This window comes from Eulemur rufifrons, chromosome 7 (genome assembly GCF_041146395.1).
Source record: "Eulemur rufifrons isolate Redbay chromosome 7, OSU_ERuf_1, whole genome shotgun sequence".
Classification (NCBI taxonomy): domain Eukaryota; kingdom Metazoa; phylum Chordata; class Mammalia; order Primates; family Lemuridae; genus Eulemur; species Eulemur rufifrons.
In genome coordinates, this window is record NC_090989.1 from 4,314,322 (window position 1) to 4,375,688 (window position 61,367).

General features: G+C 52.1%; 1 protein-coding gene across 3 annotated transcripts; it reads left to right on the forward strand.

The window, feature by feature from the left end:
• The first annotated feature begins 23,945 nt into the window (after positions 1–23,945).
• Positions 23,946–60,686, forward strand: TMPRSS2 (transmembrane serine protease 2). Of its 3 annotated transcripts, none has more exons than XM_069472266.1 (14): positions 23,946–23,995; positions 33,057–33,127; positions 35,169–35,391; positions 39,145–39,231; positions 40,006–40,125; positions 46,550–46,676; positions 48,209–48,319; positions 51,419–51,462; positions 52,280–52,451; positions 53,632–53,807; positions 55,115–55,210; positions 57,242–57,384; positions 57,820–57,972; positions 59,219–60,686. In XM_069472266.1, exons 2-14 carry the CDS (start codon positions 33,113–33,115, stop codon positions 59,228–59,230), a joined length of 1,479 nt encoding a protein of 492 aa, XP_069328367.1. In that variant the 5' UTR covers positions 23,946–23,995; positions 33,057–33,112; the 3' UTR covers positions 59,231–60,686. The 3 variants fall into 3 exon arrangements, with proteins under 3 accessions (XP_069328367.1, XP_069328368.1, XP_069328366.1); XM_069472267.1 differs by lacking the exon at positions 23,946–23,995 and adding an exon at positions 24,124–24,145; XM_069472265.1 differs by lacking the exon at positions 23,946–23,995 and having other exon boundaries at positions 33,061–33,127; positions 59,223–60,686.
• Positions 60,687–61,367: the final 681 nt, after the last annotated feature.

Here is a 61,367-nt window from a genome sequence, read left to right on the forward strand (position 1 = left end):
TACAGGTGGTACTTTTCAAAAAGATTGACCATAAACGCTCCCTCCTAATGCATTTTCCTGTTGCCTTGGGTGTCTTTTATTGATTGCCACTGAACGAGAACCGCATGGTGCTGTGACAATCATTCACCCAGACTGCTCCCTGATAAAATGGCGCGTAGCTAAAGCCTTTCTCAAGGAAATTTACTAGTCTAAGATTTGTAAAAAATAATAATGCATGTGGTTCTCCCCTCATTACCTCTTTATTGAATTTCAGGAGGAGGGAGGGCATTTCGGACACAGAGATCCAGCTGGCGCTGGGTAGGGGTCCGGCTCTGTGTTTGTCACCAAAGTCGCAGGTGAAGTTAGAGTTTACAGCTGATAGATGTCCAGACAGAAACGCCCAGAGTCCTCCCCAAGACCCGGTCCTCGGTGTTCCAATTCCCCTGGCTGGCTTCTCTCCCTTCTACTTTTTGGTTTTATGTCAAGCTATCATCACAGTAATTCCTTAAAGGTAAGAAACTTTTTCCTTTGTCTATCTTCGGGTTGACAGTGGATCTGGAGAGAGCATGTGAAGGACTTTTGACAATTGTCAGATGCTGCTCGAGTGTGACGGTGGGAGGCTGTGCTTACTCTGAATCCAGCGAGCACAGACAGTGCTGTTGCCTTTATCTACCTGTGTCCCTTCATCTTTCCAATAATCCTGTGCGGCTAGACACTATTTGTCCCGTATCATGGATGAGGTAACTGAGGCTTAGAGAATTTGAATTTTCTAGAGTACTTGTCTCAGGAATGACAATACCAGAGTTAAGACCACTTTGGTTTAAAAATCAGTGTTTTAACCAACTTGAACTGAACATACTGGTCAGTCTGTCCCTCTTCATGAAGCACGTACCTAGTTGTCTTAAGCACAGAGTTAATTACTGGGATCCAGGGGTGTCCAGGGGGTCATGGTGTCTGCCCGCGTGCAGTTTTTATACCCAGCAAAACTGTCTCCGAGTAACGACCTGTTATTGCTGATTACCAGAAGTCGTACTGGTCGCTGTCTGTGTTTCTCCCTCCTCTCCTGCCATCTTACACCCCTCTGGCCAGCACTGGGGGTGCCCCTGCGGATTCTGCTCCCATCCTCTCCCCAAGAATCCTTCAGGAGCTCTCCTTTGCCAGTCACCCCGCCATACCCAGCAGCCCCCTCCAGCCAGCCACAATTCCCCCTACACACCATCCAGCCACCTAGTCCAAGCCTTCCAAATGCTCTAATACAGCATTTGATAGAGAGATTCTGGCAGGGCATGCCTGTAATCCCACACTTTAGGAGGCTCAGACAGGAGGATCCCTTGAGCACAGGAGTTTGAGGTTGCAGTGAGCTGTGATGATGCCACTGCACTGCAGCCTGGGCAAGAGCAAGAGCCTGACTCCAAAAAAAAAAAAAAAAGGTGAAAAAGAGATTCCGCTGGTTTTCACCATAACGTATAAAATACAACACTGGTTATTGCTTGTGGGTGCGGACACTTTGACTCCTTGCCCTTGGAGTGGAGTGTAAATTCACTCCCCTTTTAATCTCCATGCTGAGGGCATTGCAGGGGCAGTAGCTGGGGGAGACTGGGGAGATTTCTCAAAAAATTGCTTTATGACTTGAAATTTAAACTTAAAATCACAGCATCAGCGTAAAATCCACGAAGCGAAGAACATGACTTGAATACATCATTTCTTTTCTGGTGATATTTTATTAAAATTAATAAAATAAGTCCAGGAAGACAGTAAGCCCTGGGTGCATGTACAATGCAAAAAGGGAAAACCACAAAGCCAATGTTTAGAAGCAGAGACAGGCTTCTGGTTCTTTTATCATAAGAGTGGCGGAGGAGACGCTGGGACCATGCCCAAGTCTCTCATCTCTGGTGGCCACACGCAGCCCTTGTCTACTCTCACCTCCAGGTCAGCATGGTGGCGGGCGCCTGGATGTCAGGAAGCCTGCAGCCCCCAGCGACAGTGGGAGGAAGGCAGGGTCTCTCCAGGGAACATGGCTCCGCAGCCCCACCTAGAAGTTTGTGCAGGGATGTGGGTCCCTCGGAGGGCTTCCCTCCACATCTAGGTGGGTTTCTGAGAAGCCCAGGGCCCCTGCCCCAACATTTCAATGCACTGAACAACCATTGCTGTTGTCCCTGTCATACCTCAAAGTCATGTTTCCAGACCGTTTCAGCCTTGGAAATAGGGCATCGCGTCCAGACTAAGAAGGAAAGAGAGCAAACAGCCGGTGGTTTCAGATTGTTTTTATAGGTGGTCTAACTCAGATGACTTGACAAAAAAGATAACATTAAGTTATAAATTCTTAAGTCTTTGTGAATGTACATGGCGGTGTTTTTACATATTTACCATCCATGAAAGCAAAGACAAGGAGGGTGGGGCCCCAGGGGCCATCTCTATGCAGGGTGGCCCCCAGGCAAGGGCTGAGGCATCTTCTTCTCCCACCAGAAGCAAAACACCCCGGGAGCAGCCTCGAGGTCGCCAAGCCCAGACACCACGGGCAGAGGGTGCAAAGCGTGGTCTGGATCACTGACCTTGGCTTTGCCCCAAACCCTCAGAACACCCTGCCGCTCTGGAGGCGAGGCCCGGAAATTTGCACTTTTTAACAGTCTGGCTTTCTAGGCGATTCCTAGTAGAATAAAATTTGACAATCACTGGAGATATTACGTATGCACATCTTCAACACACACACACACACACACACACACACACACATATGCACACACACGTACAGGCATGATAGAGGACCAGACACCTCTGTTCTGACCAGAGCATTCTGTCCCTTTTTTGAGGTCCTTTGTCTCCAATCCGCAGCCGCCCCTGGAGGGGGGAGCCTTGTCCTCGGGTCTTGTCCCCTCTCCCCCACTGACAGTTGGTCTGGCCAATGCTGACCTCACCTCGCGCAGGCACATTCCTGCGCTTTTCTCTGTGTGTTTAGCTGCGTTCATGCTTCAGTCAGATGGGAGAGGGAAGCTCTTGCTGCCACGGAGCTGCTGTTATCCTTCAAATGTAAACGCTGATGCTCTGACCCTCTGCTTTGCTCTGAGTTGGCTTTGGCAGCTTTATTGTCAAAAAGCAATGATTCCATTACTTTCACCTGTTTGGGTCGCATTCTTGTCACTCCATATACTAATAGAACAACAAATGCTTATTCTTACTATTTTTAATTCCGTCGTTTCACTTAATCTTACTGTTATAAACAAGACAGTTGTCTTAAGCTGTGATTTTATGAATGGTGTTGCACTTGCTCACTCATTTTTAGATATTAATTTTTATAGTTTTCTTTTTTCCCTCCCTCAGGCAGACTGGAGCCGGCTCTGGGCTTTGTTTCCCAGGAGAAGGAGGTGGCAGAGGGAGAGGGTGGCCTGCAGGTCTTTCTGGCTTTTCCTCTGCCAGCCCAGGGTCAGAACACTGTTGCACTACAGGACAACAGGGCCACCTGCTCACCTGAGCTTGTGGGCCGGGATGCCCACCTGCTGAGAGTCAGCACTTCCCTTTGCTTCCCTGGGCAGTCAGGTGACAGGTGACAGGTGACGGCCACCTTTGCCCTGCTGTGCAAGTGCTGCTTTAAGTACTTTGAGAAAGGCTTCATCACTCCTTTCCTTTTGAAGCTTCCCTTCCCCGCTTAGAGAATATTTCTGGGATAGGATTTTATAGCTCCTGCGTACCATCCTGGAACACTCAGAAATGTTCTCCAACAAGATCAAATCTGTTCTCAGTGCCACTTGCAACAAAATAGTGTTTTTAATTCTCACGTGCCTGACAACATCAGGAACGACTGATTTTTACTGTCTCATTAAGTATACCGGATTTTAATACTTTAATATTGTCCTAGTTTCCTTTCTTTGATATCGATGCTGTGTACTTTTTTAGGTGGATGTAAATTCTTTCAACATCCTCTTGTACAGATTATTGATCACCTTCCCAGAGGGAATTTCAGTTTAATCCTATAGATGGCTACACACCCCAGTATTCCTGAGCGGCAGATGGTGGTGGTTTTGTCCTTCCCTATAAAGTTGACATCTCCCTCTCCTTGAAACCTTCTGTTCACTCAGCCCCAGTCACTTCCCTCTGAGTCTTGCCCTGCACCACGGCTGCCCCTCTCATTCTCCCTTCCTGGGTTTCCCCTGACCCCACCTTTTACGGGCACCCCGGGAGCCCCGTCCATGGGTGGACCCTTCCTCCATGGGCGGCTTGTTCAGGGCCCCTGCTTAAAATAGCACCTCCCTGCTGGTGACCTCCACCCCTTGACCTCTAACGCCGGCCACCATCTCCACTTCGAGGTTTAATTAACATCTCAACTTGAACATGCCCAAGACCAGGATCTTTTTTTTTTTTTTTTAATTTTTTAATTTTTTTTGTTTTTCAGCTCATTATAGGGGTACAAAAGTTCAGGCTATATACATTGCCTATGCCTCCCCATCCCCCCGAGTCTGAGCTTCAATTGTGTCCATTCCCTAGACAGTGCACATCACACTCATCATGTAGATGTGTACCCATCCCCTCCCCCCACCCCATGCTCCCCAGTAAGACCAGGGTCTTGATTTCATCCTGACCATCTGCAAATGGCAGCTCTGCTCCTCCTGGTGTTCACACTACAGCCCTTGGGCGGTCTCTGACTTCCCGCTTCCTCTCAGCCCCCACGTCCAGTCGGCCAAGGCGAGTCCCGCCGGCCGCAGGGTGCTCTTGGTGCGGTCCAGCGAGCCTTCTCCAGGAGCCCCCTCCTCTGCTGCTCCCCGCAATTCCTTCTATACACAGCAAAGCGCGCGCGTCCCCTCTGCAGCCTATGGCAGGCCACGTGATCTCTCTGGCCCCATCCAACTGGGATATGATCCCACCCTTCCTGTGGTCTTCACGGCCTTCCCGCTGCCTTCCTGAAAGCTCTTCCCCAGGCAGGGGCACCTGCCGCTTCTCCTCCCCGCAGGAGAAGGAGCCCCTCCTGTCAGCACTCTGGCTCCCTACCCTGGCTTTATTTTTCTTTTTGGCACTTAGCACTGTCTGTTTCTGCCTCCTCGGTGGAGCAGGAGCTGCAGGAAGACTTGGGTTCTGCTCTCTCTGAACCCCCCAGCACAGGTGGGCAGTAAAGGTGTGGGCCGCCCCACAGAGCAGACGCGGGGCTCCGTGGTGCCTGGTGTTTCTAAGCTAAGGAAATGGGCAGGTGGCGAGCGTGTGCAGAAGGAAGCTGAGAGGGTTCATTTGCTTGGCGGCAGCAAGCGCAGAAAGTTGGGGCCTCTGGCACCCGCCGCCAGGCATCAGGCACCAACCAGACCCCAGCACCTCTTGGCACAGCCCAGGACAGTGGAATTTCAGTTCTGTGCGGGACTGGCGAGCTGCTCCCGGCACCTCTAGAAGATGAGCCCAGTGAGCCAGGCCTGTGTCAAAGAGAAACTGAAGAGCTGGATTTCATGTGAAGCCTCCCAATTTAACAATGTTAGTTCAAATGCTTTCAACTTCTGCGTTTCTAGTAAGATGCATCCTACCTAGTTTGGCCCGCTACAACCAATTGAGAACTTTGTTCTAGATCAATCTAAAGTTGACTGACATATTTTAAAAAGTTGATGCTTTTATTTCTGACTTCTAGCCATATGTTTAAGTTAAAGAACAATTAAGCTACAAAACTGTGATTCAGCATTACAGCTTCAACATTACAGATTCAACATAGAAGAGAGCATAGTCCTAAGATTCGATTTGTCCCATTTTATACAATAGGGCATGGACAGATCACACCGCCATGGGCTTGTGTCCCACTGTCTTATAAAGTAGTATAAACCACCTTTTCCACATGACATTTTAAGGCATCTGCTGGAAAAATGTCTTGTTCAATATACACATCCCTCATGACTACAAAGTCACCCCCCACAGGTGTGCAGTATACAACATGCACAACCACACATGGCAATCGTAGGTATGGATGCCTCTGTCCAGCCCATCCCAGCCCTAGACTGCTTTGAGAGTTCTCTGAATACTCTACGCCTTGGAAAATATATCTTGCATTTGCTTAGCGCTTTATAGTTTGCAAGTCTCTCCCTACTCATTGACTAATATTCTACAATCCAGAAATATGTTCTTATGCCTATTTTATAGATAAAGGAGCTAATTCTCAGAGAAGCTAAGGCATTTGTCTGCAAGATTATGGAAGTAGTTAGAGGAACAGTGAAGAGCACATCCCAGCGCTCTGACCTAAGGGGTCCCTGGAACTCTATACCCTGTGTGGCTTAGGACATCTTCTTCCTCGTCCCTTTGGTAGGTGGCTGTCCTCACCCCACCCCATTGCCCATGGTCCACCCTGCCTGGGGCTTACTGGGACCAGTGTTCCAGGGAGCAGACGGACGCCTGGCTGAGCTGTGCTCGGGTGTCCCTCACCGTCCAACACACGTTCTCACACGCGGGGCCCGGGTGACGTCCTGGAGGACAGTGACTATTAGATACACATGCTAGTTGTGTCTTTTCATCTTGTGACAGCCTCACCCCCCTTAGTCCGACTCACCTCATGTAGCAGCCTTGAAGCTCCTGTTTTTTAAGGATTCCAGATAGTTAAAGAACAATTTTCAAACTTCCATTTTTCTAAGGGGTTGCAGGTGATTTTTGAAGGACAGAGTAGGTCAAGGAGGACGTAGCTTTTTTCCCTCTTTCTTCTTTAGAGCAGAATTATTTACTGTTTTATAGCAGACATTTTGTACCCAGGACTAAAGCCTTTGACAACCAGGAACATAACCGCTGTTGTGTTTTATTAGTTTTATTGAGTAATTTATCACTGTATGTTTGCATATAACTGGTCTCTCATTGTTGGATGCCGGTCCCGCAGGTCCCTAACACAGCAAGACTGAGCTGGTTTATTAGTCACAGCAACAAGCCATGCAGGGCCAGGGAGGTGAGGTCGCAACCTGCCTCGGAGTGGAGTTCTGGGCCTGGGGGGCTTTCGTGTTGTTGGGGAGGGATGAGGATGGGGTGTGGGTCACGCCACACCAGCCCAGGAGTCGGGGGGGGGGGGGCAGCCAGGCAAGGAGTTTAAGGTGAGGGATTCAAAGAATCTTAGGCCACCAACTGTTGATGCTTCTCATTGAAGAGCTGAAGGATCTTTCTAGAAGTTTCCATCAGGAATTTGCTCTGTTGCCCTGGCCCTACTGGAGTCTCCTGGAATAATTGCACTAGTCATGCAAATGGAGACAGAGGAAGAGCAAAGTCTCCTAGTGTAGACAGTGAGCTGTGTTGGGGGTGGGGCACGAGTGGTTTCAGTTCCTGTTTTTTAAAGGACAGATTCAGTAAGGCAGCTATGGCTTCTAAACACCAGAGAGAAAAATGAATATTTGCATATTTGAATCTTTATATGTGTATATTGATAAATATGAGTATACATCTATATTTATATGTATATACATACTGTTCACACTCGTGTTTATATACATGTGTGCACATACACACATGTACGTATATACACATATATGTGTGTATGCACATATGCAAGTTGTGCTCAGCACGTCCTCTATTTGAAAAACAAACTGAGCTAGAGGTGTTCCAACCGAGGTAAACTATGCTGCTTGTTGATCAGTCACGGAAGGTTTCCTGACCAGTCATGGGGAGTGACAGGTCGGTACCGTCACAGTGCGGAGCGCCTTTGTCCCTGAAGAAATGGAAGGGGAACAACACAGTGGTCCATGCCCAGCTGGCCACCCCAGTGCTGCTTCTGCTTGCCACAGAAGCCCGTCACACCTGTCCCATGGATCTGCTTGTCACTTGCATGTCACCTAATCTCTCACGGGCTGCACGTGGCATTTCTCTGAGGGGAAAGAGATTCAGGGGTTTCATGGGGTTTCCTTCCGGCCAGCGAGTCCAGGGACCAGGTGCAGTTCCCTAGATGGAGTCCTGCCTGGGCAGCAGGGCTTGGGGGCGGGAGGAGATGGGAGGGTGGGGTGAGGCCGGCAGCAGCACCAGCACCTGTCGCCAAGGCTTTGGGAGCCCAACCGTGCACGCCAGGTCTCAAGGGGCATTTAGGCACCAGCAAGGGAGCACTGCAGCATCGCCAGGTTGGCTCAGCCTTTTATAAAAAAAGTTACTCACATATATTTTAGCCAGAAAAAAATAAATCAGGTATAAACATGAAAAAAATGTGTTTTGTGATGAGAAATACTTGTGGAAAAAGCCTTGAATTTTACATCTTTAAGAACTTAAAGTGGAAAATTTTTCATTTTTCTCTTTTTCAAAGCATAAAAATGACCCAGATTATGGACACCCCTGAAAACACTTGTCTTTGTGGAGTTGGGGGAGGGAGGAAGGGGAAGGCCCGGGCTCAGGTTAGGGCTTGGGGGGGGGGGCATTTTATCAGAGTGACTTTTCTGGAAATAAAATTGCATTTGGGAATGAATATGTTTTATTTTCTCTTGATAGACCCTAGGTAACATGCGTTCTGAAACAAATAACAAAAAACTGTACTACTCATTTAGAAACAAATTTGAGTAAAATGTTAAAAATATAGGCGAGGTGGAAGGTCATTTGCTATGCAAGTGAGGCTTTAAAACTAGTCTCCAGAGCTTCCAACCACACTGGGCCCTCCAGCCCCAAAGCCAGACACTGACTCCCACCTGCTCTGGGCCCGGCTGGGAGGGAGGGAGGGAGGCAGAAGCCAGCGGGCCACGTTCATGGCACACAGTGAGGGGCAGCCACTCCCCTGAGCCCTTCAAGGAGGCGCCGGCCCTGAGGTCAAGCCAAACCAAGCTCGTTGAACGGGTCTGCCATGTCGCCAGGGCCCGATCCTGCCCTGTCTGCTCGTCCCACAGCGGAGATGTCCAAATGTTTGAAAGGTGCAGGAGAGCTGAGAGCCGAGGGCTGTGGAACGGACCCCAGCCCAGGTGGACCATGGACAGGGGAGGGTGTTCAGACCTGCTGGTGCCTGCCCCACCGCGCCCCGCCCCAGGCATCTCCGCCACACCCTGCGGCACTGTCCTGCCCACAAGGCTCCCCAAGCACAGGCAAAGCTTGGGTTACGGGGCTCCCTGCCCCAGGGACGGGTAAGCAGCTCCTCCACGCGCTGTCTGTCCCACACGGGAATCCCAGTCGTCTTCCCTCCTCTCCTTCCTGGTTCGGGGAACTCCCGGCAGTGGGGAACCCCCCAGAGACAAGACGATGACAAAGATTCTCTGCCTGACCAAACTTTGGGCAGGCTCCTGAACTTTCTTTTAGGGCCACCTGTGCACTTCCTTCTACAGTCAGCTCTAGTGAGATTCCTGTTAGGTCGGTTTAGCCAGAATCCCCCAACCCCTACGTTTCCTCTTAGTAATTTTCCATCCACTGACCCCAGCTTGCTCCTTGGCTATAAATTCCCCCTTGCCCCCGCTGCACTGGGAGGGGAGCCCACTCTCTGTCCCCCACTGCGAAGCCCCACTGCGGTGGCCCCCACACCTATCGCGACAATCCCGAGTAGAGTCTGCCTTCAAGGGCCATCATGGTTTCTTCTTTAACAACAGCTGTGGGTGCTGCTGGCGCTGCTCTTGTGGGGAGCCTAGGATAGACGGGACCGGGGCAGCGATTCCGCCTTCCAGGCCCTGACAGAGTGACCAGGGCCTCAGCTCCCTGACATGCTCAGCCTTCCGTTCAAAGTGGGGCTTGTTAGAGAGCCCCGGCTGTGAGTGTGAAATGTAATTCTGGAGGCTGACCTTTCACAAAGTTGGTTTAGTGGTGAACTTTTATTGCTTGAGCTAGCACTGCGTGTACCAAAAGCTTTAAAGGGTACCGCAGGTCCTCACGTACGATTGGCGTTTGCACGGCCCTGGCAGCCTGCGATCTCGCAGCCGTTTGCTGTGCAGCGGTGCTGGCATCCAGCAATGGAGCGAGAATGTTGGTCTTGGAGTGTTGGAAACAGCCTTTCACTCAGTAAGGCAGAGAACGCACTCCACCGCCAACCCGGACAGGGTGGCTGCTCGGGGACCCTGTGACCACCGTCTCTGATGCTCCTGGGTAGAATAGGGTTTGACGGGAGACACAGTTTGAAACTCACCAGGCTGAGACTGATGACTCATCCCGGGGGGCCCATTCTGGAATGGGTCAGTCAGAAATGGATTAATTCACAGATGTGGGGAGTGAATCCCCGGTGCCATCGTGGCCACGCTTTACCATAGTGACATGGTCCGGGTCGGGGCAGGTGTCTGCTAGAGTCGCCGCAGGTCCCGTTCTAGGAGGCTGCTCTGAGTGCCAGGAGCGGTAGCAGTGGTGGTGATAACTGGGCATTTAGTAGGTGCCAGGTACTCTTTTAAACCTTGTGTTTGCCTCAACTCATTTAAACCTAACTGAGGCTTTAGAGAGGGGAAACTGAGGCACAGAGAGGGTAAGTAGCTTCTGTCCTTGTCACGTGTCGTGGGAGGCAGGAAGTTTCCTGAGATGTGTTACTGGGGTTGCCACTTGTGAGGGGTGGAGGGGGAGCTGGGCAGAGGAAATACCCGGTTGAGATGGAGTCAGCACCGAGCCCCGCTGTGGCTCTGGGGTGGGGAGGCCCTCAGGGCTGTCCTGAGTGGGAGCCTGGGTGCTCCAGGCAACCAGGCTTGCGACGCAGATGCCCCCAGACAGGCTGGGATCCCGGACCACGGGGTCTGTCCCGGGGCAATGTGCGGTATTGGGGGGAGGGGGAAGGGATGAAGAACCAGGGGTCAGCATGCCCGGCAGCTTGAGAACGAGTGGCTCGGCGCTGACGCTGGTGTCCAGGTGGCGAGACACAGCGCCCGTTACCCTTGCTCTGGGTCACACGGCCAGAACCGACCGGGGCACAAGCAAAGAGCCTGCACTCTTGGAGGCAGGAGGCTAAACCACTTGCCCCCTCCTCCTTGCCACACGGGAAATGGTGGTGACGAGTGACATTGTGTGAGCTCCGGAACTTGTCATCTCTACAGGAGAAAGAACATCAGAAAAATAATCACAAAATTACGCGGAAAGCCAGAGGGTGCCATGTCTAACTTGGTCTGCCGGGGCAGAGGAGGTCTCCCTGGGAGGTGTTTCTTTATATAGATATCTTTTCTTATCTTTTTTCCTTAAGTCTACAGCACCTGATATTCCCAGGTGGTCTCCCATCCACGTGCTAACAGGCCTACGCTGCGTAGCCTCTGAGATCAGAGAGGGGTGTGATCAGGCTGGTATGGCCGCGGGCCCGGGGGCTGTTTCTGTCCCTCCCCAGCACCCTTGACCTCTGCCTCAGGACACCTGCAGGTGAGGCTGGGGAGCTTGTCTGACCAGAACTGGGGCTGATGGAAACCAAACCCACAGGAAGCCTGCCACGGACCTAAGGAGGCCCTATGGCCAGAGAAGCCCCAGAACAGCAAAGGAAAGTCCCACTCCTCAGGCTCAGATCCCCACGAGGGGAACAGGACGTGGCCGTTGAAGTAGCGAACACAGCGGGGACAGCCCCCGACCTGACCAGCAGCACCGGACGGAGGAACTGTCCCCAGGGCAGAGCTGGGGCCAACCAGATAGTCCCACGAGGCCTCTTGTAGGGTGGTGGGGAGGGGTGACCGCCACCTGCTGCTTCTCCCCGCCTTTCCCCAGGCGGATTTTATTGCAATGGTGCTGTGTTCCCTCCATCGTTGTGAATCAGGGGTGTTGGGGACAGTGAGAGTTACGACTTAGGCCACAGAGCAGCCTCGAGGGGACCTGCCCACTCCAGTGCGAGGCCCACTCAGCAGCCAGCACCCCGCCCTGGACATGGGTGTCTCCCTAGGCGATGAGAGCAGTGAGGTGGGAGCAGGAAGAGGCCGGCAGAGAGGGAAGCAGGAGAGGGGACAAGCAGACCAGGTGTTCCTCCCTGGCTGTCAGCTGCTGTTGGCGCTCCCCTCACCCTCCGGAACACCCTTTCCGCCTGCAATTGCCTCCCTCTGGGTTCAGGAGCTATGGGGCCTTGTGGGGTAGGGGTCCCTGGGGACAGACAGGGTTCCCTTCCAGAATCCTGACACCGGGAGGCTGGCCCCTGATTTCAGTTCGGCTGCCCAGGTCTCAGCCCCACCTGCTATGGGCTGTGTGACACAGCCAAGTCAGGTACCCTCTCTGAACCCCAGTGTCCTCAGCTGTGAAACAGAGGACTCAATGTACCCAACCTGCAGTGAGGTCATGCCAACTTGACCGTGGTGACTGGCACAGTGAATGTTCAATAAAAGGTAATTATTACTTTTACGGAGTACATGCTGAGCCTTGGAGCTGAGCCTTACCACTTGCTTCAGCCACGAAAAACAACAAATATGCAAGCACCTTTTCCTTGTTTGAACACCTGGGATCTGAATTCATCTGAAGAACTCACTGAAGAACCCATGAAAGTCTTTGCTGTGGTTTCAATGTGCCCCCCAAAAGCATGTGATGGAAGCAGGCAACAGTGTTGGGGGTGCCTGATGGGAGGTGCTTAGGTCTCCAGGGCTCCACCCTCAGAGATCGCAGAAGGGCTTGCGGCTGTGAGTTTGACCCCTCCCTTTCCCTCCCTTGCGATGCCTTCCACCCTGTTGTGACGCAGCAGGAACGCCCTCGCCAGATGTGGCCCTCAACCTTGGACTTCCCATGAGCCAAGTAAACTTCCATTATTTATAAACTACCCAGTCTATAGTATTCTGCTATAGCAGCACAAAAAGGACTAAGGCAGTCTTTATTTTTAGATAAGAAACCTCACCTATCCCTGGAGGACACGGTCAAAAGTCCACAGCATAGCAGAGATCTGCTGCCTCTGGCGAGCACTCCATCTACTCATTGTAATTCGGAATAAATTCTTCATAGCCTACCTTGCAAGGAACTGGCTACTTCTCTTTATCTCCTTCTGACCATGGATAGCTGTGGGAAGCTTGGAGCTGGTTCACACCAAAACTGAAGCACAGAACTATCCTCTCCATCTTATCAACACTGGTCCAAATACTGTGTTACTGACAAATCATGAACGCCTGTGTTATCCCACCAAGGGCCTACTTTTCGGGTACACACATTTTAAAGTCAATGATGATACAGATGTTATTTTTCAAACTATGAAATAGTCCATGCATACAAGAGAATATATATATATGTGTGTGTGTGTATATATATATATATATATATATACAATGCACAAAAAGGTGTAAAGAAAAAGATGAGGTGAACACCCATGTACTTGCCACCTAGGCTAAGACACGGATCATTACCATGTCACCCAGTCTGTAGCCCCCACCCTCACTGAACCCCCTCCATTCCCACTGGGGGAAAGCCCCAGGCTGAATTTTGTGTTTATCAATTTCCTTCCCTTTTTCACAGTTTTACTATTAAGTATCTATATCTAACAATATATAATTGAGTTTTGAATGTTTATGAACTGCACATAGATAATCTATGCAACTTGTTTTTTGCTCAATATTTTGATTGTGAGGTTTGTGCATGGTCGCGGGTGTGGCTGCAGCTCACCACTTTCATTGCTGTGTAGCGTGGTGTCCCGGGAACATGCCACCCTGTTCCTGTCAGCATTGTTTCCAGGTTTTTGCAGCAGAAATAGTGCATTTTTGAACATTTCTGTGAAGGTTTTTGGGCATGTTGCAAGAGTCTCTTTAGGGCACATACTTAGGGGTAGAATTTCTGGGTGAAAGATCTTCAACATTACTGCATAACGCTGAAAAGTTTTAGAAAGTGGTTGTGCTAATTTATACACTCCTCCTATTCCCTCTGCTCCCAGCAGATCCAATTTTAGCCATACATGGTATTGAGCAGCTTTAATTTTTGCCAATCTGATATGTGTAGAATGGTGACTCATGCTTTTTATTGTGGCAAAATACACATAACAAAAAATTTATCACTTTAATCATACTGTTCAGTGGCATTAAATATATTCACATTGTTGTGCAACCATTATCACCATCCATCTCCAGAACTTTCCCATCTTCCCAAACTGAAACTTTATCCTCATTAAACACTAATTCCCCATATCCCTCCCCAGCCCCTGGCACCCACCATTCTACTGTCTGTCTCTATGAATCAGACCACTCTAGGGACCTTGTATGAGTGGAATCATTTCGTATTTGTCTTTTTGTGATTGGCTGATTTCACTCAACCTACTATGCTCAAGGCTCATCCAAGTTGGAGCATTCATTCAGCTTTAATTTGTGTTCCCCTTGCTACAGTGATGAGGGGCATGTGTGTGTGTGTGTGTGTGTGTGTGTACTTTTAAGGGGTGTTGCTTAGAGGCTTTGACCTTCTGGGTCAAACTGTGGGCACTGGCTGACCAGTCCCTCCATAGCTCCGGTCTTTGCATCTGATGCTGGAACTTGAAGTCAAGTTCAAGCATTTGGGAATGGAAGAAGGTTGTAAAATGAGAGAGAGCGAGGACAAGCTGGAGGCCATAAGCAGGAGCTGGAGCCCATGAGGCAGGACCACTGCCTCTGACCTTGACAGGTGTGGAGCTGGGGCTGGGGCTGGGGCTGGGGCTGGGGCTGGGGCTAGGGCTGGAGCCCCCATCACCAAGCCAAACACACGTGCCTGGCCCTGGAGTCAGACAAGCCGATGGAAGATCCAGGGGACCTGGGCAGGTGCAGGTCTGGCCATTCATCTCCTCTGCTTTGTTTTGTTTGTTTCATGGAGTTCTCCTTCCCCCAACAAAGCGATTTTTTTTCTTCTTTGGGTTTAGAGGCTAATAACATACACTCAATTTTTGTTCTTTTGCAATGCTTTTAATAAGCATACTCAACAAAGCCTGAAGTTAATCAGTATGTTTATTCTCCTCCAGAAGAATACAATCATTAAAATGCTTTAATTTGGTTCATCCTGCTACTGGCTTTCATGGTATCATTATTCAATGTTTCAGTTCTACTTCTGCGTTGTGGTTGATTCTCCTTTACAAGTTAAACGTTATTATTGGACTTGTCTTGTGCTGTAAATGTTCCTTTCAATTTACCCACATTTTTACCAATTTTGTGGTTCACTATTTCCTCTTGCATGTGAGACTTTTCTTCTGGGTTTGTTTTTCTTCTTCTGAGCCACAACTTTTCAAGTTTTGTTGTTGTTGTTGTTCTTTGTTGTGGCCAACACTGTTTTGATTTGTCTGTAAATGTCTTTTCCCTCTTTCTTGAAGGATATTTGGGCAGGATATAAAATTCTATGTTGACAGTCACTTTCCCCCCACACTTTAAATATTTTATGTCACATATTTTGGCTTTTATTTAGAGACTGTTACACCTTTTGTTGCAGGATTCTTTTTAGATCTTCTCTTTATTTTAGGGTTTCTACAATTGTACTATGCTATGTTTAACTATGGTTTCTTCTTTTTCCTGCTTGTGATTTCTTGTGCTTCAGTAATCTAAGGATTCATGACTTTCATCAATTTTTAAAAATCCCCAATCATTATTGTTTCAAATATTGATTATACTCTATTCTCTCTATTATCATTTTTTAGAAAACTAATTAGAAACAATTTAGATCTTTTTTCCCTATTCTTCATAGTACTTAGCTCCTTTTCATAATTTTTAAAATAATTTTGTCTTTTGTGGTGAATCTTGGATAATTCTTTTAGGTCTATATTTCATGTTACTGATTCCCTCTTCAACTATTGAAAATTTACATTTTTTTGGTTTGTAGAAGTTCTCCTTAGCTTTTTTTTTTTTTTTAACCTCCAATTGTGCCAGGTAATTTTAAATAATTTTTGCTTCTTATCATTTTTAGATTCTCTCTTTTATTTATTTTTAACATAGCAAACATTCTTATTTTCTCATCTGTGTCTAGTAATATCAATATCTGTGGTCTGATTCTAATGCTGTTGTTGTTCTTAACTTTTTAAATGATATATTACTTTAATTGTTTTTAATTGTGAGCTCATTTGAATTGTTCCTTTGTGGAACTATTTCCTGGGTTGAGGGCCATTCCACTAGAGGGGATCTGAGTTTATATCTGCCACGTGTCTATGGCATTACCAATCTAGGACCACTTTAGATTAAATTCTTGGCTGGAGGTTTTTCTGACCACAAAAAGAGTGGTAATTTGGGTTCAAAACCTAAGTCCTCATATGAAGGCTTGCTTATATTTATAAACCCTCGGGTGATCATTATTGCTCTTCCATTGAGAGCTAAGACTAAGGTATAGACAAATTTACTGGTCATCACCCTTCAGTGGGTAGATACGAAAAGCCTTTTGGGTCCTGGCTTGGTGTGGTGATACCCTAGACAACTTCCCACCTTACTGAGCCATAGACTTTGTTAAGTTTTTGGGCAGGAGATCTAGGGTATCCACTCATACCTCCTGCCCCAAAACTGCACCACCAGAGATGCTCAGGTGACTTCAGTATGCCTGCCAACATGACTCCTTCCTCTGTATATGTGCTCCCACTTCAAGTTTATGTTTGAAGATTTCCTAAGTGTTCTTGCAAATTCAGCTCTAATTTTAAAGGATATTAACAATATATATTTTATCCAGCCTTTTTGGCCATTTTGTACCGTGAGCATTATTTTAGGATATCTAGTCTGCTGTGTTGCTAGAAACAGAATACTGTTGCTTATTTTTAATATATAATAACATTATTTTGTTTTTATTATATCACAGCTATTTACCTGGTAAATAATTCTGATTTTCCACTTGTATTTGTAGAAAAGTGGGAAAGCAAGCTTCACTTCAGGGCTGGTTTGAGACAGTGACTCAGTGATGCCACCAGGAATCCAGTTCCTTATCATCTTTCTGCTGTGGTTTTGAATGGAGGAGCTGCAGCTATCTTTGTCCTGGTACCATTCCCTGGGAATGGAAAGATGGCTATCGACAATTGCTGGGACTACTTGCTTCTTCCCCAAGCACAAGGAAGAGGGTCTCTAGAAGATCCTTTAGAAGAGTGAGAAAACGTCCACCCCAAACCCCCGGAAAACTCTCCTCCATGTCTCGCTGGCCAGAAGTGCCTTGTGTGCTCATCTCTGAAGCAGGAATTCTGGCCGAGAGCGTCTGAGCCATAGATAGGCCACGTGCCCACCTCTAGCTCTGGGGTGGAGTTGGCTTCCCAAGCTGGTGGGCTGCTCCTGGGAGACGTGTATACCACCCTTCCCCCAAAATCTTAGAGAGTTGCCAAGAGAAAATATGATGGTTGATTTTATGTGTCAATTTGACTGGGCACAGGATGTCCAGAGGTCCGGCTAAACATTATTTCTGTGTGTCTCTGAGGGTATTTCTGGAAGACATTAGCATTTGAATTGGTGAACTGAGTAAAGCAGACGGCACTCCCCAGTGTGGGTGGGTCTCATCCAATCCACTGAGGGCCTGGACAGGACAAAAAGGAGGAGGAAGGTTGAGTCCGCTCTCTGCCTGACTGCACGAGCTGGACACTGATGTCCCCTGCCCTTGGTGCTCCTGGTTCTCAGGCCTTCAGATGTGGACTGGAGTCCACACCATTGGCTGTCTGGCTCACAGGCCTCTGAACTACACCACTGCCTTTCCTGGGTCTCCAGCTTGCTGACAAAAAATCACCAGACTTTTCAGGTTCCATCATCACATTAGCTAATACCCTATGATAAAGCTCTTCATACACACACACACACACACACACACACACACGAAGACATGTATATGTCCTATCAGTTCTGTTTCTCTGGAGAGCTCTGACCAATACAGATTTTGGTACTGGGATTGGTTCTGGAGTAACAGAATTTTAAGGATAAGTTTTCTGAGTTGTTTCTGGGGTTTCTGCTTTCTAATTTGATTAGATTTTAAAATAGTAATGCTTCTATTTCAAGTGATAAAGAGAGCAGTGATAGTCCATGATGTGATATGGCAATGGAGACACACAAAATATCTTCATTTGGATACTTTTAAGAAGCAAGGCACTGGGTGACTGTGTATATGATACCTTCAGACGTTTTTGGAAAACAAATATAATAGGTTTGGGTGGTTGTTCTTACTGTTGCTGGACAAAGTGGTGAAAGACAAGGATGAGCTCAGGGATTTGAATTCCCAGCTCTAGTGCCACATACGTGACCTGAAGGCTTCTGCATGTGCCCTGAAGGACAGCCTCATCTCCAGTAGCTGCAGGGCTGAATGTGCTGAGAAACAATAGCAGAACCTCATTCTACCCTGGCTGCATTACATCCTCCCAGCTGCGCAGGGTGTCCACTGCTCAAGTGTCTGCATTGACTGGGAAGAGTGGGAGCCTGTACACTGGGCTGGGAATGTGTGGGAAGAGCCTGAGGAAGCTGCGGACATTGAGCCCCTAGATTCTGAGGAGCCTTCTGTGCCCATGAAAGAGGTCTCCTCACCCTCAGTGGGGGCGGCATCTCCACCCCCAGTGGTACCGGCCTTTCCAACTTAGTCTGGGGAGATTAGCCCGGCCTTGCTGCAGGGAACTGCAGTGGCCTCCCCTGGGGCAGCTGCCAAGTAAGTCAGCGCTGATTCTACCCAGGACCCACCCCCACCAGCCCTCTTTGCTTCTACACCTGTAACTAGACTCAAGCCACGGCAGGCCCCCGAAGGTGAGGTCCAAAGCTGCCTTCCAAAAGATCTACTTGAGCTTTCTAATTTTAACAAACAAAAATCTGGGGAACGTGTGCGGGGATGGAGCTTAAGGGTGTGGGATAACAATAGAAGGAACATAAAGTTGGATCAGGCTGAATTTATTGATACGGGCTTATTTAACGGTGCAGCTCAGGGAGATAGAAAGGGCTCTAACAGTTTCATTGGCTGAAACAAGAACCAAAAGGTGGCCCACAGCGAGTGAACTGGAAATGCTGGACTTGCTTTGGTTTAATACAGAGGAAGAGATTCAAAGGCTTAGAGAGTTTGGGATGTTAGAGAGGATTTGTTATTTCAGACCTACTCACCCATACTGGAGGGTCCAGAAGCTAAACCTTTCACCGATACTTTGGGGAATAAATTTGGGAGGGGAGCCACAGCATCCTTGAAGAGCTCTGTGATTGCCATTCTGTGCAGATCAGACCTCAGAGTGAGAAATGCAAGCACAGAATCGGGAAACCTAAATGCAGTGGGAATAGTCGGATCCCAGTGTGGCAGGGGCCAAGTGGTGGCACTCAACCACCATGGGCAAGGTGGACATAGTTACCATAATGGACAACAGAGACAACACAATATTGAAATTTCCAGGGGTCCAGTGGTGTGGAGCCTGTTAAGACATCCCTTACCAGGTGAAGGATAAGTTGTTGCATCTGGCCCCTTCTACAACCAAAAAAAGAGGCACAATGCCTACTGGGCAGCTTTGGAGTAATACAGCTTATTTGGGTGCATTACTCAGACTCATTAACTGGGTGATCTGAAAAGCTCCTAGTTTTCAGTGGCACCCAGAAGGCTGTGCAGCAGGTCCAGGCTGCTGTGCAGGCTGTTCTGCCGCTTGGGCCACCGGATCCAATAGATCCAGTGGTGCATAAAGCATCAGTGGCCGATGGGGATGCTGTTGGAGCCTTTGGCAAGTCCCAGTAGGTGAATTGCAGCACAGGTCCATAGGATTTGAAGCAAAGCCCTGCCATCCTCCACAGATAACCACTCCCCTTTTGAGAGACAGCTCTTGGCCTGCTAGTGGCGTTAACAGAAACTGAACACTTGACCATGGGCCACCAAGCTGCCATGCATCCTGAGCTGCCCAGCATGAGCTGGGTATTATCTGACCACCAAGCCCTAAAGCAGGGTGTGCGCAGCAGCACTCCATCATCAAATGGACGTGGTGTATAGGTGATCGGGCCTGAGCAGGTCCTGCAGGCACAAGTAAGTTACACGAAGTGGACCAAATGCCCCAGGTCCCTACTCCTGCTACTCTGCCCTCTCTCCCCCAGCCTGCACCTGTGGCCTCACGGGGAGTTCGCCATGGTCCATGCACAGAGGGAGAGAAGACTGGGCCTGGACTGCACCATATGCAGGCACCACCCAAAGGTGGACAGGTGGACTGCAGCCCCTTTCTGGGACATCCCCGAAGGACAGTGGTGAAGGGAAATCTTCATGGTCAGCAGCACTTTTGACAGTGCACCTGGTTGTGCACTTTGCTTGGAAGGAGAGACATCCAGACGTGTGATTATATACCAACTCATGCACTGTGGCCGGTGGTTTTGCTGGATGATCAGAGACTTGGAAGGAACATGATTGGAAAGTTGGTGAAAAATGTGGGGAAGACCTGAGTTGACAAAGAGCATGGAGATATTTGTGTCCCATGGGAATGCTCACCAAAAGGTGACCTCAGCAGAGGAGGACTCTAATAATCAAGTGGATGTGATGACCTGCTCTGTAGACACCATTCAGACTCTTTCCACAATAACCCCTGTCATTGCCCAATGGGCTCATGAATAAAGTGGTCGTCATGGCAGGGATGGAGGTGACACCTGGGGTCAGCAACATGGACTTCCACTCACCAAGGCCACCAAGGCTGACCTGGCTATGGCCACAGCTAAGTGCCCTATTTGCCAGCAGCAGCAGAGACCAGTGATGAGTCTCTGATATGGCACCATTCCCTGGGTGATCGGCCAACTACTTGGTGGCAGGTTGATTACACTGGACAGCTTCCATCACGGAAGGGGCGGCATTTTGTTTTACTGGAACAGACACTATGAATACAGGTTCGCCTTCCCTGCACACGATGCTTCTGCTGGAACTACTGTCCATGGACTCACAGAATGCCTCGTCCACCATCTCAGTATTGCGCACAGCATCGCTTCTGACCAAGGAACTCACTTCCCACGCACATGGAATTCACTGGTCTGATCATGTTCCCCACCATCCTGCAGCAGCTGGCTTGATAGAATGGTGGGATGGCCTTTTGAAGATGCCATTACAGTGCCAGCCAGGCAGCCACACCTTGCAGGGCAGGACAAGTTCTGCAAAAGGCTGTATGTACTCTGAATCGGCATCCTGTATACAGTGCTGTGCTTCCATGGCCAGGATTTATGGGTCCAGGAATCAAGGGGTGGAAATGGGAGTGGCACCACTCACCGTCACCCCTAGCGACCCACTAGCAAAACGTCTGCTTCCTGTTCCTGCAACGTTATGCTCTGCTGGCCTAAAGGTCTTGATTCCAAAAGGAGAAATGCTTCCGCCAAAGGACGTAACAATTCCATTAAACTATAACTTAAGACTACCACCTGGCCACTTTGAGCTCCGCATGCCTCTGAATCAACAGGCAAAGAAGAGAGTTGTGCCGTTGGCTGGGGTAATTGATCCGGACCATCGAGAGGAAACTAGACTACCACTCTACTGCAGAGGTAAGGAAGGGTATAGCCGTAACATAGGGAATCTCCTAGTTTTGCCAGGCTTGTGGTTAACATCAGTGGGACACTCCAACAGCACAATCCAAGCAGGACTACTAATGGCCCAGACGCTTGAGGAATGAAGGTTTGGGTACGCCACCAGGTAAACAGCTGTGATCAGCTGAGATGCTTATTGAAGGCAAAGGGGGTGCAGAGTGGTTACTGGAAGAGGCTGGTTATAAATACCAGCTATGCCCAGGCAAATAGCTAAATAAAGACTGCAGTCGTCCTGAGTATTTTCTCCTTGTTTTCTTCTGAATACATTTGTGTGTGCATCTGTGTGTGTGTGTGTGTGTGTGTGTACCGTGTATATGTTTGTTTTATTTCCTCTCTTATTCCCTTACTATGTGGTATAGGGTGTATTGACTTTATATCATTGTATTCATTGTATTAAGTTTTGTTAATTTTACATCACTGTATTTAAGTTATAGGATGTCAAGGAGAAGGGTAAACATCACTCAAGGACTTTCTTCCTCTCCTGGGGAAGGCATTAGTGCATTTTTGGCTGTATGAGGATAGTTGTAACATGTTAGGCTGAGTGATAATCTTGCTATCGTCTTTATTTGGAGATTAAACACGGTTTGAGAAGACGTGGGTGGGTGCCGAGCTGACATGGGGTAGACTTGTGGTGCTTAATTTTATGTGTCATGTTGACTGGGCCATGGGCTGCCCGGATAGTGGGTTAACCATTATTTCTGAATGTGTCTGTGAGGTGTTTCTGGAAGAGACTAGCATCAGAACAGGTGAACTGAGTACCCCAGATGGCCCTCCCCAAAGTGAGCAATCTGTTGAGAGCCTGAAAAAAATAAAAAGGTGGAAGAAGGTTGAATTCACTCTCTGACTGTGTGAGCTAGACTTCAATCCTCTCCTGCCCTTGGCATGCCTGGTCTCAGCCTTGAGGTCTAGACTGGAATCTACACCATCAGCTCTCTGGCTCTCGGGCTTTCGGGCGTTTGAACTGCAGCACCATTCTCCTTGGGGACATCAGGCTGTGGGGCTTCTCAGCGTCCACAGTGGTGTGAGCCAATTCCTCACAATGTATCCCTCTGGACATATATACGTATATCCCCTGCTGGTTCTGCTTCTCTGGAGAAGCCTGCCTACCGACGCCAAGGGGAAAGCGAGTGTCAGGTGAGTGACACCACAAGGGAGCTGGTGGTCAGCACACAGCACCTGCCATGTAGCTGGATATTAGGGGTCACTTCTGCAGGCACCAAACACACTGTCAGGACACAAGTAGGTGAGTTGCCACCAGAACACAACTAGATCTGCCCTACGTGCTGGAGACTGTCTTCCAGAGTCTTCCACTGGGGACAGCCTGGGGCGCAGGGCAGGATGGGAGATGGGCAGAGGTGGGTGTTTTGGGGACAATCCCTGTTGTGGATGCTAAGAGCAGACCAGAAAAGGAGCCAGGGGAGGGGGCGGGAGGGAAGGACTTACTAGGAAAGTCCAGCCCCCAGGGAGAGCTGCCCAGGCAGGGAATGTGGAGCCCAGGCAGCGTGATTTGGACTGAATTCTTGGCTTTTTTCTGCTCCCACCTTATTTTAAAGCAAATTGTGTTCCTTTACATATTGTGTATGGGAGGAAAAAATATGCTTCCGTTCACCTTTCTAGAGTCTTTGGCTGGTCTGTGAATTAAATTGACATAAGACAGATTCACAGGTGTAAAACCATTTTAACTGGCACACTCAGGGGAGACTTAAAGCAGCAGCCACGTGACTGAGCTACAGAATGGAATAGAGGTCGGGGGTGGGGGGCGTGGAGGCACATTATGAGAGGGCGAGGGGAGGAAAGTCTGCCTTGTTAGCAGATGAAAGTTTCTGCGGGGATGAAAGTTGCCCAGAACAGCTTCCTCCCCGGTACAGAGGAATTTACCAAATTTACATTTCCTTTAGAGATGTAAATTTCCTTCACAAAGGGCCGCGGTTCCGAGCTACACCTGTGTCTGCAGTTTCTCAAAACGACCAGTTCCAAATAAGCAAATTGCCAAAGAGGACTATTTTGGGGTGACATACTCTGGTCTCCCATAGCCAAATTTCAGGGTGGTATATCCTGAATCCCCACGGTTGCAAATATTGAAAAAGCCTCTGAAGTCCCCGGAAAAGCTGCGTCTGCTGGGCCGAGGTGTGTCCCACCGCGTCCTCACCCCCCTTCCCCGCCCGGCCCGTGGTGCGAGGAGACCTCGGGCCCCTCTGGGGAACCGTGTCCACTGGGGCGACTGGGGCGGGTCCTCGGCGCCGCTTGTGCTTCGGCCAGCGGTCCCCTGAGGCCGACTCCTGGGTCCTTGCACAGAGGCCGCATTGCCCCTCCCCCCGCCACGCGCCCCGCCACCTGAGGGAGTTCGTGAGGCAGCAGCTCCAGGGGTTCACCCGGGACTGGATTAGCGCCCCCCGGAATCCCCCTCCTTCAAACTCGGACAGGGCAGCGTCGGAGACCCCAGGGGTCCGGGGACGTGGGGAGGGAGACGTGTTCCTCCGCAACCTTAAACTGCCCGCTGGGGCCAGACGTGGGAAGTGCCCAGGAGTCCCCTCCGGGTCCCGCCGCGTCCCGGGCTAGCCCTGGGGAAACTCCTCCCCCCGCTCCCACCGCCCCCTCCGGACCCGCCCCCGCCCCCGCGGACAGCCGCTCCGGCCCGTCCCCTCCCCGCTCCCGAGGTGACCGGGGACCCGCGTGTGGGGGTGTCACCCTGGGCACCCGGACGCCGCCTCCTGAGATAAAAGCGAGAGCCAGGAAGGTCGGGGACTCGGGCGCCAGCCGAGGAGACGCGAGCGCCGCGGGAGGCCCGGGAGGCGGAGAGGAAGGCGGGGCGGGAGCTGCAGGTGAGCAGCGCGCGACCTGCTCCCGGGGCCCGGGCGCGGTTCCGGGCTTGGGAGGTGGACCTGGGCGACTGGGAACGACCCAAGTCCCGGCCCCGCTCCGGGCGTGGGTGGCTGGAGGCGAAGCCGAAGCGAGGAGCGTGAGCGCCGCAGGTGCGTCCGCCCGGGCCGAGCGGCAACCCGCCCTCCGAGGGGCCGGAGGGGGCTGCACGGTGGGGACACTGGGGCGCGCGGCTTGGACCCCTGTCTGCCCCTGTTGGCGTCGTCAAGCTGGGGCAGGTGGCCCTGCGAGTCCCTTGCCAATGGGTCAGAGAAGAGGGTGCCTCCGGGTCTCTCGGGGTGGGTCCCCGAGCTGGAGCGGGTCCTGGGGCGCCGGCCCTCTACGGCCCCCACCTTGTCGCCCGGGGTGCGCCTTTTCTCTTTGGGGACGAGGAAGGAGGAGGAGGGCTGTCGGTGTTTCTTTGTTTCGGGGAAATCTCTGCAGTCCCGGAGTGTTACCTGAACTCCTTCGGCTCTTGGTTCCCTACCGAGGTGGGGAGAAACTGGAAACTCGCTCAGATGCCGGGAACGATACGGCCGGCGCGGCCGGGACCGCGGGGCCAGGCTCCCGTAGGGGCCGCGGGCGAGGCACGAACGGCTCTTCAGCCCAGGGGAGGGAGTGTTGGTGACCCGGACCCCACTGCTGCGATCAGGGCCGGGGCCGCCTGGACACGGGGCACCCGCAGGAGCCGGCCTGGGAGGACCCGGCCTGGCCGCTGGGCGCGCGCTCCCTGCTGGGGCAAAGGCCTGGCACCTGGGTGCTTCGGTCCACGGCATCCCGTCCAGACGGACTCGGGTCGGTGGCACCCTGGGTGACTGAGCGCACCAGCCTGGCAGTGGGCGTTCTGTTCGCGCGCAAGCCTAGCTGAAGAACTGCCCTAGCGCCGGAAAGTTTGCACATCCACATCCAAGAGGCCCTGGGTGAGGGTGGCCGCTGGCACTGGCGTGCTGGAAACCCGGCCGAGTGCGAGCGGCAAGGGAGCGTCCCAGTTCGCCCCGCCCCAGGACACAGCGCGGTGGCCGGGAGAAGTCCCGTTCAGAACGCACAGGCGGCAGGCTGGCTCAGGAGGAATCCTGGTGGCTTGTTTGCAACGGAAAGGATAGCTGGGCTGCCCAGGTGGGGAGGGGTCACCCGGGGCTTGGCCTCGGGGCTCTGCAGCCCTCCAGGTAAACAGGTGCAGTGGTCCTGTGGCCAAGATCGCGTGGTGTGATGCCTGGCTCACCAAGCTCCCAGCGGGGAGAACCACCTGAAGGATGGAAAATTACAAGGGCTACAAGGCCAGTTACAAGGTGTTTGGAAAACCTAAAGTGAGGCGAGGGTGGTTGACCTGGCCTGGAGGGTTGTCCAGGAAGTGAGGATGGAGCCAACCTCCCATGAAGAAGGGGCGGGGGCTGGGAGTGTGGCAGCAGAGTTTACCAGGGGAAGGGACGTGGGGACACAAGGAGATAAGGGAGCCCAGCTCCTTCGCTGCTGCTGCCCCCCAGTGAGGCGAAGGGAGGGCCTGGTGGTGGGGGAGGGGGAGCTCCCCCAGGAAGTCTGGAGGTTGCTCGGGACTCCCTCACCTTTACTGAGCTGCTTCAGAAAAGGTGGGACCTGCCTCCTTTCCCCCAGCACACCTCACTGGACAGAGGGGCTGCCACTGGGGACACCACCGAGTGGAACACACTGCACGAGGATTGGGGTGGTGGCATCCTTATGGGCTGGGACCTCTGCCTGGAGATGGCGGTTGACACCTCCGTCTCTGCTTGTTTTTAATGATCAACCGGTGGGCAGGCTGGGCCTTTGTTCTCAGCTTAGACATTTGTTTGGTCCCCAGCAAGTTCCATCTTACTCACTGCCGCCCCCAACCCCCAACCTTCTGGCAACAAGGTTGTGCTGTTGCCACATGCAGAGCCCTCCTGGTGGCTTGGTGCTGGCCCCACTGGCTGCTCCACTGTGATCCCAAGTCACTTTCATCTTAGGAGTAAATTTGGCTTCACTGGTATCATAATAATAACCACAGGCACTGATGTGACACTTTCTTCCAGCCAGGCGTCGTCGCAAGCTCTTTATGGCATATTTAACTCAGTTATGAGGACACTGTGACCTGGGGATGACCACAGGCTGCACAGGTCGATGCTCCGGTATTAGGTTCTGAGCTGGAGACACAGGCGGTTAGGAGGGACTGTGGTGACCATCAGCCCAGAGTGTCAGGTCCCTTCCCTCCATCGCTCAGCTCCTCTTGGAGGGTAGAGTGTTCAGGGCCAGTGGAGAAAAGGAAAGTTGGAGGCTGTGAACAAGGCCCGGGAATCCTGGTTCGCAAGGGCTTGCTGCTGGGCCGGGCTCGGGTTCTCCTCGGCCTGGCAGACCCCGGCACCTGCCCGCAGCCCCCTGGACTCTGTGCTGCCCCCCAGCCCCCAGCAGCACGATGTGGGTGAGAGTGCTCGGGACTCCTCAAGGGGGCCTGCGGAGGGCTGGCCTCGCTGGGGGACGCTGTGCAGATGTCCTGGAGGTGGTGAAACCGACCGGTGCGGCATCCCTGAGACCATCATCATCCTTGTGTTAGTGTGCCGACCCCTACTCTGGGCCCAACCTGGAAGTTTAAACCAGGAGTATAGCCAGGCAACTCTTTTCCTGGTCTTTTCAAATCTTTTCCACCTAAATCTGTGGCAGGATTCCTGGGGGACCTTTGCCCTGGTCCCCATTGCTGCTTCAGACTCTGGGAGATTGGGGCCCAGGAATCTTAATGTTTTTATAAGCCTTTCTGAAAATTCTAGGTTTGGGAACAATTTGTCAGGTCTAAGCCTTGAGAACTGAGGCAGAAAGGAATGGTGACTGGTCAATTGAGTGGTCGGTGTCCATTACTGAAGAACTGGAAACTGGCTCTGCTGGCAGGGAGGGTGCCGGAGGGCTCTGGAGGCCAAGGAGTGCTCCCTGCAAGGAGTTGGTTGTGGGGGAATGGGACATTGCAGGCCCTGGTGCCTGTCCCCTCTCTGATCTCTTTCACTTTGCACTCTCTGGGTGTTCCCTCATCCTACTGTCACTGAGCCTTCACCTGCTCTTCCTGGCCCCTCCTTACTTTCCAGGGCACCTGTCAGGGACCCCCCAACACTTGGCGTACCCCAGGATGCATTGGGTGGTCTCAGGATTGGGGTGCAGGAGCATGAGCTGAGGTCTGCACTGGGGCAGCCTTTGTGGGTCAGTCCCTTCCTGGACCTAAAGGCTGACTTGGGGAGTCCTGGCTTGCAATCCCCAGGAGTAGTGGGCCTGGGTCCGAGGGAGGCGGGCTCAGGAAGCCCCTGGTTCCGACGGGAACACGGACTCACGGGGAGGAGCAAAGGGTTGTCTGCAGCCGGTTAGCGGTTCAACTGATCACACAGGCAGCTCTGCGTGATGACCTAGAGTGGAGACTCCTCAAGGAGGCAGAGACCTACCTGGGACTTGTTTTTTCCTGGTCACCAGGCAGTGGTCAGGAGAGAGGAACTGAACGCCTGGGAGACGCCCTGGTCAGCGGAAGAGGCTGATTTTCTGCGGGGGTGTGGGCAGTTACTTGCATTCTAAACAGAGTGGAGCTCAAGGGGCAGGTGACTCAATGACATGCATTTTGCTCTTCCTGGAGGTGAGTGAGGTGAGAGCTTGGGCATCTGGTGAGTGCCTGGAGTTAAGCCGCCAGGCATCAGTGGCGGGTGGGCTGGAGGGTTAAGGGTGCAGAGTGTGATAAGAAAGCGGGAATGTTTGAATAGCACCATGGTTTGTGGTCCTGGTGGCTGAAGTTCACGCAAGGGTAGACCAGATGGAAGAACTGGGGCACTCAAGCAGGACTGAGAAGAGAGGCCGTGACGATCATGCTGACATTCATTAGAAAAATATTTTCAAGCGAGAGCTAAATTGTCAGATGAACCTGGGCCCAGGCTTTATTACTGCTTGTCTGTCTGTGGTGTGAGACCCAGTGTCAAATTCCTTCCTGTTCAAGCCTTTGCTTTCCAAGGGGCCATCCTGGCAGGGGACCGAGCCTGACCTTACTGCCGCACAGCCTTGGGGTCACGGGAGACTGAGTTTTCTAGGGACGACGGGTTTGGATCTCATTTTGTGAAATTCTGATGATGGAGAGTTTGGTGACATTTTCAAGTTCATGGGCGATGATACATTTATAAGGAGTTGGGATTGACTTTAAAAGATCATCAAGTCTGGCCTCGGAGCTAAAGCCCAGTTCTGCCCTAGAATATGCTGGAGAAATGATCTTCCAGTCTCGAAACAAATGTCTTTAGGTTTAATGAATTCAGTACTTTCCAAGGTAGCTCACATTTGAACTTTCTAATTTTTAGAAACGTGGTTTCCCCAAGTGGAGTCAAAGCCTGCGGTTCTGGTAGTTCCGATCATGCATCCTGGTGCCTTCTCTTGGATTTACGTAGAATAAATTGGATTCCTTTTCCACACAGCAGTCCTTGGATATTGGAAGACAAACCTATCTGCTCTCATTACACTGAGAGCTCAGCACGTGTTGGGCACCATGCTAGAAAATTCACTTTCTCACTTAATCCTTACAGCAGCCCTATTGTTTTATTAGCCCCGTTTTACAGATCAACTTGGGCAAGTTCTTTAAACCTCAGCCAGTGGGCTGTGTGTGGTGTCAAGGAGTGGTGGCCTGGGGACCTCTGCTGCCTGCCTGTCTGTCATTTTAGCGGTGCACTCAGCTTTGTGCCCCTGGACCCCTGCGAGGTCACTCACTGTCCTGACTTGGCCAGGTACAGGTTTCCCTTCTCTCTCCGTTAAATTTCATCTTACTCATTAGGCCTTTGGAACTCAAAAAATATTTGAACGCTTTCTTTGTATGGTACAAAGCTAGACTTAAAAAAAAAAAAAAAAAAAGAGGACCAGACCTGATTCCTGCCCTAAAAAGTTTGTAATCTCTTTGGGACAATGAGTCATTCACAGAGAGAGAAACTTGAATGATGTAGGCGATGCCTCTCCTGAGGTCATCTCTGTTTCTCTCTCTCTCTATCTGTAGAATTCCTGTGCCAGTCACTGTGTCAGCCATTTGTCTGTCTTATACTCGTTTATGTTGAGCTGTTACTGAAATCCACCACTGTCATTTCACTTTCATTTAACAGTGTGTCATAGCCCCAGGAGGACAGAACATTTTCTTGTATACTGTGATTTGAGTGCCGTGGTTTTGGCAGGAGGGGTTCTTCTCGATCACGGGGTCATTGGAAGGGCAGTGTCTGTGGATGGTGGCGGTGTTGCTCTGGAGTTTGAAGAAGGAAAACGGAACCCGAGGAAGGTGAGGCCTCGCCTGCCTGCTCACCCTTACACCTTCCGAATCTTGGACAGTACCCGGCACACAGTGGGGACTTCAAGAAGGAGCAGGAGTGGCTGTGTGGTGTTCGTGGTGATGTCGGCGGAGCCTCAATGACAGGGAATACCCCTGACTCCTGGATTGAAACCGGCGTCTATGGCCTGACTTCATTCACATTGGTTTGGTTGTTTTCAAAATAAGCATCCAGCAAGTGTGTTCTGAGATCTCCCGAGGAAAGAAACTAGAAGAAACTATTCTTGTTTTGGAAATAACTCATCCTGTCATGGGATGCAGATGGGATCTCACAGCCTCATCCTGTGCATGGTGGCTGGGCAGGTGGCTCGGGCTGGCTTGCCTCTGAAAGAGCAGCCTGGAGTGGACAGGACAGCTGGAGGGCAGCCGCGTGTGCGGTGAGGCTGCGGTGGGTGATACTGTCACTGTCGGGGGAGGAGATTCGGAGCTTCATCCACTTTCGCTCTTTTGCCACTGAAAGGAAGATTTCCCAAAGTGCTGCATTACGGCTGGCTTTCTAGAGTGGAGAACAATCAACTCTGTCCTTTAAATGACAGGAAAGGACATTCGCTAAGCAGTGTTGCCTCTTGTCAACCAGGTTATATCTTGCTACTTTCAGAAACCAGTTAATGAGATTTACAATCTCGTGTGGGCGTGGAAATGCCTGTTTTGAAAATGAGTGGAGCTGAATCTGATTTCCTGGCCCACTGGGGACAGTGACGCTCCCCTTTCAGATCCGACGCCAGAGCGGGACATTTCCCCCTTCTTTTCTTTTCTGCTGGAGAAAATTACTGGCATCACGACTCTTGTCTTCTATTCCAAAGTCCATGGTAGCTGATCGGGGCACACTTAATATTGTTGGCTCTCATGTGGTGTGGGCCGTGAGATCACTGCATGAGATAGGGCTGTCCCGTGATCGCCTCTGGGTCCTGTGGCTTTTATTGGACAGTTCATGGTCGTGGCTCCCGGCGTTCCGCCCTTTCCTGGCTTCCTCCTCTCTCATTGTGAGGGATCGAGAATGAATAGCGAGCATGGATTTGAGCTTTGATTCATCGTTCCTTTCAGAGGGCTCCTGGACTGGGAAAGCCGCCAGTGGGATCAAATTTTCATTTCCTGAAACTTCAGCCGAACCTACAACTGGTCAGATAGCAGAGCTGAGAAACCAGAGGGGTGAGAATGAGTGCGGTTAGGCAGAGCTCTTTGGGGAGTAACCTCAGGACGGTGCCGAGCCCTTTTCTGCTTAGAGACAAGAGAGCAGGATTTACTGTGCCGATGTGGAGCCCTAGCGTCCTCTGTTCACAACGTGGACACCAGAAAGGGATGTCGATATGTGACAGTCACACCCATGTAGATGGCTTACATGTTATAAATATGTCTCAAATGGTGATCTTTCCCACCTGCACGTTAGTCAGTCTTCTTTCCTCATACCCAGAAGGGTGTGGACTTTATTTTTAATCTTAAAACAACTCAAAGCTATCAACATGACCTGGTTCTTATATTTTATCTGTATGTGAAAAGTAAATAAATGATCTGGGGAATTTTTATTGTGATCTGTTTAGTGAGGTTTCCTGGGATTAAAAAGCCATGCTCGTGTTGATTCACAGCAGGTTGTCGGGGTACTTTTAGTTCGATGGTTCTGACGCTGATTTTGCTCGGGAGATGGAGCAGCAGCCGTGTGCCGGAGCTGGCGCCACCATGCTGGGCGCCGCTGGACTTGGAGAGCTGGTGGGCTTCATGCGGTAGCGTGGGAGCACTTGCCAGGCACAAATCTCTTCTCCTTCAGCAGGTTGTGAAACATTTACCAGCTTTATAATTATTTTGTTTAATGAAAATTTGTGTAGCACTTACTGTGTGCTGGGCACTGAGCACTTGGTTGGTACCAACTCATTTAATAACGTCTGACAACCCCACACGGTAAGTGCTACTATTATCTACATTTGCAAATGAGGACACTGAGCCACAGAACATTAACTTGTTCCAGGGCACAGATAGTGAGGGACTGAGCCTGGTCCCAGAGGACTGTGCTGTGCTACCTGCTGCTGTTTGAGCGCCTACTGTGTACTGCCTCTTATAGATGAAAAATTTTCAGACCCTGATCTGGCCGACTCCAAAGACCAGAGCCTTCTCCAGGGCACATGGTCTTATAAATGGATGGTCTCGAAGACTATTTCTTAAAATATTCTTTGGTCATTTCAAGCCAGGAGGAGAGCGGTAGGGAAGAGCCCTTCATTTACTCGTGAGAAGGTATTAAAGAAAAAATCCTTCAGGGGCACTTGTTAAAGGTGGTAAGGCGGACTTGTTAGCAGGGCCATCCTGGCAGGTGGAGGCACCGAGGCAATGGGATTTTGCAGTCGGGGAGAGAGACTGGGCTCAACTCTGAACACGGCGTGGGCAAGTGGGGACTAATTTATAACTAAGGAACAGGGTCGGGGGGTGGAGTAGTCACTAAGAGAAGACATCAAGGATGAGGGGCATTCCGGCCAAACTGACCTAATGGATTCTTGCTGAAGACTGGCAAGGTGGTCACACGTCCCCTGGGGGATGGTGGAGGGTGAGGAACCTGCTCAGGTATGGAGAGTGTTCAGACATCAAGGGTGGGGGTTCTTGCTAAGCTGACCTAGCAGGGTTCTTTGCTATGAGTGCATGTTACCAGGAAGTGCCCAGACGGCCTAGGCGGCTCAGGAGCCTGGTAAGGTCTGGCCAAGGGAAGAACCTTGTCAGTGGAGAATGAGGTCGGAACGAGGGCTTTGCCACAAAGCATTTCATGGTGATGGTATCTCTAGGTATTATTGTTAACTCTTCATAAATGGCTACAAGCAAAATGGCCCATGGTTTTCTTCTCGTTACTGCCTATTTTAGAAACAGTCTAAACGGTTAGCTCTGAATTCTGTCTGTTGGATTTGGGGCAGTAAACAGTGTGGGTGTGGATGTGTTTTATGGAATTTTGTTTACACATGTATTTTTAAGAATTGGGAGGTTGCATATGGCTTCCTTAGAAGAGTCAAATGTGAGCTGTCTCTGGTGCTGGGCTCTGGACCCCCTGCTGGGCAGAGGGTGGCTGCGCACGGCGCCTCTGGACATCCGCGGGAGGGAGGATCTGCTCGCACCTGCCGTTCCTTGGTGCCTGGCGCGGGGAGGTACCCCTTCACGTAGCAACACGGTGCTGAGGCTCCGTCCATTTTTCAGACGAGGAACCTGAGGGTTCAGCGAGGTTCAGTTACTCGCCCAGTGACACCTCTAGAGGTGGCTCTGCCAGGAGTTGGCCCCAGGTCTTTGCCTCCTGGGCCATCCTTAGCTTCTTCCGAACCTGATGGGTTTAGAGGTCGCCCGGCAGTTGGCAGAAGCACCGGGAGGGGGAAATCACAGCCCCCTGGTGAGGGCCGTGTTCACGGCTGTAGGACCCCTGGGCTCAGTGGCAGTGGAGCCCTGGGCACTCCCCGGGGTGCCACCCAATGGGTGTCCGAGTCTTTGAGCCTGTCCCTCCTTCTGGGTCAGGTGTCCCTGGCCACCCCCACCTGCTCGCTGTAACCCCTCAGGTGCCAGCCAGCCCCAGAATCCTTAAGTGTGGAGGGGGTGGGGAAGAGGAGTGGAAGGTCGGGCCAAGGTCAGTGGGCAGCACTGCTGTGTGTTCTGGTGAGAGGTGGCCTTCACCTAGAAGGTTTCTAGTTCTTTCTAGATTTATCTTTCAAAAACTAGCTGATATGGAAATATTATAGTCCTACAACTCTTTTTTCTAGGTCATCTTGAACGTTCCAAATACCTCCCATTACTCGATGCTGTTGATAAAATCAGGATGGCTTTGAACTCAGTAAGTGGTTAATTATTACCTCCCTGGCCTTTCCTTCCTTCCCTTGCCCCGGCTGGTATCCCGGCAGTGTGTGGTGGTCAGCATGTGTCAGAGCGATGTGCAGGGCTGTGGGCTGCAGGGGCCTGGCACGTGGTGGCAGCTGCACGGGTGAGTCTCGAAAGCCATTGCTGGCGGGTCCAAGTGGGTGATGTTCATGCTCACCTTGACTCCTCCCGTCCTGCTCTGCAGGTGGGGTCGGGGTGGGCGGGGCCGAGGTGTGAGGACAGAGGAGGCAGGGTGGTGGTAAGAGGGAGTAAGGCCCAGGGAATAGAGACCTCCGTGGGATACCACTGGGGCCCGGCTTCCTGATAAACCAGGGAAAGTCTGACCTAGCGAGGCCTTGGGCGGGCCGTCCCACCTTGGGGACAAATGCACTTATCTTTGTTCCCCTGTTATCTGACCAATTCATCTTATACCTGAAATAAGAGTGTTCAGTAAAGAGTTTGAAATTTTTCCTAGATTCTATATTCAGAAAATAGACCTTTGTTTTTCCCTTGATTTGTTACTGATATCTATTTTTTCCCGGATCTATTTTTAATTTTAAATCTATTGCATAGGACTCTCGGAGACATCTGGGTGGGACGGCGTGTTCTTAGATGGTTGAGATTGAGGCCCAGCACATGCCGACTTTGGAGCCTCTGGTACCCTCATTTAGATAAGAGATTACGTTCCATTTCCCTCTGTCCACTGCCCTGGCCTAGAGTTACAATCTTCGGACTCTTGAAGGCCGGCATTAGTGAGTTCCTAAGCAGAGGTTAACCCTGGAGCCTGCATTTGGTTGTTGCTTTATAATCACACTTCCCTGGAAGCCCCATTTAAACTTCTAAGGAGTAAGTGGCCTCTGCCCAGAATACCTGTCCTCTGAGAACAGCCTCACTGTCATCTCTGAGGCCAGCAAGGGACAGGGGCAGAAATTAGTGAGTGGGAAAAAGTTTTGCATGGGGACCTTTAGGCACAGATAAGAGGACAAATGTGGCTTCCCAGAGAGGCCCAGACAAGGGGCAATTGAGGGGAGTTTGAAGGAAGGGGAAGACGGGGCCGGGGGGGGGGGGTCCAGAGTGTCCTGTTGGGGGTGGGCCTTGGGAAGGCAATGTGCAAGTAGGCCGAGGGAGGGAAGAAGGACATTCTAAGAAGACAGGCGCCAGCCCAAAGATGGAGCTGGGAATAAAACGCCACACTGGGCAGTTCCTTTCACATTTATATGTATGTGTGTACACTCTGACCCCGAAACTCCACTCAAAGGGCTGTAGCTGCAGGGATCCAGGCCCTTCGCGCAAAACTCCGAGTGCTGTGCACGGGCGTTCACTGCGGCAGGACGGCGAGAGCCACGCTGTAAACCCCTGAAGTGTCATCAAGAAGGGATGATGAGTAAATGATGGTACATCTCCTGTAAGAGAAGAGGACATAGAAAGGGAATTTGCAGAATCACATGGAGAGAATACTCCTCCAGGCACATTTCTTAGCTCAGTTTCTTTTCTGCAAAGTGGGTGCCTTAATGGTACCTGTCCCAGTCTCGGGGGCTTACGGTTAGGTTCCAGAGAGATTGTGAGTACAGAGGCCCCGCAGCACGTGTGTTCTGCAGCGTTAGCTGTTGTCATTCTCTTTAAAATTCTAGTATCTTTAGTCTGTAGTTTTGCACCTTGATTCTCAAGAAGAGGCCTAGGGGAATTAAAGGTGAAGGATATTGGCTTGATTGGTTCGAATCCCAGACTTCTACACAATTTATTATTATTATTGTTTACTTTTTACTAAATCCCAATATCTGCCACTTTTTTTTAAATGTCAAAGAATAAATAATAAAAAATAAAACAGAAGACAGACAATTGAAAATTCTGGTTAGTTTTTATTCTAGATAAGTTCAATACTTGACATAATGATAGGTCCCCCAGAAGAATCTGCAGTACTGCTGCAGCGTCTTGTGGGAGTGCATGTGAGATTGGGTATTTAACCCTTTAGGGTAAGTAAGAGTTTCATGGGCTTTGTCTTGTTTTCAATTGTTTAGGGGTCACCACCAGGTGCTGGACCTTACTACGAAAACCATGGCTACCAACCGGAAAACCTCTACGCCCCCCAGCCCCCCGTGGCTCCCAGTATCTACCCAGCGTATCCGGCTCAGTACTACCCGGCCCAGGTTCCCCAGTACGCTCCGAGGGTTCTAACCAACGATCCGACTCCCGCCCTCCACACGCAGCCCAAATCCCGGTCGGGAGCCGTGTGCACCTCAAGTAGGACCCTCTTTGTGTTTGTTTCCTACCACGGCCCTGAGTTCCTGGGTCTATCTCCCCACGTGGGCTCTCTGCTCCCAGCACCGCTGTCACCAGCTGTCCTGGTCTGATCCTGTCCCTCTGTCTCCACGCGGCTTTTCCTGCTCCTCCTGCTGGGGCAGAGCTGTCGCCGCCGGGTCTCCCTCCTGCCCGGGGCTTCTCCGGGGCCTCCGCTCTGCAAGACCTCCGTGTTCTGTTAACCCTCCCGTGCGGCTCTGCCCCTGGGCGTGGGCATTCCACACGGGCCTCTCTGTGTCGTTTCCTGCCTGTGTGGCTTGTCACGGTCTCCTCCTGAATAAATGGTGAGCTCCCAAGGGCAGAGATGAACTGTCCTGCCTTTCTTTGTTGTGACATCCCTGAACACAGAGGGTCATGTTTAGATGCTCCATGTTATTTTGTGTTCGATGCGTGACGTGGCTGGTGTGGTTGTGGCACAGACGTATCTGAGACATCTCACTGGGCTTGACGGTCCTGTAGGTAGCCTTAGCAGGGGTGGGGGGTTACTGAAGGTTGGATGGCCTTTGCTGCTCCTTCAACCCGGTCTCTTTCTTGCCTCATTCATGGCCTTTCTTTGCCATTTCATTTGTCTCCTGTCTCCCCGGCCCCTCCCCCTGGCACCCCCTCCCAGACTTGAATGAGGCTCCTTTCAGTGCTAAGGCTGGCCAGGCGGAGCTAGTACGGCAACAGCAGTACCAAGGACCCACTTATTAATGTTTCTGTTTTATTTTGTGAAATACACATCCCTGTCTATGCAACTTACACAGTTGAAGGTTAGGAAGGAAGTGGATTTCCGTGTGCCACAGTCAATACCAGTACTCCGTGAAGCCCCGTCTGCCCCTCCCAGACCTCTCTCTGCTCTTGACAAGGGCCGTGGCTCTGTTTCTGCCCTTCCACCGCCCCTCACCTTCACAGGGGGCGCTCTCGCCCCACTCCTCCCTTGCAACCTCCTCTCTCTCTGTCCCTGAGTTTCCTGCCCCGCCCTGATCCCTCCCTCCGTCATCCCTTCTCCTCCTCCTTCTCTGCTTCCCTGGGGCCTCCAACCAGTGCCCCTGTCTTTGCACTGATGTCCTTCTGGAGGCGGTGGGTAGGTTGAGACCAGTGGTTTTCAATTGGGGGTGACTTTGATGCACACGGACATGTGGCAGCGTCTGGAGACAGTTCGGGTTGTCATGAGTGGGGAAGGTGTGCTTCTGGCTTCTCCCGGGTAGGTGCTAGGGCTGCTGCTAGACTCCCAGCAATGGGCAGGACAGACCCACGACAGAGAACCGTCGGGCCAAGATGTCAGTGGTGCCCAGGCTGAGAACGCCTGGTCTTTGTCCGCCGCGGTGGCTGGAAGCCGGCCAGCGTGAGGAGAGTGAAGGTGCCCTGGCGTGTGAGCGCCTCCCAGAGAAAGGACAGTGAGGTGTCCTCTCTCGAGGTCAGCACCTCCAAAAGGTGGTGTTCCCACCAAAGAGGGCGAAAGAACCCCTGGCCCACCCGACTCACTTCCGCTTTTCCAGGGGGACAGACCCGGTGGTGACAGCTGGACTGGAATATAACAGTCGTGTGTCCGTTGCTTTCATAGCGAAAGATACGACCTACGTGTGTGGTTCTGGGTTATAAAACTGCCCCATGAGCTCAAAAATAATTTAGTGATTTTATTGAACTTGCCTTGGCATTATTTTTAAGAATATGCTATTGGTGCATAATAAATAGAAAAGTATACATTTTGTAAGTGTAATGTTTGAAACTATTTTCCAAGTTGTTTAGATAGCACAGATTCAGAAGTACCCCACAGGAGTATGAGGAACTTTTCTCTGGACTTAATGTGCCTATTTGCTTTAGTAACAGCCACAGAAGTTTTTACATTTGAACAGGAATGAATACACATCTTTAAGTTTAGGCTTTGGAGAATTGAAGGGTAACAGTGTATCTGATGCAAATAGGGACTCTAGAAACCACTGTAGGACCGAGTCAATAGCAGACTAAATGGGTAATGATTAAGGTAAATGAATAGTACACTGTAATTAAACTCCTCGGTGTCACCACGGCAAACCGGGGCCAAGTGAAGTCTGTACTGACCACGTCCTGATAACAAAATGCCTGTCCCCCCAAGGATAAAGCTGGGGGCTTCCCGCTGCACACACTAGCGAGAGCTGGGCAGATTGCCACACACTCAATGTCAAGTTAAGGATGCCTGATTTAACAATCTTTAACCCGAAAGGCAAGTTATCTTATCTTAGATAAAATGGCACGCAGGGAAGTCACCTATCGAAGAAAATGACCTTGGTAATGGGTGAAAGAGGCCATTTGGAATTTCTCCCGTGAACTGCACCGGCTCCCGCCTGCCACCTTAAGGCACAGTCACTGTAGCTGAGCTATGATGAAATCGTGTGCTTGGGCAATTCTCAAGACCAGTGGCCTCAACTCAGAGCCTGTTAGAAATGCAAATTCATGCCCGACCCCCGCTGAATCAGAATGTCTGGGGATGGGAACCAGGTTCCCCAGGTAATTCTTAAGTCTGTTGCAGTTTGAGAAGGATTGTAGAATGATTAGAATGTGGTAACAAAATGAGAGACATGGCTTTGAGCCCTCAGCAAGGGGGTCAGCTCTGGTCTCTCCAACTCCAGAAGCTTTGATTCTCACCCTGGTTGACTTCCGGGAGCACAGGTGAACACAGGTGGGCAGCACCGGGCGGTCGTGCCACCTCTGCAGCCTTGGAGGGTCTATTTAAGCACCTTCTCCCCTCTCTCCCCTCCCCCTCTCCACCTTCCTTCCAAGGAGGGCTCCCAGGAGCTCCCGGGCACAGGGCTGCTAGGGATCCGGGGTGACGGGCATGGAAGCTCTCCCTCCTCGGCCGGGAGTGGGCTGAGCCCAGTGTCGCTGGGCCAGATGTCTGACTCTGAAGTGCCTTCTGTGGCGTCTGGCGCTGTCTTCCGAACGTTGATGTAGCTTTTGGCTACACTCTTTGGCCAACGATTCTATGTCTGTTTTGACTAGAGAAAACTGGTGACCTTTCCACATTCCTTTATTTGTAGCTGAAATGTGCCTAAACCCTGAAGGGTGCAGTGTTTCTGCCCTCAGACCAAAGGGCCTCTGCCAGCGTGTCGGGCAGAACTTACGGCAGAGATGGGAAGGTTCTACAGCTGTCTCATACGGTAGCCAGTGGCCGCATGTGACTATTGAGCACTTGAATTTGCACCATTTTATTTAATTCCATCTAACTTTAATTAAAGTGCAAATAGCCACATGTGGCTAGTGGCTGTCCGAGCGGGACAGTGTGGATTGTTAAACACCTTTGAGTAAAGCAACTTATTCTTCTGCCTTGAGTACCACTGGCAGGGTGATGATAGTTTGGAGGACATTATTATTATTATTTTGCTTATATTTGTAGTTACCAAAATGAGGCACTTTTCCTCTTTTAGCCCATTTTTCACATTAATCATCTGCCTATTTTAAGACTCTTTAGTGTGCTGTACTTTTTTAAAGAGCTTAACTTTGGGGTACTTTGCTTCAGATCATGGCTTTCTGCTTCTGTTCTCTAAAAACCATAAAGTTTAGTGTTATGGAACACGTAAAACCTCTCAGGGTATGTTTTTAAAATTAAAGTCACATTTTTAAGTGCATATGAGATAATTATTCCTTAATATGGTATACTATAAAAGTAGCGCATACATTTGAGAGCGTGACTTCTAACTGACTCTGACCAAATGCTGTGTCCCCTCCTTCCTCCAGGGACCAAGAAAGCGCTGTGCATCACCGTGGCCCTGGGGGCCGTCCTCGTGGGGGCTGCGCTGGCCGCCGGGCTGCTCTGGAAGTTCTGTAAGTGCCAGGGGCCGGCCCCACTCAGGGCCGCGGCTCCTGCCGTCCCGGAGTCGGGGCACGGGCTGGCTCTGTGGGCCGGGGAGGCCTGCAAGGCCCTCCCTGCAGTTTCTCTCCCACGGAACAAGGCTGTCCTCTTCCTTCTCTTTGTTTAGTTACGGTGCTGCATGAGTAATGCCCTTGGCAGAGGCCAGTCTTGTCGTCCGGGTTGCTCTTGTCACTCTCGTGCTCCCTCCTAATCTGTGGGTTGCTGGAGTCTGGACCTATTTCTGTAGTATTGACACACCGCAGGAGAAGGATTTAGAATTTGTCCTGCCCTTTGGGTGCCAGGTGCCACCAGGCACTGTGAGCACAGGTTCCTCTACCTTGGGGCCACACCTGGTCACCTGTGTCTCATGGTACAGCAGTGGCTGCTGGGGCCAGGCGTGCCCCTCCCCTGCTACCTCCTGTCACCGAAGCCCGTGCCCTTCTGATCAGCCCGGCACGGGGCAGACTCACTGCCCATTTGTGCGTCCCTGAAGTCACCTCTGTGTGACAGAGAGGACATGTGAGTGCTGTCCAAACCCAAACACTGAGCGGGTCCTTCCCATGGGCCCCATGGAAGTAGCGTACCCGGCCCTAAGTCCATGCACAGATGCTCGGGGCAGGGACACAAGTCTCCTCCTCATTAAAAACAAGGGGGAAATGTTTGCTGCTTGTTCGCAGGGCCGGAGGGTGGATGGGGAGACTCCCGTGGGCTCCAGCCTGACGGTGTCCCCTCGTTTCCTCTGCCAGTGGGGAGCAAGTGCGTGGACTCCCAGGTGGAGTGCGGCTCCTCCGGCACCTGCGTCAGCCCGGCTCACTGGTGTGACGGCGTGTCGCACTGCCCCAGCGGGGAGGACGAGAACCAGTGCGGTGAGTGGGCCCCGCCGTGGGAAGTGACCGCTCTGCCCGGGCTGGGGGTCTCCTCGTGGCCACCTTACCTACGGCGGCCGGGTGTGGAGGGCTGGGGGTGACAGGCCAGGCCCGTGTCCAGCACGTCATTGAATGCCCGCCTCGAGGATGAGCCCTGGGGCCCAGAGGGGCTGTGTCCCTGGTGCCACATGGCGGTGAGGGTGGGCTGGTGGGCTCCCAGCTGCTGCTGCGGGGCGTCAGCTGAGGCCAGCTAACGGTTTAACACAGAAAGTGGGGGATGCACTGTGTCACCTCCCAAACAAGCTGCCTTTAAAGTTACATCTGTTGTCACAGAGTGGGACTTCTGTTTGCTTCTGTTGTTTTCTACTGTTTATTTTAATTGACCAGTAAACATTGTATGTATTTATGGTGTGCAACATGGTGCTGTGGTATGTCTCCTCGTGGAATGGCTACACCAGGCTGTTCAGCCTGTGCATCGGCTCATATACACACGTCTTACCTTGTGGTGAAAACACCTACAATCTACTCTCTTGGCAGTTTTCCAGCATACACTCTATTGTCATTAACTTTAGTCACCACGATGTAATAGATCTGTTGCACGTATTCCTCTTGTCTCACTAAAGTTTTGTGTCCTTTGGCCAACATCTCAATTCCCCCACCCTGTCTCGGGGACGCCACTCTGCCGCCTGGTTTCTGTGAGTTTGGCTTTTTCACACTCCACGCGTGAGTGAGTATCTGTCTGTCTGTGCCTGGCTCGTTTCACGTGGCGCAGTGACTGCCGCGTGCGTCCGTGTTGTCGCAAATGACAGGATTTCCTTCCTTTTAAAGGCAGAGTGGTATTGTGTGTGTGTGTGTATGCGCCACAGTTGATCTGCTCACCCGCTGGCGGACGCTGAGGGTGGTGCCGTGACTTAGCTCTTGCGGTTAGTGCTGCCGTGCACGCGGGCTGCAGGTGTCTCTCGAGCACGCCCTCCTCTGCACCCACGCAGACGAGGGGCTGCTGGAGGACACGGTGGTTCTGTTTTTAGCTTTTCAGGAACCTGCACACTGTTTCCATAGTGGCTGTTCCCGTTTACATTCCCCCCAACACTGTGCCGGGGCTGCCCTTTGTCCAATCGCCAACTCGTGTCGCCTTTGTCTCTTCAATCACAGCCATTCTAACAGGCATGAGGTGACACCTCATTGTGGGTTTGATTTCTATTTCTATTTTCAATTAATGTTTGAAGGCGATTCCGAGGGTGGTGCAGTTGCTCTCACAGGGCGAATGATGCCTGCGCGTGACAGTTGTGCCAAGAGTCCCCGTCCCCAGAGCTAGAAGCGCACAGCGGGTTTAGCCCGGCCCAGCAGCCGGCACAGGGCTGCGCCTCGCTTCCTTCCCTTCCTCCCCTAGAACTTATTTCCCAACCACGACGACGGGTTCCAGGCTGTGGATGCAGCACTGGGAATGGTACGTGCGTTCACGCTTGGTTCCCGATAAGCACACTCTGACATGTTTACACTAAAACTATTTTAAAAAAAAATAGAAATTTCAGGATTATAAAGTCAGAGGAATCACCAGAAATCTCTCAGGCAGCTCTCCCCTCCTCCCATCAAGTGCACTCCCAACTTCTTGGGGTTCTCTTTTCTCTTCTCCCCTCCGTTCCCTTTCCCTTCTCTTCCCTCCCCTTCCCTTCCCTTCAGAAAGAGTCTTGCTCTGTCACCCAGGCTGGAGTGCTGTGGCATCAGCCTAGCTCACAGCAGCCTCAGACTCCTGGGCTCAAGCGATCCTCCTGCCTCAGCCTCCCGAGTGGCTGAGGGGCTGGGACTATGGGCACAGCCCCACACCCAGCTAATTTTTCTATTTTTAGTAGTCTCGCTCTTGCTCAGATTGCTCTCGAACTCCTGACCTCAAGCGATCCTCCCTGCCAGCCTCCCAGAGTGCTAGGATTACAGTTGTGAGCCACCATGCCCGGCCTTGGGGTTTTCTTTAAAAACCACAAACCTCAGGGCTGGCTAAGAACACGATAAAAAGGCAGTTTTCCACTTTATGGGGATCTTTCCTCTCCTAAGGGCCGCCCCGGGGGACGATGAGTTTCCTGTTCTGTCCTTACTGTCGGCTCCTGGCCACCTGTGTGAGATGTGCTGTTGGTCCTGGCTCGTGCAATTGCCCAGAGAGGAGGAGGGGCCCCCGAGCTCGGTCCTGTGCCCACCTTGAGCAGCTGTGAGTGGGTACTCGATGCCTGCGTCCTGCCCTGAGAGCTCCCCCGGCGCAGCCTGGCTCCCAGAGCAGGGTTTGCACTTGGAAGTGACTCATCATTGTTTAAAGTAGTGCTTTTGCTTTATTTTGGTGAGAATATATTTGTCACCTTTTTCTTAAATAAAGTAGTGAGTTTTTTTAGGTTGAGTTGTGTGGTTAAGACAGCTTGTGGTTTTCCTACGCTCACGTAAGTGGGCGAATAAACTTCAGCGAGGGGTTTCAACTCCTATGCACCCTGACATTCTCTTTCTTCCTAATAATAAGTTGTATTTATTTGAATACCTTAACAGTTATACACCTGAATAAATTAAAATCCAGGAAGGACAAAAAGGTATGCAATGAAAGATCTCATCTCCCTCACTCTACTTACACACACACACACACACACACACACACACAGACGCACACCCTACCCCACACATATACACCACACACATACACCACACACACACTTATAGCCCCTGTCACCCCCTACCCCCCCCACCATGGGCACACACCACACCCAGCTGTTCACCAACCAAACGTGTTTCTTTCTCAGGGGCAACTAATATGAGTTGCTTCTGCTTCCAGAGAATTTTTGCATAAAAAAAGCAAATATGTGTTTGCATTCTTAATGCCCCTGTCAATGGAAAAAAAGCCAAACTCTATAAAATAATTTTAAAGAGACTTATTCTGAGCCAAATTTGAGGCTTATGACCCGGAGCTACGCCCAAGAGACCTTGAGCAAGTGGACTCACTGTTGCTGGGTTACAGTTTGGTTTTATACATTTCAGGGAAACAGGGGTTACAGATGAAGTCATAAATCAGTATGTGGGAGGCATACATTGGTTTGGCCCGAAAAGGTGGGCCATCTCGAAGGGGGTGGTGAGGGGGGCTTACAGGTTATAGGTGGGTTTAAAGATTCTTTGGCTTGTAATTGGTTGAAGACATGAAGCTTTGTCTAAAGGCTTGGAATGTTTTAAAGTAGTTGCTATTTATCAGAGACAAGCCACCTGACATAGATTTGGTGTGTAAATTGAGGACCTGTAGGTTTGTCTTGCATACCCTTAGGCTTGTTAATGGGTTACAAAGGTTGTCCCCAAGAAGGGAGGGGGGCATGATGAGGCATGTCTGACCTCCCTCCTCCTGTCAGGCAATTTAGTTTTAGGATATTCCTTTGGCCACGAGGGGGTCCATTCAGTCAGCCGGTGGGGGCGGGGGGTAAGCCTGAAAATTTTATTTTAGTTCACACCCCCATTTCACAGTGTTTTACTCTCCAGCTGATCTTCAGCACTGGATAACACCCTGAAAATCAGTTCCTATGGTAACACGCGCTCCTCTTCCTTTCCCCACTGAGGCACAGTTAACGCACCGTTACTGTGCCAGCCCCTTCCTGGGGGACATGTAGGATCTTTCCACCTTTGGCTACAAGATGCAATGCTCCAAGCATGTGAGCACTCGGTAGGAAACGCTCCCAGCAGTAAAATTGCTGGGTCAGAGGGTTTACGAATCTGTAATTTGATAGACCCTCCTCAATTTGGTTTTATCCGATTCCCACATTGATTATTCACATAGAGCGAAACAGAGGAGCAATGACATTGTGTGTGTTTTCTATTATATATTAAACCAGAACAGGCGTGTGGTGTGCTTTTAATCTGTCTGCCTTGTAGAACAGAAATTATAAAGAATGTTACCCGTCCCATAGAAAACATTCAAGAATGTGTGCATGTGTGCGGAGCTTTCTTTCCAAGGGTGTGTGTATGTGTTTGTGTGTATTTTAACATCAATGCACTTTCTACTTCTATTGCTATCTTTTCTGTGTCTTTCTCAAAATCTCAAAAGAGAAACAAAAGAACTGACTCTAGTTAACAATACTGTACTGTGTACTTGAACTCTGGCAGGAGGTTAGTTCTTAAGTATTCTCACCACAAAAAAGAGAAAATCTACCAAAAAGAAAACAGCAACTATGTGAGGTGATGAATATGTTAATTAGCTTGATTGTGGTGGGCAGTTCACGAAGGACATATATCAAAACACCTGAACATGTGCAATTTTTATTTGTCAACTCTACCTTGATAAAGCCTGAAAAAAATTCCTAATACCTACCAAAAAAAAAAAAAAAAAAAGAAAGGAAAAAAACTGCTTGAGACCATTTCCAGCTCTCTGTGTGGCCAACTACCATCTCTTCCTAGGTGACATTTGAATGCAGATAGTTGGAAGGAAAAACAATCTCTAAAATTATCCATAAACCGAGAATGAAATGTCTACCTTACGCTCTACCATGTCACCGTGGCAGTTTTATTTTTAATTGTGGAAGCATATTTAATTTCAGTTCCTTTAAAAAATTATTAGGCTTCATTTTTTAGAGTAGTTTTAGGTTTACAGAAGATTAACCAGGTATTGCGGAGTTCCACACACGCCTCCCTGCACACAGGAACATCTCGGATTAGCGTGTGTGGCACGTTCATCATAACTGAAGAACCAGTTGAATACATTGTTATTAACTAAAGCCCTCAGTCTACATTCGAAGTCTCTCTTTCTGTTCCAGTTCTGTGGGTTTTGACAAATGCATACTGTTGTCTACCCACCGCTATGAGGGCATCTAGAACAGTTCCACTGCCCTCAGATCTCTTGTGTACCTGTTTCTCCCGCTGGCCTTGGCTAGCAAGGAGCTTTTTACTGCCTCCCTTGTTTCGTTCTTTGCAGAATGTCCTAGAGTTGGAATCACGGAGTATGTAGCTTCTTTCACTTAGTAATAAGCATTTAAGGTTCCTCCAGGTCTTTTCGTGGGTTAGAAGTGCATTTCTCTTTAGCACTGAATGATATTCCACTGTCTGGTGGTAGCAGTGTGTTTATCCAGTCATGTACGCTGTGGCGGCCACACGTGGTGCTGGACTCACTCATCACTGAAGCATTAGAAAACAATCAGACGTGTCCCGTCAGTGCACGGAGGAAGGAGCCCGCAGGTGTCAGGCTGTCCAGTGAGTCAGGGCCACGGGCAGGAGGTGAGACGTGAGGCGGAAGCATAACCAGGTCCTCGTTTTATGCTTTAAGCCACGTGTATCCACCCGGACCACACAGCACTGTTTACGTGCTTTCAGCTTTCCATGAGTAAGTCACACCCAACGCATCATTTGGCAGCTCGCTCTCCCACGCAGCGCTGTTTTCAAGATCGTTGCTCTGAATCCGCGGTGCCCTGTTAATCCTCAGGCTGTGTGGGTCCTGTTCCGTGACTGTGCCACACACGGTGTGTTCTTCTGGGGAGAGAGAGAAGGGACTGGCATCGGGAGGAGCTTCAGCTGCGTTTATAACGTTTTGTTTCTTTGAATAAAAGAGCGGCGGTCGTTTTGGCAAAACATAGATCGATTTAGAGGCATTTAGTGTCCCCTCGGTACCAGGGGACCGAGCACGTCTCTGGGTGCTTTGCCAAGGTTCAGGATTTGGACAAGAGGAGGTCAACTTGTTGCTTAAAGTGATTGCTTAAAGAACACTTTTGAAAAAACCTTTTATCATATTTATTTTTAAAAGCAGCTTTATTGAGATATAATTCACATACCATAAAATTTATCCTTTTAAAGTAAATTTGGTGGTTTTTACATATTCACTGCAATTTTAGAATATTTTCATCATCTCACAAAGAAACCCCACACCCTTGAGCAATAACCTCATATCTCTGCCCCTCCCCCGGTCCCAAGCAAAGACTGACGTTTCTGTCTGTGGATTTCCCGCTCCAGACATGTCACTTGCCTGGGATCGTGCACTATGTGGGCCTTTGTGACCGGCTGCCGTCACTGCGCACGATGCCGTCCAGGTTCACCACGAAGCAGGGTCAGAACTTCACTCCCTCCTATGGGTGAAGGTCCACTGTGTATTTTGGATACGCCTCATTTTGCTCACTCATCCCGTGGTGGACATTTGGGTTGTTTCTACCTTTCGCTGCCCATGAATAGTGTCGCAATGAACATTTGTGCAGGTTTGTGTCTGAATACCTGTTTTCGATTTTTTTGTGTAAGGAGTGCGTTTTAGCAGGGAAAGAACAGACTGGTGGCCTCCCTGTGTGCGGTCAGTACCTTGGGAAGAGTGAACTTCACATTGCTCCTATGTGCAGAGCCTTGGTGTCCCGGGGGCACGTGGGGTCCGCTGGCAGTTAGGGCAATACAGGAAGGGACAATTGCATGAAACTCACAGAGAATCTTCCCTCTTGTGCAGTTCGCCTCTACGGACCCAACTTCATCCTTCAGGTTTACTCACCGCAGAGGAAGTCCTGGCACCCCGTGTGCCAAGAAGGCTGGAGTGAGAGCTACGGGCGGACCGTGTGCAACGACATGGGCTACAAGTGAGTACGGGCCTGCAGCCTGTAGGCGGTGGCACATCCCGGTGATGGTGACAGCAGAAATAGGAGAGAGAGATGCTCTTGTTGCCTCCCGGTGGAAGTGCCAGCACACAGATGCTGGGAACAGTTGTCCCCTTCCAAAACTGGTCCCTGTAACCAGCAGGGAGAGTTTGTTCTGCCAGAGCTGTGCCTGGCACATCGGCCCACGTCTGCTGACCACGGCTCACTGCCACCCTGCCCCGAGTCCCCCTTGGCCTCTAGAGACTCCTGGTTGCTTGGGAACACCCAGTGCCATGGTCACCAGGTCAGGGGTGCAGGCTGGAGGTATTGGGGGGCTCATTTTCTTTTCTTTTTTTTCTTTTCATTTTTTTTTTTAGAGACAGTCTCTCTCTGTCACCTGGGCTAGAGTGCAGTGTCTCACTGCAAACTCAAACTCCTGGGCTCAAGTAACCTTCCTACCTCAGCCTCCCAAGTAGCTGGGACTACAGGCATGCGCCACCATGCCAGATAATTTTTGTAATTTCTGTAGAGACGGGGTCTCACTCTTGCTCAGGTTGGTCTTGAACTCCTGGCCTCAAGTGATCCGCCTGCCTCAGTCCCCCAGAGTGTTTGGATCACAGGTGTGAATCTGGGGGGCTGGTGGCTCTTTTTTTGAGGCGCCTCTCAGCCTGGGCTGAACCCTTTGCTGCGCTGGGGGAAGGGAGCTGGGATGGGGCACAGGAGAGGAGGGCTGGTTGGGAGATCCACGGGGAGAAGTCCTGTGCTGCTTGCACTGCATTTGGGAGCCCTTGAAGGCTTTTGAACAGGGGAGAGAATTGGTCAGATTCATACTTTAAAAAATTGATTCCTGCTTGCGCTTGGAGGAGAGGTGGGAAGAGTTCAGAGGGCGTGTTCCTGGGGGGGTTTATCAGCATCACTTAGGAAGACTGCAGCCCTCAGGCATTGGCAGAAAGGGTCATATTATCGCCCCTTCTCTTCGGTGGGGGTCTCTCCATGTGTTATCTATGCAATTTTCGGGATTCTATATACATTTTCAAAATGAATTACCACTTGGTAAGTTGGCATCTTAGCTGGTGAAGTGCTGCACAACGCCCGGCCTAACCCGCAGGGTCGGGTTATGTAGCGAAGCTTCCATCGCAGTTCAGGAGGCTGCAGGAATTTTATAAGTGGGACATTTTAATATCTGTACATTTTATTAATTACAGGTATGCATGGTTATATACTCATACATCCTTATTCTCATCATTTCTTTGTTCTGACCCAAAGTAGATTGGAAACATGGCCGCTGGAGGAGTTTTACCTGACGCTTCATGGTTATTGGGTCAAAAATAGTTATAATTCAATGTCACTCGGTTAGTTAGAACGTGTGATTTTGTTTCCCAAAACGCTAAGGTTTTTCCTCCTACCCTGAGCATCATACAAGAGAGGTATCATGATCTAGCTTAGGAATTGTGCTTGCTTACGGATCTAGCTTAGGAATTGTGCTTGCTTACGACCTAACCATTATTACAAATAAGATTTTCCGTCTTTTTTAGGAATAGTTTTTATTCTAGCCAAGGAATAGCGGATGACAGCGGGGCCACAAGCTTTCTGAAACTGAACACAAGTGCCGGCAGCGTCGATATCTATAAGAAACTGTACCACAGGTATGCGGTGATTTCTCTTTTTCTTTGAAAAAGTTTGTCATGTGGACGGAAATATCCAAACTCTGAAATATTTGAAAGAAGTTTATTCTGAGCCAAATTTGAGGACCATGACCCGGAGCCACGCCCAAGAGGCCTTGAGCAAGTGGACTCGCTGTGGCTGGGTTACAGTTTGGTTTTATACATTTCCGGGAGACAGGGGTTGCAGGTAAAGTCATAAATCAATACGTGGAAATTACACATTGGTTTGGCCCGAAAAGGTGGGACATCCCCAAGTGGGGAGAGGGGCGGGGGTGGCTTACAGCTTATAGGTGGGTTTGAAGAGTCTTTGGCTGACAATTGGCTGGGAGAGTTAGGCTTTCTCTAAAAGACCAGAAAGGAAATGCTTAATTTAAGATAAAGGTGCCAGCACTCTAGGAGGTCCAGACAGGAGAATCTCTCAGGTTAAGATAAGGATCTGCTGGGATGCTTGAGTTAGGATGGGGGTTTCTATCTTTTAGGTGATGCTAATGCTTTACCGGAATCAGGTTGGGAATTAAACCATGCTATATTTGGTTAACAAAAACCTGCTTAGTGGGATTTTACCATTCGTGAGCTTGACTCGTCTGGCCTCCTTAGGAAAGAATTTGAACAAAAGGAAAAAATCAGAGTTCAGTCCTCACTAGGGAGACCTACTGTGAGGTCCCCCAGGCACCTCGTCCTGAGTCTGACTTTTCCAAGCTGCGAGTGTGGGTCTGGCGGGTTTAGCGCTGGGCGGAGACTGGAGTCCGACCGGGACTGGTGACTCCGCGGTGACTCCGCGCAGATTGGGTTTACTTGCAGGAAGTGACTAAGGTTAATTTGGCATTTTGTTCTCCGTTGCCATCTGCCCTCCTTGGGGGAAAACATTGCAAACTGGAGAACCATCTTTATTTATTTTTCTTCACTCTCCAGACATGAGGGTGTACCTGCTGTGTTGGGGTGTGGCCTTAGGAATCCAGGAGAATAACTCGGGGCCCCAACTGGGGTGCCCAGCTCATCCTGGTTGCCAGGACTTTGCTGGTTTCAACACTGCAAGGCCTGCTTCCCAGGAACCCACTCCATTCCTGGCAGCTGGGATGGTTGGTCCCCTGGGCCCCAACCCACAAGCGGCAGTGTCACGTGCCACGCCAGGGGTGGGCAGCGTTGGGGGGGCCTGGGAGTGAGTGGCTAGTGCAATTCAGCAAACTTTTCCTACGCCTCGAAGCTGACTTTTTGCCCTGGGCAGCTCACAGTATGTCCAGTGGGTGGGAATAAACCCAAGCCACAGGTCACGTGATTGCTGGCTGAACTGGCCAGGACGGTGGAAGAGGGGGTGGACTTAGGCTACTTATTCTGTTTTGCACGTGTTTAAAATGTCTGCAGTCTTCCTAGAGCGTTGCCATTACCTGGACGGTTTCCAATGTCAAAGACACACAGTGTCCTTTGCGCCGAGCTTCCTTACCTCCCAGGTCGGGGTGCTCATCCCCAGGTGCTGGGCACACTCCACCCACCTTTCCTCTGAGTGGGAGGCTGGGAGCAGGTTTGCATTCCTGGTGGCTGCTGGCTGAGGTGTCTGGGGGGCTGACTTCCGCAGCCTGGCCGGCCCTGGGAGGCCCTGGGAATGCGACTGGATGAGCCAGGTGTACCCATCAAAACAGCGGGCTGTGGTTTGCCTGCTGAGAAGCTAAACACAGCTGCCTGGGCGCTTTGTAGATGCAGAGTGGTTCTTTGTCTTCCTCGGTTACACACATCAGGGGCGGGGGAGGGGAAGAGGAGGCTGCCACCCTTGGCAAGAGCCTTGGGAACACCGGGTGGCTGGAGGCTTTGGAAGAAAGAAGAGAAGGTCATTGTCTGTTATTCAGTCTACGTGGCAGGGGGTGGCGGTGGGGGGGGGGGTTACTTCCTCTTTTCCTTCTGGAGTTGCCCTTTGATACTGAGTCCCCAGGCTGCGGTGAAAAACTGTGCCTGCCGGATGCTGGTGGCTATGCAGTGGTGTCGACCTTAGGATTCTTAGAAAACATCTTCTTTGCTTGACATTGTCAGTGCCCTGGAGCCGAAGTCCACCAGGAACGCATCTGTAGTCACCTGGGGACCTCGGGTGTCTCAGTAAGAGGGTGTCAGGAAGGACCTATTGTAGGCCTTGGGCTTGTGTTAGGCGGTCGGGGACAGGTTCGAGGAAGTGGACAGGTTCGAGGAAGTGGGGCTTTGCTGGGGTTAGATGCTGTCCGGAAACGGGGGTAATTCTGTGGTTGCCTCCTTATTTTTTTTTCTAGAAGGCAGTTGGAATGAAGCCAGGCTGAGGCTGTGGGTGGTAAAGAGGCTCCCATCCATCACTCAAGTTGGCCAGGATGGGAGACGTTTGGGCGAGGTTCCTCTCTGCCTATTCAGGCGAGATTTCAGAGTGGGCAAGTTTGTGTCTCGCCCGTCTCAGTTGCAGCGTGGCCTAGGCTGATGTTGACGCTCAGTGACTTGGTTTACGCTCCGCAGAACACTTGGCCAGCTGCCTGTGCCAGGCCAGCTCTGTGTGCCCGGGCCGCCTCTTTCCTTCTCAGGACGCAGGGGAATCCCGCTGTAGGACTGGGTGCATCAGTCACTCCTCTTTCTTCCATGACCCGAGATGTCTGGCTCCCAAACAAATAACTTGCATTTTTCCTCTGCGCCCAGGCGAGCTGTTGGTTCTGTTGCTTCCCATGCCGTAACTGTAAAGTAGTCAAGTTCTAGATGCCTTACAAAATTAGAGGGTGGTTTTAAATTCCAAGAATAAAAATAAAAACTAACCTTATTGCATGCCTACCCTCGCAAGCCCCCAATGAGGTGGTACAATCATGATCCATTTTACTGATGGGGGAAAGTAGGCACAGAGAGGTTAAGTAACTTGCCCGAGGCCACACAGCTGGGATTTGAGCTGGGAACTTTAACTCAGTATCTGCCCTTTGCCACTGTCCGGTGCAGATCTGCTCACCTCACTGGAGTCTCAGTAGGGGATCCTTCTCTGTCTGGGACACAGGAGAGAGCACTGGAAACGCATATTCATTTCCGGGTATTTGAGAGTCAGGCGTCTCATTTGTTATGCTGACCAGACTTTCCCCTCTTCCCGCCTAGTGCCTCCTGTTCTTCCAAAGCGGTGGTGTCTTTACGCTGCATCGGTGAGTGCTGCTCCGGCTCCCTTCTCATGTCTAACTAGGCAGCAATCTTGACCTTCAGGGAGGCGTCCTCTGTGTCCTGGGGTGTGCGAGAGGGAAGCGTGTGCCCCAGGGCCTCTGCTCTGTCCAGGGAGCTCCTGTTTTAAATTCTGATGTATTTGCAAGGCCTTCACTTGGGTCCAAGAGGCATTTGTTGAGGACAGGCCAGCTCGAGACACGGGCGAGGCCCTCTTCTTTGTGCCATCCCCGAGCTGGGGTCCTGGGGGGGCTCCTTCCCCAGGAAGTGACCGGGTGGCTCAGCCAGCCCTGGACGCTGCATTTGCCCCAACATCCTGGTGTGGCCCCCTGGGCTGACAGCTGCTAACTGTGAGGTAGGGGTGAGGGGTGAGGGGGTAAGTGATAACCCCTCACTCACCCCCTCACCCCTCCCTCACCGCTTACTCACTCACTCCCAGCCTGGCCCCCCATCTTCCTTTTCTGTAGTGAAGAATCTTGGGGCCACCATCAGTGTCTCCAAGACCCGCCCCCCTGGGTAGTGGGAGACCCCCCAGAGTCTCAGCAGTACCCACAGGGACCTGGTGCTTCCCAGTCTGGGCAGGCTGGAGGGGTGTCCTTGCCCTGGACAAAAAGGCGCCAGCTGAGTCCCCTAAGTCAGGCTCCAGCAGAGGGAATGTGAGGTGGCAACTGTGGCCACCACCTGCCCAGCAGCCCAGCAGCCCTGGGGAGGGTGGCACCTGAGGGGGCTGGGCGGGGCTGGGCCTGTCACTGTGGCTCCGTTGCTGGTCTCAGGGGCCCGCTGACCTTTGCTTGTCACCCTCAGCGTGCGGGACCACTTCGAACGTGAGCAGCCAGAGCAGGATCGTGGGGGGCTCGGGCGCGGCCCTGGGGGACTGGCCCTGGCAGGTGAGCCTGCACGTGCAGAACGTCCACGTGTGCGGAGGCTCCCTCATCACCCCCGAGTGGATCGTGACGGCCGCCCACTGCGTGGAACAGTAGGTCCTCCTGTGCGGGCCGGTGGGGGCGGTGGGGGCTGGGGCAGACCCCTGCTGCCGTGTGACCTTCGGAAGCCCCAGGGTCTTTGTGCATAAATGGGGGAGTAAAGGCACCCGCTCCGGCCCCGCTGGGAGGCTGGGCGGAGGCTGGGCCAGTGGATGCTGGGAAATGTGAGGCCACATCCACCCTCAGCAGTGTGCCCCGAGCGTGCCCTGCACGCGGGCTCTGGGTGCTGAGGTGTGGCCCGGTGGCAGGTGCCCAGCGGTGCTGCTGCGACCAGGGTTCCTTCCCGCCTGCCGTCCTCCCAGCTCTGTCCTGCCCCTTCGAGAAGCCCTCGTCCCCTTGAGGGCTCCTCTCTCCCGATGGTGGTCCTGGGAGAGGGCACACTCAGACACGCCCAGGGAGCTCACGCTGTCCTGCTGGAAGGTTCTTTGGGGCTAAGCATGCTGGGCCTTGGCATTGCCCACACAGATGGTTACGGCGGGGTGAGGGTGGCCATGACTCATAGTGGTAGCTTTTGTGGAAGATACATCCTTCCTCCACCTTTTGCTTAAGCACGTAGTGTTTGGGGTCACACGCCTGTTTCTGAGGAAGCCTCGCTCAGCAGATGTATTTTTCTGTGGTGGAGAGGCTCAGCCTGGCGTGACTCCTGGCCCAGCCCCTGGACGGCTCCGCGGAGGTGGAGGGTGCAAGGTCACCACCCAAGAGCGTCCCCCTTCCCTCCCTTCGCACCCCGGGCCGGGCACCCTCTAGCAGTTGGGATTCTCTCAAAAGGGAAACTCCCAGGTAAAGGGAACACTTCGACTGATATTAGACTTCAAGCCTGTTCATCAATATGCATTTATTAAGCACCTACTGTGTGCCAGGAAATGCTCTGGCAATAACATGGGGAAGACCCAGTCCTGCTAGAAATGGCGTTTGAAACCTCAGGAGCGGTCTCGGCCCAATTCGTAGCTGGTGCAGGGGAGCGAGGAGGAGTTTCCTTGAGGTGCAGCAAGAGTGAGAAGGAGGGCGGGGGTGCGGCGGGCGGGCCCCTGCGCCAGAGCCTGGCCGATGGCTTTGGCCCGTCCCTCGGCTCTGGGGATCTGGGCTGCAGCTCTCGATCGCTGAAGTTCATCAGATGGGCGCTCGGTGTCTGTGTCTCCGCGATGCCGAGCGCCGCTCACCCTTGTCTCCCAGACCTCTGAACAACGCGAGGTACTGGATGGTGTACGCGGGAGTGCTGAGACAGTCTTTCATGTTCTTCGGAAGTGGAACCCGAGTGGGAAAAGTGATTGCTCATCCAAACTACAATTCCAAGTCCAAGAACAATGACATCGCACTCATGAAGTTGCAGACACCTCTGACTTTGAATGGTACGTGTAGGTCGGTGACGCGCCACTTGGCCACATCTTAAGGAGATGTTGATTGGAAATAAAACCCGTGCTGAGCTAAACAGAAGGGCTGCCTGTGCGTGGCGTGATGTGGCGTGCGGTGGTGGCCGGCTGGAGAGGCGTGTGGAGGGAGGCACAGCCCAATGTCTGTATCCACCATGTGCTGATGCCAACTCGAGCCACAGGCAAAGTCTAAAACTCGGCTCTCCACTGCGGCACTCCTGGTGCTGGGGCCGGGTGGGTCTTGGTGGAGGGCGGTCCTGGGCGTGGCAGGACATGTGGCAACATCCCTGGCCTCTGTCACTGGATGTCAGTGGCTCCTGTAGCTGTGACAACCAAAGTTGTCTCCAGACATTGCCACATGTCCCCTGAGTGGCAAAGATGCCTCCAGTTGAGGACCATTGGTCTATAATTTGTAAAGATAATTTATTTTTTAAATATACATTCTGAAAGCAAGATGCTTAATTTAAAATGAATGTGCTTTCCCTTAGCGTCTTCTTTTTTTTTTGAGACAGATTCTCACTCTGTTGCCCGGGGTAGAGTGCTGTGGCATCAGTCTAGCTCACTGCAACCTCAAACTCCTGGGCTCAAGCAATCCTCTTGCCTCAGCCTCCCGAGTAGCTGGGACTACAGGCATGCGCCAACATGCCCAGCTAATTTTTTCTCTATATATTTTTAGTTGTCCAGATAATTTCTTTCTGTTTTTAGTAGAGACGGGGTCTCACTCTTACTCAGGTTGGTCTCTAACTCCTGACCTCGAGCGATCCTCCCGCCTCGGCCTCCCAGAGTGCTAGGATTACAGGCGTGAGCCACCATGCCCGGCCTCCCTTAGCTTCTTATTTGGCCACCGCTCTAGTCTGTCCCAGGGTCCGGGGTGCTCTAGCCCCACGTGGGTACAGAAGCCAAACCTCATCCCTCCCTGAGGTGTTTGTATTCAGGTTGGCAAAGGGTTCAGGCAGAGGAGAGCCAATGTTCCAGTGAGGGACAAGCTGGTGCCGCTGGCTTTTTGGCCACTGACTCCCAAGTGTCTTTCCCGCCCTCTGTTACTCGGAGACATCTTACAAGTAGTACAATTCCACTTGTAAGTAGCATGAGTTCTTGCCTGCTGGAAGGAGGGCCAGGAGGGGCAGAAGTGACACTGCCATGACACTGGGGTCCTGGGTCCTCTGGGCAGGGTGGCGGTGGTGCCAGGCCCAGCGGCCTGCTCTTGGGGACGGGCCAGGCCGAGACCATGGCTGAGGCCTTCGGTGAGACCTGCCTGGCTCACGGTGTTTCTCCTCCTGAAACAGACGTAGTGAAACCAGTGTGCCTGCCCAACCCGGGCTTGATGCTGGCGGCGGAGCAGCCCTGCTGGATTTCCGGGTGGGGGGCCACCCAGGAGAAAGGTGAGGCCCCCGCGCAGGTCCGCAGGGCCTACAGCAGAGCGCTGGGTTCGGAAGTGGGAGGTCCAGGTTTTATCCCGGTTCTACTACGCAATGACGGGATGACTTTGGCAATTCCCCAGTCCTTGTGCCTCAGTTTCTCTATCTGCTACATGGGAAACATGGTACCCGCCCTCCCCGGCACACTGCGTTCTCACTGAGATCAAACAGAACAGTGTGTGCAAACGGCTGCTTGAAGCATAAATGTGAGAGGTACAGCGTCCCCTGTGTTTGTGCCCACTGTTACTAAGGGCCACCTGGAAGTCCCACCAGGCCCTTCTGTGGCTGAGTGACAGTGGGTTTGGCGGGGGTGGGCCCCTGTGACTTGTGATGGCCACCTGTACTCCACCGAAGCCCTTGTCCTTCTGCGGTGGCAGACGGGAGCAAGAACCAGGCCCCCTGCGTGGGCTGCCCGCCCCGCTGGCTGTAACTTGCACTCCGCCCAGGGAGGGTTTCCAACGAAGGGACCCCGCTGTTCCGTACGTGCGGAGGGTTGCAGGCGCTTAGCGGTACAAAGGTTCATCTTATATATTGTTTACATCCTTCTAAGAAGCATTGAGCCCACATGTAAAACAAACCCTTTAAAAGAAGGGAAAAGGTACAAGGTTGGATGATTTAGGGGGTTACTGGGGAGCGAGTTAGGGGCTGTCCTGGCATCTTATCTGTAGGAAGGTGCAGCAGTTGGGCTGCACAGCTGGGCACGGCCTCATGGCATCTACGACCAAAGGGAACATCAGGAAATATTAGTGGCACACCTAGTACGGGATGGGTGCTGCTTGGGTGCTGGGAATGCAGCACTGAACAGAACAAGACAAACATTCTGCCCTCGGGGACTTCACATCACCAGTGGTGTCTGGGCAGGCGTGGTCAGACAGCCAGGGAGACAACTAGGTACTTCCAGACAGCGGAGGGTGGTGATAGCATTGGACCAGCTACTTTGAAGGGGTGATCAGGGAAGTCTTCTTGGAAGAGGTGGCATTTGAGCCTGAATTTGGCCTGAATGGTAGGCATGGAGAAGAATAGCAGGGCCAGTAATCAGGGGGTCGAGGACGTGGGCTTGGGCCAGACTGCGTAGGCTCATGGGCTTTTCTTCCATGTGAGACAGGGAGGTCTTACACAGGGCAGTGCTGTGATTTGACAGCTGTGTGGGGCATCACAGGAAGGGAGGGGTAAGAGGAGATGAGGTTGATGGTGACAAGGCCATTGCTCTGGTCCCCTGGGACATGATAGTGGCTCAGGGCAAGGTGGGGCCGTGGACAAGGAGAGGCCAGGGTGCCTTTGGGCTAGAGCCACCAGACTTGCTGCAGGGCTGAATGTCAGCGGGGGAGAGTGAGAGTCAGTGGCAGGGGTGACTTCCCGCCGTGTGACCGGAGCCCCAGGGCTGGTGGTGCCAGTCCCGAGCCAGGGAGATTGGGTGGTAAGAATCTGGGGTGGAGGAGGCGTGATGAGGGGCTCTGTCTTTGCACGCTGAGCCCGCCATGCTCAGAAGACCCGCCAGTGGCGTGGAAGGCGGGAGGGGGCAGAGACGGCGGGAGGTGGGCAGAGACGGCGGGAGGGGGGCAGAGACGGCAGGTGCCGGCCATGGCCGAGGAGTTCTAACGCGCAGGGAGCCGAGAGCCGGCAGTCGGGCAGGTCGTGCGGGCTCATGGGCCCTCGCATGTCTGGGAACAGTCCGGTGACAAGCAGGTGATAAATGGGGAAATCGGTCCTGTGGAAGATTCCCGGACACTAAGGGAGTCCTGTGGCTCCAGAGGTAGAAAGTTCTCTCCCCTGAAGCTGACGCCCAGCTCTGCCTTCAACCTGGGCCAGCCAGGGACAATCCAGGTTCCCCAGGAGAGGGCCTGGTGGCCTGGTGTCAGGAAGGGCGGAGGGAGGAGAGAGGGACGTGGGCACGTGACCATTCACAGCACGTGTGTCTGTCCTGGGGAGGGGAAGCCACGCTTCTGTGAGAGCTGCCGACGGCACCGGGAGCTTGACAGTTCGCCCTGTCCTTAGGGAAGACCTCGGACACGCTGAATGCGGCCATGGTGCGCCTCATTGAGCCCGCGCAGTGCACCAGCAAATACGTCTACAATAACCTGGTCACATCAGCCATGATCTGTGCGGGGTACCTGCAGGGGACTGTCGACTCCTGCCAGGTAATTGCAGCTTTTGTTCAGCCTTTGGGCCTTCCCAGCTCCTGTGGATTCACCTGGGAGAGACGGGGCTTCCCTGGGCCGTTGGAGCCTCCCTGGGGACACGCAGCCCATTCAGGGGCAGCTGTGGGAAGTGACGCTGCTAACAGCGCGAAAGCTTCAGGTGGCAGAAGCAAGTGTCACCAACAAATCCCACATGCCACGCTCCCTCTGAAAAACTCGTATTTGGTAAAAGTGTCACTGGAACAGAAATAAGTATTTTGACTATTTTAAACTATGAGCAGGAATTTATTTAGTAACTATTAGCGGGTATAGACTAAAATTCATGGCTGGTGTAGTCTCCTTTGGGGATTGTGTCTCTGTTACCCTCACCCCTCCAGCCACGGCCAGTGGTCAGGACTTGATTTTCTGCTCTCGGTAACTTGCTCTGTCCCCCAGGGTGACAGTGGAGGGCCTCTGGTCACTTCGAAGAACGGCATCTGGTGGTTGATCGGGGACACGAGCTGGGGCTCCGGCTGCGCCAAGCCTAACAGACCGGGAGTGTACGGGAACGTGACAGTGTTTACAGACTGGATCTATCAACAAATGAAGGTAACTGTCCCATCCTCCCTCCGACTGGGTCCCCTGATTCCTTGAGCAGAGCCAGAGGGCTGCCAGGCGTGGTTCCACGGCCTGAAGCTGACTGCTGACAGCGGTGGGCATGAAGCAAAGCCTGCCTCCCACGGCCAAGGGTCTGCCGTGAGGGTCGCCTTCCCCACGCCCCTGGTGCCCGCCCATCGCCGCTGACTGGCGTCCTCGGCATGTAGCCGCTGGCGCGTGGATGAGGAATCTGGGGCTCAGCTTGCGGGGATCTCCCTCGTGCTCCGCTGGCCACGCTAAGTCCTGGCTCAGCGACTCGGTTATCCCACCCAAACCAAGCCCTGGCGGTGGGCAGAGAGCAGAGGGGAGAGTTGTGCCCGTGCCGCAGCCTCTCTGGGGCCACTGAGTGGGCCTGGGCCGCCCCAGGGCAGGGGCCAGGTTCCCCGCAATGCTGCCCGTGGGGCGCCTGGCCTGGCTCGGTCTGCTGACGGCAGCCCTGGCCTCGGGCACTGCCGCCGTCTGAGGAGAGAGCCAGATCTCCCGTCCCAGGGGCCTGGGGACTGCAGTCTTCCCACGTTCTGCGTTGTCGAGGGCCAGGCTGCTGGGGAAAGAAAATGTTCTGTTTTGTCTCCTCTCAAGTCTCGCAGGGTGTCCGGTCTGTTGCAGGAGGGGCAGAACTGGGCGATGGCCCCATAAGGCCTGACCCATGTCTCCCTCAAATGACACCCGGGGCCCGGGGCCTTCACGCCTGGCCGAGGGGACAGCGCTAGAAATAGAAAACCCCAGCTGTCCTGCGGGCGGCGTGGCGGGCGGGCAGTTGGTGGGGCTGGAGGGGCCAGAGGGGACGGTCGGCCAGGCCTCTGGCGGACTCTCCAGGATGGAGACAGGCAGGAGCAGGGTGTGTGCAGGGCCGCAGGTGGGTCCGCGTGGCCGGCCCGGGGACGGACAGGGCAGAGTGGCAGGAGAGCATCTGGGAGGAGGCCAGGGCTCTGCTGATGAAACACAGCGGGGTAAGCTGTGTCCCAGCTGCGCTAAGCCACGGGCTCGGCTCACACCAGCCTGTGCCCCTCTGCGCCCCTGCCCCGCCGTCCCAGCCTGACTCTGGCCGACGCTGGGGACAAAATGATCCCTTTGTAACATTAAACTGGCTTATTTGCTTTATAATTGCTTCATGTCGATCTAGAGAGAAAACAATACTTTTCTCCTTTGTCTTAAGAAAATAACATCTGGTTTTTGTTTTTCTTTCCTGTTTGAACAGGCAGACAGCTAATCCTCATGGCCTTTGTCCTTGACATCGTTCCGCAAGAAAACAGAGGGGCTGACTTTGATTCCTTGTGCATGATTTATTTTTAGAGATGATTCACAGGTCCTTTCATTTTTATTAAACGGTGAACTTGTCTGACTTTGGCACTCTCTGCCGTTCTGTGCAGGCCACAGTGGCTCCCCCGGCCCTGGGCCCATTCCCTCTGACCCCTTGTCCAAAAGGGGTGAGAGCCCAGCTGGGTGTGGGCACCTGCGGCCAGATGCGGAGGAGTGGGGTGGAGGTGCCCTGTTGGGACTGTCCTTCTGCACCCATTCCAGGGGCTGCTTTTGCATGAGCAAGGAGCTGTCACCTCTCAGCTGCTGGACGGCTTGAGTTGGAAAAGGGGACAGCCACCTGCGTAGCCCCACGGCCTGGCTCTCCCCAAGGGGTTTTTGCCAATCATTTTGTAGTGCCTTCTTAGCAGCCCCGACGGTGCCTACAAATAAAGGGACCAGCCCTTCATGGGTGGCGACATGCTCGTCACTTGTAAGGACAACGAAACCTTTTTTTTCTCCTTGCGGGGGTGAGAGTGTAGACAGCCCTTGGTGCAAGAGACGCGGTTACGGAGGTGGCTCCTGGTGCGGGTCTCCACCTGCACGTCCTGGGCTCCTCGGAGGAAACCCCCACAGTCCCTCCCCGGCCCCCTTGCAGAGTGTGCACGACGCTTGGTCCCGGCGGTGGGGCCGAGTCGGGCACTACACTGACCCTCTCCACCTGCTAATCGCTGGAAGTCGAGGTCCCCTGGGGCAATCAGGGACGTGCGGTTTAGGATACACTGTTTCCTTGTCATGTTTCTACGTGTTGCTACCTCAGTGCCAGAATCTTGGCTTCTGACGCCTCCAAGAAGTTCAGGCCTTCGGCTCTTTGAGACTGTCGTCATCCTGGCCAAGTGGCGCACTCGAGCCACTTTCACAGAACTGGCTCCTGCCTTAACGCTCTGGAAACGAACGTGCTGAAGAAAAGTGCCTGTGCTGGTGACAAAGAAGAGAAGGACGTTTCGTGTTGGACTCCCGTGGCCCCTTCCAACACCGAGGGCTCCGCGGGGGTGGGGGTCCCTCTCCTGTCGCCAGGCACTTTGGCCGTGGGCGCTGCTCCACCGTGGTCCTGCCTCCTTTCCAAGCACACTGGTTTTTAGAAGGAAATGCATGATTCTCCTGCTAGGACCTAACCTTGAAACAGAACCCCAGCCACAGGACGCTTCTGTGCTCCGCGGCTCCGTGGGAGCGGCGTCCCCAGGGGCCGGTGACACAGCAGCGCGAGGCGTCTGCTCCCTGGGCCAGATACTACACAGCCTCGTAAGGTGAAAACATCTTCCTTTACTGTTCCTTTTTATTTATGTGACCAATAGTTTGTCTTCTGTTTTGTATCTTTTTTAAATTGTAAAATGCAATTGTGAAATTGAATATCATGCAAATAAATTATGCATTTTTTTCCACGCATTTATGCGTCTTTGGAGCTCTGCCTGGTGCTGGGCCAGCCCGCGTGGCCGAGGCGAAGGCGGACGTGGGGGCTGTTCCGCGTGGCCGCGGCGCGGGGTGTGCTGGCCGGAGCACCGAGGCAGGGCCGGGCGCTCCTTGGGTCGGGGCCCTCGGTTCCCGCAGCCTGTCCCGTTGGAGGTGTCCCTTGAGTGACTCCTGAGTGGCCATGGCGTGGGGCTCCCAGACTCAGACCCGGAGAACCACTGTCTTCCGACCTACCTGCCCAGCGTCCTCACGTCCTCAGGGGCAGCATGTCCGAGACTGAGTGCACATCCTGTCCCTGAAGGTGTCTTCCTTGGGGGGGCCCTGTGAGTCCACGGTGGCAGAGACACTCCCTCATGCAGTGCTCTGTGGTTGAGATGCAGGTGGGAGGCAAAGACTGGGGGAGTTTTCCCTGCTTGAGAACAGATCCCACCCTTTCTCCCAGCCCCCTCAATCCCCAGCAGGGACTGCAGGACATGAGCGGAGAGTGGCTTCGTTGCGTCAAAACGTGGCAAAAGCTAGGGGAAAAATTAAAGCTCATATTTTTGTACCAGGTAATGTTCTTACAGACTCTTGTGATGTGCGGTAGTCATGTTCTATAGGCACCGTCAACACTGAAGGGGGACTACTGAACCATCGCTCCT

Excerpts from the sequence above, each read along its gene's own strand:
- TMPRSS2 (XM_069472265.1), top strand. Across the intron at positions 35,392-39,144 it reads GGGAGCCGTGTGCACCTCAA|GGACCAAGAAAGCGCTGTGC; the intron begins GTAGGACCCTCT and ends TCCTTCCTCCAG. Across the intron at positions 51,463-52,279 it reads GGTGTCTTTACGCTGCATCG|CGTGCGGGACCACTTCGAAC; the intron begins GTGAGTGCTGCT and ends TGTCACCCTCAG.